Genomic DNA, 60,948 nt, shown 5'->3' with positions numbered 1-60,948 from the left:
TGAAGGCTGCAGGACCCAAAGCAAGCTTTCTGGAAGTGTGGGGAAGATATGAGTGGATGGGGATCTAGATACTCAATGGGCTGGAAGGTGCACAGGATGTGTAACCATAGTTAGGCCTGGCAATGTGAAGATTGAGTAGGCTAGTGGGGATCCGGAACACTCACCTGGTGAGATTGCTTCACAAGTATGTGACCCTAGGTATGAGAATGTGGTTCTCACATGCATGAGTAGTGAGTTAGTGCACTCAGCTGGTTGAGCAGGTGCACAGGCTGTGTGAACACAACTAGGTTGGAAGAGTAAGGATGGGTGAAGAGGGCTGACTTCAGAATCTTTCCTAGAGTAAGAGAAAAACAAACTAGATTTCTGCAGTTAGAAATCTGACCACAGGATGGCAGTGCATCTCAGCTGATGCACAGAAAGGCCATCTTAGTGAATTTAAAATGAACAGGCTTTTTCTTATTGGCTGGGCAAATAACTCAGCATGCACGGTAGTTGTAATAACAAAGGACCAATTGGAACATGTTGCTCAGCTGGCTAGAGACCGAGTACCTACAATTGATCCTAGTAGGAAGCACAATGAAGACAGCTGTTCATGCTTTATTCATTTTCCTCTGGCTGCAGATGAACTGTGAGTTGAGGAATGTAAGATGACTGGGTATGTTAGTGGGAGGTCTGTGAATGCTCACAAGAATGGTTCATTTGGGTTTTCTCTATTTGCTACAGAGAAAAGAAAAAGAAGCGTAATGATTTGACAACCTTTCTCCTTTCTCTCCATATCTTTCTGCACAGGGGATAGCAGAGGTGAGAAGGTGGAGCAGCATCCTTCCACCCTGAGTGTCCAGGAGGGAGACAGCGCTGTCATCAACTGCACTTACACAGACAGTGCCTCAGTCTACTTCCCTTGGTATAAGCAAGAGCCTGGGAAGCATCCTCAGTTTATCATTGACATCCGGCCAAATGTGGAAAGAAAGCAGAACCAAAGACTCACCCTTCTATTGGATAAGAAAGCCAAACACCTTTCCCTGCACATCACAGCCACCCAGCCTGCAGATTCAGGCATCTACGTCTGTGCAGCAGATACACACTGCTCCCCAAGCACCTGCAGCCTGTCTTCAAACCTGACACCAGATCTTGAGTGGCACCTTTCTTTTTGCTAAGTCAGACATTCTAAGACAACATTTGTCACATTGTTTGAGAGTGAAAACTAACATATAGATATTAAAAGTACATAAGATAAGGCACAAGATGAACCAGGAAGTTTAGTATATGTTGTTGTTTGATGCTTAATACTTGGAAATTCGTATTTATTTTATATAAAAGTGTACTGCACACTATGATATCTTGGTTTAAGTAAACAGTGGAAATGAATAGTTTGATGAGTAGGTGCGGAGATTAATGTCTGAAGTAAAGGGTAAGCCTTCACCTCCTTTCTGTGTGAGCTGATTCTAGCATGTCCATGTGTATGGCAATCCAAAAGCTCTGTATAACAGATTCTTACAGGAGTTGGTGATATTCTGCTTAGAAAACAATGCATCTAGTGAACTTAAATTTGTCATTCAGATTTCTATCTTGTGTAAATCCCTGTAGTTTCAATAACATAATCCCTGGTACCTCTGAACTTTTGGCTCTTCAGATCAATGCTTTTGCAATTTTTGTGACTATAATTGACTTGCCAAATATACATATACATTAAAACAAAATGTATCAATGTAATTGACCTTTTTTGTAGTGGGTAGCCATTCTAGTCACCTGTGCTTGTCATCTCTATAGTTACGTTAGTTAGGTTATCCAGATTTACAGATACATAGGTCAGATGGACAGGTAATCTTCAAACACTTCATAGACCTAGAGAATATAAAATTGAAATAACTTAGAATTCTGTTGACGTGAGACACAATTGCTCCTGGCAGCACCAATTTGATCCCAAGAGAATGTTGGGCTTCTAAGACATTTCCATTTAGAAGTTTGTCTTCTTGGCACAAAATGGTCTACTGGGCAAAGAACTGCCCTTGCCTCGAATGTTGACAGTACGAATGCAATGCTGTCCTTCCTGGACAAGCGGCACACAAGGAAAGCGACCACTGTATTCTGCCAAGACAGGGTAAGATGGTCTTTCAAAATTCCTGCTTCTGAAAATGGTCTATCAAATACTCTAGGCATGTAGCCAATTTGAATGCACCAACAATGCTGAGAAACATTAGGTGACTGTCCAGGCTGCCAGCTGTCTCGGCCTACTCTTGCAAGATTCCCAAAAGTTGCTTCCATCCATCTACCATTTCTCAGGTACCATTATATTCCTTCTCAGGTCTTTGGTGGGATTGAAGACTAGCAGTTATAGTTACAATTTAATATATATACAGTCTTAGATAGAACATAGATTCAGGTTCTTTAGGATAGGACACCCTTTGGAATGATCTTTGTTACATACCATTTACCTATGCTCTAGACTTCTCTGGATTTTAGCATGTGTTTTTTGCTTGATATTGTTTGCATTGATTGTAGTTCCATTTTATCTAGGTCATTATCCCTCATTACTTCTGGACAATATTTAATAACCATTCCTTTGTATATAGTCTTGTATTTAAGTTAGAACCTTCTTTTTTAGACAAAAAGGGGGAGATGTAGTGGGTAGCCATTCCAGCTTTGGTCTGGAAGTTCCAACCCCCATTGAGGTTTTGGTAACTATCATGCCCACAAGGCAGTGCCAAGGGAGGGCCTGAAGACCTGAGATCAGGACGTGCCGCGCTCTCTTGTTGCTGGGAGCCTGGACGCTGGAGGTGGTTGGAGGAGAGTTCTCCAGAGAACATCGCCGGACTACTGCTGCGTCTTTCCCAGAACCCGCAACCTACCTATTCCTTCATTTGTAAGTTACACCATTAAATAAATCTCCTTTTAACTACATGGAGTGGCCTTAATAATTTCACCAATTTTTTTCTCAGACTATAAGTTGCTGAAGTTTGTTCAAAGGCGAGTAATATATTGTATCAATATATCCAATGATCTATTATACAATGTCAAGGCCATATTTAATTAAATTATAGTAAAAATGGATTTTTATTAAATAAATAGTTTTGGCTGTTCTTGTAATACATTTAGAAAGTAACTGAAAAGGATAGGGATGTTGATTCACTCCATTGTGTGATCATGTGATTACACACATGTATCTTATACCAGCCATACTTTATGAACTTCAAATATGAGCAGCACAATTTATTTCAAAGAAACACATTATTTCTTTCCATTTATATGTTTTATTAAAAATTCCACATCTTCAAGAAAATCTACTCTATTTCTACACACTCATTTTCTGTTGCTACTTTATCTTTCTGGTGTATGTGAAAAGTGTGTGTATCAATCATTTATTCAACTCTAGTAGTGGATAGAGAAGGAAATGAACTGATGGTTTCTACAGATTTCTACAGACCAATAGTTTTCTACAGATTTCTCTGCTTTATATTCATGTTCTGGAGGAATCAAATATTAATGTCATTTCAGGTGTATTTTTGAGTGGTGGATTAATCAATGGTAATAAAGTTGTATAAAAAATTAATTCCTTAGTATTCCTACTTCTGACAAAGTTGGGATAATTTCAAAAGCATCCATATTCTTCTAAGAGTAGATATAATTAACTATTGGTTTGCTGAATGTGGTTCCCTCTTGATAGTCTAACCCTCACTGACTTTTCTTACTTGCCCCTCTGTACCACTTTGTCCTGCACTAGAGAAGCAAGTTTACTCTTGATTGGTCCATTTCTCCTATAGTTGATGATGCTGTGAAGGGCAAATATGGCTTACATTTTACTGTTACAAGAAAAAGGGTATAATTAAATGATTATTGATTTTCCACAGTAGCATTTAAAGGCATATCTAATAATATCTAGGGTTGTAGCACCAGTGATGGTTTTGTAGGGGTGAATACCTTGTTAGTGTAGCTACTGCCTAAGTAAATTCTGTATTAAGAAAATCAGTAAAGAAAAATAGGATAAACTAGAAACACATAGCATTCTACTATTAAAGTAAGAAAAAACACCTAAAGGAAGAAAAGCGAGTGATTCTGAAGGAGAATTTGACAAGTAGTGGCTACTGTCATTGAAAATTCTTTTTTTCCTTTCATTTTATTTTACAATACCATTCAGTTCTACATATCAGCCACGGATTCCCTTGTTCTCCCCCCTATTGCCCCCTCCCCTTCCCCCCAGCCCACCCCTCATTCCCACCTCCTCCAGGGCAAAGCTTCCCCTGAGGACTGAGATCAACCTGGTAGACTCAGTCCAGGCAGGTCCAGTCCCCTCCTCCCAGACTGAGCCAAGCGTCTCTGCATAAGCCCCAGGTTTCAAACAGCCAACTCATGCAATGAGCACAGGGCCTGGTACCACTGCCTAGATGCCTCCCAAACAGATCAAGCCAAGCAACTGTCTCACCTATTCAGAGGACCTGATCCAGTTGGGGGCCCCTCAGCCTTTGGTTCATAGTTCATGTGTTTCCATTCATTTGACTATTTGTCCCTTGCTTTATCCAACCTTGGTTTCATCAATTCTTGCTCATATCACCCTCCTCTTTCTCGCTAATTAGACTCCCAGCGCTCTACCCAGGGCCTAGCCGTGACTCTCTGCATCCAGATCCCTCAGTCGTTGGTTGGGGGTTCTGGCATGACTATTAGGGTGTTTGGCCATTCTATCATCAGAGTAGGTCAGTTCCGGCTGTCTCTCGACCATTGCCAGCAGTCTATTGTGGGGGTATCTTTGTGGATTTCTGTGGGCCTCTCTAGCACTTTGTTTCTTCCTTTTCTCATGTGGTCTGCATTTACCATGGTCTCCTATTCCTTGTTCTCCCTCTCTGTTCTTGATCCAGCTGGGATCTCCCACTCCCACAGGCTCTCTTTCCCTCGACCCTCGCCCTTCATTACTCCCACTCATGTCCAGGTTGTTCATGTAGATCTCAGCCATTTCTCCGTCATTGGGCGATCCCCGTGTCTTTCTTGGTGTCCTGTTTTCCAGGTAGCCTCCCTGATGATGTGTGTCATTGAAAATTCTACTATGACAATCATGGTGGGCTGTCTACCTCATGCAAGTGCACATGCGTTTCAATGATTCAAAACCAGTCCTCATCTTCTGCGGACTATGTAGATTTGCTGTAGATTTTAAATATCTTAACTATGAGTATCTTTTTGATTATTATTATTTAAGGATGAATGATGTCATACTATTTGGCAAAATGCAACCAAGGGGAAATATCTTGTGCTTTGTCTGCTGACCTGGTTGAAAACTGTATTGATGAGGTAATTTTCACAAGGTTCAGTGATGTCTTTCTCCTGAACTGTTTTAAAGTACCACCTCATCAGGGTTCAGGTCATATAAAGAGAGAGCAGAAAGGACAAATTTTTGGCCTGTTGCTGAAGGTACTGTTCTTCATTATTTTATCTCACTAAGTGTGTGGAAGATTTCTGTATGTGTTGTGATAAACATGAATGTGCAGGTGTCTCTCTCCAATTATGCTGACTTTGATTCGTTCAAGAATTTAAATAGAGTGGTAACCTGGAGCCATATGGTAATTCTATGTTTAGTTTTTGACAAGCCTTCATACTGATATCTATAGTGGTTGTACAAATGTACATTCCCACTAGTAGTGTGCGAGGTTTCTTTTTCTCATATATTCTCACCAACATTTGTTGATTTTTATTTTCTGGAGATTATCATGTTAATCCAAATAAGTCACACCCGGAAAGACAAATACTGAATGTGTTCTCTCACATGAAGAATCTAGATTTGAAAACAAAAAGATATGAAATTGGAGGGATACTATTTGGGGTGACTAAGAGGAATATAGGATATGAGAAGGTCGGCAAGACTGCATTATTGCAGAATGGATCTGATTAAAATATGTTATACACACACGTTATCTGTACAATTAGCATATAGTAAAGAAGTAAAAATATGTATGATTTGATGTTCCTGTTAGTGACTAGTTAATGGAAGATAGCATAAGACTTGCTAAGGAAGAGGAATACAAAGGGAAGAAATACTTTGTACAGCCACTGGGGTTCAAGAACAAACACAGTGATGCATTCGAGCCTTTGCTTGGCGTTCTGAGGATTGAAAGTAGAGTCTTGAAAACACTCAGCAAGTGTTCTAGCATTGAGTTATGTCCCAGCATAATACAATAATTAACTTCAGCTTTAGCATATTATTCATTGTTCCCACTTTTTCAGAAGATAGCACGTGATGAAAAAGTGAAATTTCTGAGTGAGTATAAGGTATAACTCAGTGCTCCAGAAAACCTTTCTTAGTAAATAGAATGAATATAGGTAGAGAGCACAAAATGAAACTGGATTTTAGCCATCATGAGTGCTGTAGATGGGAGTGTTTCTACTCTTGATGAACACAAAAATATGTATTATTACTAATGTATACTTACTGTTCAAACAGGGAATGAATTTTTTTTTTAAAGATTTATTTATTTATTATGTATACAATGTTCTGTCTGCATATACACTTGCAGGTCAGAAGAGGGCACCAGATCTCATTACAGATGGTTGTGAGCCACCATGTGGTTGCTGGGAATTGAACTCATGACCTCTGGAAGAACAGCTAGTGCTCTTAACCACTGAGCCATCTCTCCAGCCCTGGGGAATGAAATTTTATAAAATCACCGTGGAGATATTTAAATGACCCCATTGGACGGAGTTCTTATTAAAACACCAGCTTTTCAGTTTTTATGGGATTTTTGTCATTTCAAAGACAGAGCTGCACATTTCCTGCTATTCTAGAAAACATTTCATATGAGCAATGAAGTTACAGCTATTATATCCATGCCATGACGAGCTGTCTCTGCAAGATTTCACTCCACCAGACTACATTTCTGACTTTGATCATTTCCTTCCTCTATTGATGAAACTAGTCCTTTGTCATGTTTCTGTACAACATGTTGGATTACATGTTAGATGCAGGTATTTCTGTATTTAAGATGGACTTACAACACTTTCCCATGCATTTTTGTTGTTTTGCTTTGAAATGTCCTTTATTAAAGATGGGAGAAACTAGGTCATGCTTAATTACCAAGGTCATCTGCTCATGTGATATTTCTATATTGACTCTTAAGTTGTAGGAATTTTTTTAATGGAAGAAATTTCTTTGAGTAGTATTAAGATATCAAAGAATTCATGCATTCATTGCCCATTTACAATAGGGATACATAGTTTCAAGAAGGTTAGGAAATATCACTGTCACTATAATACATGGAAGTTTTATACATGAGCATTTTTTATCCTACCTCTGTATATTTTTATAATTGGTTATACCCAAGAGGGAGCCATACATTTAGCTGCATGATTAATTTTGCTTCTCTGCAAGGACTGGATTTTATAGTGGAGGCAAGAGTAATTGTTTGCATTATCCACATCAACAGCCAGCATAGCATGGCAACCCTCTGTGAGTAATAGTAGCTCATCCACATTGTAGTAACCAACCAATTTCTAATTGGACTTAAGACCTACTCAACAAGAGGGATACTATGTCTTGTACTGGAAAGTTAGCTAATTACTCAGTGCTAGTGAAATTATGGTTTTATGAGGAGAATTTATAATAACCAATTTACTATACCAGCATAATTCCTTAATATAATCTATAAACATTTATCCTTATGCCCACAGGTACTTGTATTCTCCATTCCTCATCAAGGAAACTTCTCTTTGCAGTAGATGGAGACTACTACATAAAACTACAACCAAAGAAAATGCAAAGTTGTGGAGCCCAGTTCTCTCAAATATTATTTAAGGACCAGCCTTAATAATATTCTTCCCAGGGGCCCAGAAGAGGAGCTATGAATGGCAAGATTTATTTTTAGGAAAAGAATCTAAGTTCACCGACCTCTTTTGTCCATCGACTTTATCCCTCTGGGATAAAATTCTGTCTACACAGCTTCAGTTTTGCTCTCAAGCCTAGCTCTTTTCTTGCCTGATTTTTCTCTACATTTATCTGCTGCCCCTCTAAGTTCTGTCTTAATTCTCTTATCTTAGTTCCGCCCCATCTAGGTTCTCATCCATCTAGTTCTTTCCCATCTCAGCTCTCCGCCCATCTCCTTCTTTCCCATCTTGTTCTCCCTCATCTTGTTCTTCCCCATCTGGCTCTTCCTCATCTTCCATCTCGTTCCTCTAGTATTCTCTTTTAGCCCTTCAATCTAGTTCTTCCATTCTAGTTCATTCCTCTCCAGTTCTTAGCAATCTAGTTCTTCCATTCTCTTCTCTCTTCTCCATCTCGTCCTTCTCTGAAAACAAAACTGCCTTTTTATCCCTTTGACCCTTATCTCTCCAAGCTCTCTCTGCTCCCACCATTTCTGGTAAGTATGCTCAGTCACTAGGCAACTTGGCTAGGAAACTTCTGTGACAGCTAGATGTACCTGTAAGTTGGAACCCTTTACTTCTGAGGTAATAGTTAAAGGTAGATCTAAAACTAGAGATAAGACTTTGGAAATGAGAAGGTTAAGCTTAATTAGTACATCCACCAGGCCTTCTCAAAAATAGTCTGGATGCTTAAGTCTGTTCTTAGAGGGTATAGCGGTATCTTTGATAAGATACTTTTGTCCATTGGGGATAGTCCTGTCCAGATGCTGCTAATGACAATAATTACAGAAAGGCCTGAAATTAGGGATCCTGGCTGTGATATTGCTCAGAAAGTTATCTAAATGTTCCTTTAGTAGAGTGGAAATTGTGCCCAAATAATGATGGAAAAGCTACAATAGCACATGAGAAACTCATAGTAGGAAACAACTAATAATCAAAAGCCAATATCACCAAGACTCCTTGAGCCTTGACCTCTGTAAGGCCCTTGGCTTCTTCCAGGTATTAGCTTGTCATAATCAGCTGAAGTCCTACTTCACATATTTTTGCAGCTTGCAGCACAGTTCCAAAAGATACCTCCTCTTCCAATTTTTAAAAAAGGATTTTTTAATTACAAATTGTGTGTGTGTGTGTGTGTGTGTGTGTGTGTGTGTGTGTGTGTGTGTGTGTGTGTATTACATATGTACCTGGTAGTCATGGAGGTCAGAAGGAGGCATCATATCTCTTGCAATTGGAGTAACAGATAGTTGTGAGCTGCCATGTGGGTGCTGGGAATTTAACTTGAGTCTTCTGCAAGAGCAGCAAGTGTTCTTAACTGCCAACTACACTCTTAATTTTTAAGATAAGACTTACTAAAAAGGGATCTGGGGAAATGGCTCAGCCATTGAGAGAACTCCCTGCTCTTGCAGAGGACTGGAGTTCAGTACCCAGTGATCACACCAGGAGGGCAACCTCATGTAATTTCAGCTTAGGAAATCCAGTGCTCTCCTGCCTTCATGGACTCCTGCATTCCCTGTACAGACCAACATACAGACATACAAGCATACACCCAAGTAACAATAAAACAAACCTTGAAAAGTCTTTTATAAATCCAAAATTAATTTAAAATTTGGCATGGCAGCATCAAAACATTATAGAATAGACATGACCACTTTTTGATTGGCTGAAGTAGAGTTATGAAAGCCCCTTGAGTGGCATATATAATGGAATTATATTCTGTAGAAGAAATTATCATTCTTAGCTAACCTGCCTGTAGACAACTGTCAACTATTTGCAGAGAAGATAAAGTTATGAAGTCAGTGTGTCATCAGATTGGATGGAGATTTCAGCACAAAGTTTGGAGGTCTTCAGTCGATCTAGATAGTTCTGAAATTACTTGGAGACAAGGAGACTAGGCTTTGACTAGTATACCATAAGTCCTAGTTTGATTCCTGTTGCTATGATGAAGTATTCTGAAAAAAGAGCAAGTAATGGCTGGTGACCCAGGCCCAGAAATTAAACTACCATGTTATCTCTCATCTATGTATCCTAGCTTCAGATATCTAGATGTTTTTTTCTTTAAAGTGGAGTCACTGTAGAATCCAGGAAACAACAATAGGGTCACTGGAGAAGAAAAATTATCTGAATACAATAGTGATATGATTGTTTTTAGGGGCAACTAACTACCTTCTCATAGGATTTGAGACCTACTCTGTGGGAGAAGGCACATATTCAGTGTGTCATCCTGTAAAAAAGCCTATGGCTATGAAATTGTTTAAAAAAAAGGAAAAAGGAAAGAAAGAAAGAAAAATGAACAAAAAGGAAAGAAGAAAGGAAAAGGTTTTTTAGTACACAATTCTATATCTTATTTAGAAACACAGTGTAAAGAGCACATTCTGAATCAACTACAGTAGTTCTGAGTGAGGATAGTCCTGATGGGCTCAACCTTCATTACCTTGAATTGTAAGACACAAAGGTTCTGAACCGAAGGCTGGCATTTACAGATTACATTTATAATTAAAAAATAAAACAAAACTAGAATTAGGAAACAGATATGGACAAAGGTGAGAAAGAACACCTTTGTAAGAAGACCAATTCTGTCAATGAGGAAAAATTACTAAGACCAAATTAAAGGACAGAAAGACCTCCCACAGAAACATGGTAGCCATGAAAGCCAGACTCATGCATAGAAGCTTTGACACCTGAATGAAGGAGCTTTTCTGAAAACACGTATGTGAGCTGGCTGCTTGGAATGTCCTCATCAGATCTGCAAGGAAGGGTCACAAATATCTCCCCAAACCCAAATGATAGCTTTGTGATTCCTAAAAGCACGCACCACTGGTCACAATGACATTTACAGAAAAGAGTTAAAATGGTCATAGCCTATGTTTGATGTAGAGTTTGGAACAATATGAGTCCTACATGACAGTCACAACTGCTTCCTTGTTGTGGTTGTCCTGTACAGTTAATCTTCAAACATTGTTTCAAGACACCAATGACCTTCCAAGTAAATGAGCAGCATGAATCCATTATTTCAAATTTCCAGAAGGTAAAAGAGCAGTTTCTAGTTGTTACACATTCTTAGGGCCAGTTAATAATTATTGCATTTCATAATAACTTGTAAATTTCTAAAAACATATTTATTTCACTTTATATACATGAGTGTTTTGCCTGCATTTCTGTCTAGGTACCCATGTATTTGCCTGGTACCCACAGGGGTCAGAAGAGAGAGTCACTTCCCTTGGAACTGGAGTAACAGATGGTTATGAACTACTATGTGTATTCTGAGTATTAAACCTGCATCTTCTGCAAGAGCAACAAATTCTTTCAAGTGCTGAGCCATCACTCCAGGTACACATAGTATCTTAATACAAATTCAAATCAGTGGAAATAAACTAGGAAAATCTACTTTTTTATTTTCAGTTTATATGCTAAAGACCACAAAAGAAAAACCATCAGTTGCTCCACTACAACACTTTCATGTCAGGTAGAATCCCAAGAAGGACAACACTGAATATGTTTATGGCCACTGTTTATGTTCTTTACATTGATAAGGGCCACTTGAATTCTGACATGTGTCTTGCAAATGATGTTGAGGATGAGAGCACATTTCTGACTTCTGGGAGGTATGCAAGGGTCCCTAGTTTAGTTTCTGTCCACCAGGGGGAGAAGTTTCCTAACATAAGATCATTATCTTTGTGAATTATATGCTTCTCAGATTCATTATTTGATGTCATTTCATCATTTCTTCTTGTGAAGAGTCAAGAACATTACTTGGGTGACACTTAAGATGAACACTTTCCCAGCTTTAGTGACTGTGATGCTGCTGTTTATGCTTGGTAAGTGAAGTGACTTAGAATTTAGACTTTTTCTTTTATGATGTCAGAAAAATACTTAATCATCTAAGAGCTTTGTCCTTAGTGTGACACAGGTATTCTCTTCTTCCTTCAGAGAGAACCTGTGGAGACTCAGTAACCCAGAAACAAGGTCAAGTGACTCTCTCAGAAGATGACTTCCTATTTATAAACTGCACTTATTCAACCACATCTTACCCAACTCTTTTCTGGTATGTCCAATACCCTGGAGAAGGTCCAGAGCTGCTTTTGAAAGTCGAAGCAGCCAACAACAAGGGAAGCAGTAGAGGATTTGAAGCGACATATGATAAAGGATCCACCTCATTCCACTTGCAGAAAGCCTCGGTCCAAGAGTCAGACTCGGCTGTGTACTACTGTGCTCTGAGTGACACAGTGTCACAAACTGCAGGGGGAGCTGAGCACAAACTCTGAGAAGCAAAACAAAGCCTGACTTCTGATCACCTGTTTTTTTGGATGACTCTGTTTTCCACACAGTCTGTGAGGTGTTCCCCAATATTTCTCTGGATGATGAAAATCATACAAATGATCAGAGCAGAACAAGAAGTGGATGTTACCACAGCTGGATCTCGTAGGGGAAGCTGAAACCCTAGGACATTAGTGGTTCCTCATGGAGTGTCATAGTGATTTCACAGGAGAACCATGGAAACAAAGAAACAGTCAGTTGTCTTGATATCTATATACAAGTCACTGCCTTCATGTTGTTGCATGTCACCTCTGGCCCAAGTTATTCAAAGAGGGCTAAAATGCCAGAAAAGGTGGCATCTTGATAATGTCTACCTAAAACTATGGAAGAAGATGCTATCAGAGGGCTACGGCTATTCCATACCTCATCATTTCTAAGAGAGAAATATGGATAACTAGAAAGGAGAAAGGGAGGCTAGAGCAGGTACATGATATTCAGAGTTTCAATGTGCCCCTCTTCTCTAATTCTACCCCATTCTCATCACCAGCTCCGTAGCTGACTATCTACTGTGGCCTCTCCGCTCTCTTTGTCCTCATTCCCAGAGCACTAAGCAGATCCTGATGGCACACCCTGAATTCCTTTCTCCTGTGGATCTCCTCACCCCACCCCTCTTCCAGCTCAACTCCTTGCCTAAGTGTCAGCACCCAGTACCAAAAAACACATTATATCTGGAACCCTAGTGGCCACACCAGGCAGGATCTCAGAAATATTCATTACCAGGCAACCCACAGCCACTATACTCTCCTTATGACCAGAGAGGGTCATATACAAGAGAGGGCAACAGCAACAAATATCCAACAAAGACAAGACCAGATAGCAGCACCAGGAATTACAATGATTCCAAACCCAGATACCTAGATTCCAGCATAAAAATCAATAACAGCCAGATTGTATATCTCCCATTAAAGCTCAGAAATCCTGCTACAGCAGGTCCTAAAAAAATTCAATGTAGCTGGAGCATAAAACAAGCACCTCAGAATAGCCTTCATGAATATATTAGAGGTCTTGAAAGTGGAAATGAGTAAATCTCTAAAGGAAATCTATGAAAACACAAACAAGCAATGGGATGAAATAAAGAAAATAGTTCAAGACTTGCAAATGGATAAAGAATCAAAAAAGAAAGCATAAACTGAGGGAATACTGGAAACCAAAAATTTAGTAACTCAAACAGGAAGCTCAGAGGCAAGATGGAAGAAAAAATTTCAGCCATTGAAGACCTGATAGAAGACATGGTTACCTTGGTCAAAGGAAATGTTAATCTAAAATTATCCAGGTACAAAACATGAAGGAAATCTAGAATACTTTGAAAAGACCAAATCTATGAATAATAGGAACACAGGAAGGAGTAGAAACCCAAGTCAAAGGCACAGAAAATATTTTTCAACAGAATCATAGAAAAAAAATACCCAACCCTAAAAAGGTGCCTATCAAGGTACAAGGAACATACAGAACACCAAATATACTGGACCACGAAAGGGCATCTCATGGTGCATAATATTCAGAACACTTAGTGTACAGAAAGAGAAAGAATATTAAATATCCAAAGGAAAAAGCCCAAATAACATATAAAGGCAGACTGTTAAGACATCACCTGATTTCTCAATGGAGACACTAAGAGCCAGGAGGCCCTGGGCAGATGTTGTACAGGTTCTAAGTGACCATAGATGCCACCCTGACGACTATATACAGCAACATTTCAATCACTGTAGATGGAGAAAGACATTCAATGATAAACCAAATTAAACAGACTCTATGTATAAATCAGCCCTATAAAAGCCACTAGAAGGAAAACATCAACCTGGCAAGGATAACCATACCCAAGGAAACACAATGAATAAATAATGCCAGACCAGCAAATCAAAAAAATGGGTGAAAGAAACCCACTACCACAACAAAAACAGAGAATCAATAAACACTGTTCATTGATGATAACTCTTAATAGAAAATGGTCCCAATTCCCCAATTAAAAAAAAAAAACAGGACCCATGTTTCTGCTGCATTCAAGAAACACACTGTAACATCAAGGACAGCCATCACCTCAAAGATGGAAAAAGATATTCCAAGAAATTGGACCTAAGTAGCAAGTCAGTGTAGCCATTTTAATATTTGACAAAATAGATCTCAAACAAAAACTGCTCAGAAGAGATATGTGTACTACATATGCATCAGTAGAAAAATCCACTAAGAGGATATTACAATTCTTAGCATTTATGCACCAAATATATGGGAACCCAAGTTCTTAAAGAAACACTACTACAGATTAAGTCACATATTGACATTTACACACTGTTAGTGGGAGATTTCAGTACCCCATTCTCACCAACAGACAGGTCCTCCAAACAAAAACTAACCAGAGAGATGCTGGAGCTGATGTCATTTCACCCAAATACAAAAGAATGTGCTTTCTTCTCAGAAGCTCATGGAACTTTCTCCAAAACTGATCGCACTCCTGAACACAAAGCAAATCTCAACATATATAAGAAAGTTGAAATAACATCCTCCAAACTTTCTGACCACCATGGATACTACTAACAACAGAAGCAACAGAAAGAAAGCTTACAAACTCGGGGAAACTGAACAACTCACTACTAAAAGAAAAATGAGTCAAGACAGTTATTAGGAAGGAAATTAAAAAATGTTCTGGAATGGAAGGAAAATAAAAACACAGCATACCCAGACTGATTGGACACAATGAACTGGTTCTAAGAGTTAAGTTTATAGCACTAAGTGCCTACATAATAGAAAAATGGGGAAATACTATAGTCGCAACTTAACAGTACACAGGATAGCTCTAAAACAAGAAGAAATAACATTGAAGGGAGTAGATGGCAAGAAATAACCAAACTATGCTTTTGTTAGTTAGATAGTCAATGGCTCTTGTGGAAAAATTGTCAGCCCAAGTGGTCCAAATTAGTTTAAAATGTATGTGTGTAATTTAAGGTGAACACAAATAATACAATTCATTGAGACTGTATCACACATCATTTATTCTATATGTCTCTCCTCCCTCCCTCTGTATCTGTATTGATTTCCCTTACTCTCACCCAATTAAGGCTCCCTCCTCTTTTTTTCCCCATTCCCTCCTTGTCATGATACATGTCGTAAATACAGCAGATGGTAATTGATAATAATTCAGATGTCAACCCACCAGATGAATAATTCTTCGATGGAGGGCCCCGTTAGGCAAGGCTTAAGGACCACAGACTCTGAACACTATTACTTCTGTCTATAATTTTACATGTGTAAAAAAAGCTGTGTAATCTCCCTATTACCATGCATTTTCATGTAATATGCACATGTAATCTCATGATTACATCTCAATCTATGGGCACATATATCTGTGGGTGGTCAGGAGGATGACTCTTCCTTAAGCTGCATAATTTTATGAATAGAAATACATTAGAATATACTTCAAAATAGATCTATTGTTCCACGAAGACTGTAAGACATTTAGAAGCCTATTATGTTTCTTTACTCAGACTAATGTAAAAAAACAATAATTTCTCCCCAGTCTATGACAAGCTACGTATAATTAGCTAATTCATAACCTTAGAGCAAATTCAAGTTAAACTAAACACCTCTGCACATGCCTTGTAAGATTAACCTCCACAAAAAAAAAATACACAAGGACATATTCTCAGATGTCTAATTGTAGAACCAAGGTCATACACAAAGCAACTTTGGTGCCAATCCCTTACTTGCTGAGTCTGGCTGATAAAGACCTGACTCCCTGTGCAAATCTCTCAGCAGCTTGTCTTACTGGGTACTGTGCTCCTGGCCTCAGGTCACACCCTTGTACACCAGGAACCTTGAGACCTGGCATTGCCATGGTTACTCATTGCCCTCAATTGTATCCTTTGTAGCTTTTTTTTGATTAAAAAACTTTTGCTGTTAAGTTTGTAAATAGCCAGGTTGAACCAAGGAGAGCTGGAAGGAATTAGAACTTAGGAAGAATTAGAACTGTAGAAGAAGAATAAAGAGTATGACCTGAACAGTTCATTTGTGAATTTACTTACAGATAAGAAATGTTCCTAAACCCAGTGCTCTGAAAGGCATTCTTTCTGCTACCTTGAGAGCTAGTCTTTCAGGCTGCAGTATCAGCTTCATATCACCTATATTCCACTATACCCCTCTCTAAATCTCCCCTCACATGGTCCTTTTTACTTTGCTGGTGTCTGCAATTACTTCCATTTATGACGCAAATCTGCAGATTTTAAGCTTGAAACAATAGATAGGAAAGAGCATGTGAAATTTGCCTTTCTGTGTCTGGATTATTATTGAAAGGTGTGTATAGACTTCACACCTTGTTGTATTTCTACTATTTGTGATCTTAGTCATAACTTTCTGCTTCTGTAATTATTACTTCATTTATTTTCTTTCTGTCTTTCTTGGCCTTGTTTATACATCTCTTCAGCCTGAAGTGTTGCCTCCAGTATTCCCTGTATGGATGGTCTCATGGACATGAATTCTTTTAGCTGGTTTGTATCACAGATAGTTTTCCTTTCTCCTTCATCCATGGCAGATAGTTTGGCTGGGTACTATTGTCTAGGTTGGCATGTAGAGTCTTTTAGAACTTGGCATACATTGCTCTAGTCTTTGCTAGCTTTCAAAGTTTCCATGAGAAATCATGTGCTGTTATGGCAGATTTTCCTTTACATATAACTTGTATTTTTTTTTCTTTTGCAGCTTTCAATACTCTTCCTTAGTTCTGCATGTTTAGTGCTTCAAGTATATATTCTGTGGGGAGAATTTCTTTTGTTTTCTTGTTTGTTTGATGTTTATGTGGTTCTTGTATCTATATGAGCTTGTCTTTTCTTATTTAGGGAGTTTCCTTCTATGATCTTTCTGAAGAGCCTTCTATGGCACCTACCTGGGATTCTTCTCCTTCATCTGTGCCCATGATTTGAAGACATGGTTTTTTAAATTATGATTATGAATTATTGTTTGATGTGTATGTGTTCTTTACCTGCATGTATGTATGTATATCACATATGTGCCTGGTACCCAGAGAGGCAGGCAGAGGATGTCAGATCCCCTAAATTGGAGTTACAGATGGTTGTGAAACATCATATGTGTGCTTGGAATCAAACCCAGGTCCTCTGGAAGAGCAGTTGGCATTCTGAACTGTCAAGCCTTCTCTCTAGTTTTATAAACATGAGCCTTTTTATGGTGTCCCACAGTTCATGAATGTTCAATTTTTGTGTTTGAAAAATGTTTTTCATATCCATTGTTTTATCTTTGAACTCTGATATTCTGTTTTCTATTCACCACATTCTATTTGTAAGGCTTCTCTTTGAGTTTTCTCAGTAGCTCATTAAGCTTTTTAATTCTATCTTCGTTTCAGCTTGAGTTATCTTCAATATGTCTATCTCCCTATTGAATTCAGTTTTTGAATCCTGGATTGTCTTTATCACTTCATTCAGCCTTATGTTTTGTTTTCTTGGGCATCACTCAAGCATTTATTTCATTTAAGGTAATTTTCTTTAAGATCATGGAGATGTTTGTGTCATTTTTAAAACTTCTTGAATTCTATAATGAAGTTTATGATTGTTCTTTGAAGTTCTATGTTCTGAGGTTCGTCTAGGTAGTTCTGGATTGGGGGATGGGAGACACACTGTTTTGAACTTTCATATTGTTTGTGTTTTTGTGATTAGACTTGGGCATGTACACTTCTTTGACTGGTTGTGTGTTTTGTGATGATACAGTAGGCTGAGCTGGTACATAGGATTTCTCACATGGATGGAACTCAGAGGTTGGTCATGATACATATGGGACTGAGCAGTCTTGACTAGGTCACTGGTTGTGGATATGGGGTAGGTCTGGGTTTGGGGAGGGTACAGGAAGAGTCAAGCATACTCAATATGCTGTCCCAGTATATAAGGCCTAGGCTGGGCTTGAGGTTGGATATCAACAGTAAGACTTCTCTAAAGAAGAATCCCCACCATGGCCCCAGTGAACAAGCTAATAAGTGGAGAGGCCCCATTCTCCATTTTCTGCCTGCTGTGAGGATCACAGATCTCTCTTCTTAAGTTATGTCTTTGCAGAGTGTCAGATTGCACACCCGTGGATATCATTGAGACTTTTGTTTAAAGCCCCATCAAGGGACGTCTCCCCTCCCCTACTGGGCTGTCAGCAGCCAATGTTAGGATCCTTAGCTTCTTTTATGGCTTACAGTTGAGCGATTTGGGATTTCATTTGGCTCTGTTGTTTACTTTGGGACTCCCACACCTCTGCATATTGTTCCCCTCACCTGGCAGCCACACACTTGATGCTTTGTTTCAGGTTTACAGTGATGCAGAAAAGTGCTGTGTGTCTCTAATAGATCATCTTCCTGCTCTTCCATGAGAACATGTTAATCCAGTCTTACACATTTTATTGGAAGTCTCTTACAGGGAGGTGTGTATCTTATAAAACACCTTCAAGTTTAGTTTCATGTTTCTTTTTGAAATTTTCCTAAGGCCACTGTGCTTGTTCCCTTCATTCTTGTCTCTTGTCCTTTAGATTTTTTGAGACAAAGTCTCCCTGTATGTCTCAGGCAGGCCTTAAGCTCACATTCTCTTGCTTTAGCCTCTCAAACCTGAATCCTTTCTGGGATTATAATCATGTGACACTATGATCACCTCTTTCTATAGTTTCACATTTACTGAGAAATAAGTGTTGTTATTGTAGTCATGGACATGCACTCTTGCAGAAAACAGTTTGAGTCTAAGCATCTTACCATCATTCTGTTCCTTTTGCACTTCTTGACTGCAAAGGAAGGGCATGATCAAACCATGTTTTGTGTACGCTGATCCATGGCTCTTGAATGGGAAAAGGTCTTCAGTTATCAGCTCCTGCAAAGTCTCAAAGCTCATTGTGGGACAGAGTAGGAGGCACAGAGGTCCTTGAGCTCACAGATACCACTAGCGGTAACCTGGAGTGTGAAAAATACAGGGTTGGTCCTTCAAAGCAAGGAATGCATAATCTGTTGTCTCCCCAGAGGGCTAGGAGCAGAAGTGGTGAATAGCCTGGTGACCTGTGTGCTATCTGTGTGGCCAGAGTCCTCAGCAATCCACCCTTCCAAACCCATTCACACTTAGCACAAGCTTGTTTTTCTCAGCCAATATATTGTACTTATCTTTATGGAAGGTGTCCCATGCACTTTACAAAGAGTTTCAATGTTGTCACTTCTAATATTTATTTAGCTTACCTTGTGTCTCAAGGTGATTTATGCATGCTTTATGGTGCACCACACAGGATTGGGGTAGAGGAAGAAGGGAGGTTGGTGGGTGGGACTGAGAGGAGAGGAGAGAGGGAGGGAGGCAATAGTGATCAGGCTGGGAACATTTCCTTAGTAAACTAATGAATTAATTAATAAAAATAAATAAGAGTTAATATTCATCAGAAACATTTTCACCAATTTTTGCTGCGCTAAATCATGCCTAAAATATACTATTCATGATCAGGCTGCCAAAGTGTGAGCCAACATCTGGTCCTTACATCTCATCTCCACAGATCTTTACTCTGCCAGCTGTGGAGGTCTCACAGACTCCTACATGTCAGCTGTGTCCTGACTTGTTTCTATGTGGACCCAGTTCAGTTCTGGCATAGATGTTCCCTGGGTACTCAAGCTTTCATGACTATGTTAGAAATGGAGAGTGGGAGAAAGTGACAATGTTAGGGAAGAAGAGAGACGGAAGAAAGCAGAGAAATGGGGGAGGGGAATCTGAATCAGAAAGAAGGAAGGTGAATAAACCAGATCTAGAACTTTCACAGATCATTCTCTACACAATAGGACTTCACTCAAGAAAGGAGGAAAAAATTAGACAAACAAACAAGTTTCCTAGGTTTTATTTAGAGTTTAGGTACTGAACACAACTCCATCTCTCCTGGTCTAAATGCAAGTGAAGTTCTGTTTAGACACAAATGTGCACCTGGCATAAAATGGAATGAAGGATTCCAGGCCTTTCTAGGATCTGGCCAAGATAAATAGTCTGTCCAGGCCATCTGTAAAAGTTGAATATTGATTTGTATGAGGGTGTCTGGAGTAACAATAGTTATAGCTATGCTGTATGAAAGAGCCTCACTCAGATTTTCATGCAGACATTTCACAGGTGATTTTTTCAGTGCAGGCGACCGTGTGTGATATCTATGGAGGAAGATAATATGGGCTGAGTGTGCACACACTTGCTCTCCTCACTCCCCACCTGACTTGGAGCACATGTCTCTTAAAAACACCTACTGAGCTCTCAAGGGTTTTACCTTCTCATGGTTAGGTTAGAAGAGTTTACAGCTTGAATATTTCTTTGGTCACTCTCATGAGCCCACAAGGTGGCAGTGTTTTCTTAGGGATCCTGAGCAAAGTGCTCAAGTGAGAGAAGGGGGGGGAGGAGGAGCAGGAAGAGGAGGAGGGGGTAGAGAAAGGGTTCTAGGAAAGGCTTAGTGCTGCTGAGGAGGTGAAGAGTCACTTTTCTGATTGCTAACAAAGCTGCTTTTCATGTTTCCTTAAGCAGGAGATGTGGAAACTTTTGAATGTGACTCTATGAGTTTAGAGTTGAGAATCTGAATCTTCAGTGAAGAGGGAGGAAGAGAGAATGAAACCCTTGATTGTTTCTGTAGTGGTGCTGTGGCTTCAGTTAAACTGTAAGTTTGGGAATTCCCGTGGGATACATGTGTGATATGTAAAGTTGTTCACTAAAGCTGATGGTAGAAACACATACCTTTTTAATCTCTAGTTAGGGAGTGAGAGGCCTGTGAAAATCCATTCTGGGGTGTCTGCATCCATATGCATCTAGTCCTGCTTGTCTGACCTTTGTCTTTCTGCACAGGGGTGAGCAGCCAGCAGAAGGTGCAACAGAACCCGGAATCCCTCAGTGTCCCAGAGGGAGCCATGGCCTCTCTCAACTGCACTTTCACTGATAGTGCTTCTCAGTTTTTCTGGTGGTACAGACAACAGCCTGGGAAAAGCCCCAAGGCACGGATGTCCGTCTTCTCCAATGGTGAGAAGGAAGAAGGCAGATTCACAGTTCACCTCAACAAAGCCAGCCAGCATGTTTCCCTGCACATCAGAGACTCCCAGCCCAGTGACTCAGCTGTCTACTTCTGTGCAGTGAGCACACAGTGCTCCTCAGGCACCTGCAGCCTGCACCCAAACCTACTGGGCCTGTCAAGGCTTTAGATAGATAGAGCACAGATCACAGGCTGGGGAAATTCTGTTTCTATTCTGTAGGCAACGGGAATTAAGAGGAAGAGTAGAGAGGGCTTGAATGATTGGGAAAATATATTGACATTTTGAAAATAACCAGTCCTAAAGGGAAAGACATACTATTGGTATGGCTAAAATAGATTCCATTCTTCTCTTCTCTTCTCTTCTCTTCTCTTCTCTTCTCTTCTCTTCTCTTCTCTTCTCTTCTCTTCTCTTCTCTTCTCTTCTCCTCTCCTCTCCTCTCCTCTTCTTCTCTTCTCTTCTCTTCTCTTCTCTTCTCTTCTCTTCTCTTCTCTTCTCTTCTCTTCTCTTCTCTTCTCTTCTCTTCTCTTCTCTTTTCTTATGTTAATGGCTCCACAAGAATGTATACACTCTTCATGTGACTATCTTGGCAAGTTGGATGACATGCCCATGGCAATGAGACTCACCTCATGCCATGTAATAAAGACCACTATCACCTCTACAGCAGTGTGACTTGCTTGCTTTTTAAAAAGATTTCAATTGAAAAATATTTATTTTCTAATTTTGAAAAACTTGCTTAGAAAGCACTTTTTTCCTATGGCAGTTTCATACATACCCTTCCCCAAGCTAATTTCCTGTGCCATCTCCTTAGTCCCCAGTCCTAATGACACCTTCTTGCTCACAGTATCCTCCCTTCTACTTCCATATCATATGTTCTATTATCTTCACACTCATCTGTCTTAATGCCTCTTTTTTTTTCTTCCTGCCATCTACACACTCTCAGTCACATGAATACATACAGATAAAAATTACAAATTAAAGTTTGCATGTGTTTGTCTCTCTGAGGCTGGAATAACTCACTTAGTATAGAATTTTCCAACTGCATCCATTTTCATGCAAATTCTATCATTTTATTTTTCTTTTTTGATGAATAATATTCATATATATGTATATATTGTTGACTTTTTGGCGGGCCTGTGCAGATCTTGTCTGTTGGACCTGGGATTGGAGGACCTGAAAAAATGGGATGGACTACAGTCTAATGCTTACTTCAGTTTTATATTACTTTTATACACAAATGCAACAAAGAAAGCAATGATTCAAGGAAGGTTGTTTGAGTTCATAAAAACATAATCAGAAAAAAATGTAAGCAAATGCCAATAAGCATGTACTAAATATTGACAGAGCCCTTTCTCAGAACTTTCTCAGGACAGACTAATTAAAAAAAATTTACTATTAAGAAATTTTTTATTCATTTTACATTTCCCCTTGCCTGCCTCCTCCCGATCACCAGCCTTCCTCCCAATACACCTCAATTTTCATTCTCTTCAAGGCAAGATCTCCCATGGGGAGTCAGCAGAGCCTGGTACATTCAACTGAGGCAGGTCCAGGCACCTCCCCTCTGCACCAAGGCTGCACAAGGTGTCCAGCCACAGGCACTGGGCACCAAAAAGCCCACTTATGCACCAGGGACAGAATCCGATCCCACTGCCCAGGGATCCTCTAAACAATTCAAGCTAAACAGCTGTTTCGTCTATCCATAGGGAGTCCAATATGATGGGTACTCCACAGCTATTGGTCATATGCTTCCACTAGTTTGGCTGGCCATCTCTGTACAGTCTTCCCACCTTAGACTACTAGCAATAGTCGAGAGGGTGCCTAAACTGGTCTACTCCAGTAATCAGATTACTGAATACCCTAACTGTCATCATAGAGCCTTCATCCAGTAACTGATGGAGGCTGATGCAGAGATCCATGGCTGGGTACCAGGCCAAGCTCCAGGGGTCCAATCGATGAGATAGAAGAAGGAATCTATGAGCAAGGGACATTGAGATCAGGACAGACTACAATTAAACACAATTGCCTGGCACATACCTGTCTGGGAAAGCATGAAAGCAAGGCAGAAGCCATATCCCGGTCCAGTGTGCACTGACCAGATTGGGTTCTGTAGCTATGATCTGACATCCAAGTCATAGCTATAAGATCTAAACATGTTTTATTAATTGAATGTAAATGTTTAACACAAGAGGCATGAAATCATGTCCAAGAACAGTCCAGTGAACAAAACGCACCTGAGGTAAAAGGCCCTCTGCTTTTTTTCCTGCAGCCTCTCACAGTTTCTCAAGACACTGTTCACCATGTGTCATTCTTTTGACTGTGTCATATATATATATATATATATATATATATATATATATATATATAATGTCCACCAAATTTTCATTATCCATCCTTTTGTTGAAGAACATCTAGGCTGGCTTCATTTTCTAGAAATTTTGACTAGAGCAGTAACAAACATTGTTGAGCAGTTATCTCTGTGTAGTGTATGGAATCCTTCATATATATACATGAATATATATGCAAGAATTACAAAGCTGGACACTATAACACTTCCTCTTTTAGATTTCTGAGAATGCTTTACGTACATTGATTTCTATAGTTGTTACATCAGTTTGTGCACCTGCCCATGGTGAATGAAGGTTCCATATTTCCCAACATCCAACACCTTCACCACCGTTTGCTTCCATTTGATTACTTTATGATTGCTATTCTGGATGGGGTGAGATGAGTGTCATATTAGTTTCACTTCCATTTCACTTATGACTAAGAATGTTCAGTGCTTCATTTATTGGCCTTCTGTATTTCTTCTTTTGAGAACTCTCTGTTCAGTTCTATGCCCATTTTTGGTTGATTGCTTTCATTGTCTAGTGGGTGAATCCTCTGTCAGAGGACTAGCTCACAAGATTCTCTCATTTGCAGTTGTCTCTTTGCTCAGTTAACTGTCTCATTCATTTCTTTCCTGTATGTATTTTCATTAATTCATTTATTTTTGAGAAAGGATTTTATTTTGGAGCCTAAACTGGCCTAAAATACGTGATTCTCCTTCTTCACCATCCTGAGATCTGGGATTACAGGCCTGTGCCACCATAAGTATCTCGATTTACTACTTTTTTAAGTTGAAGTGATGAAATGGTTCCCTCACTTAGCATATTCACCCTGGTCCTCACTGAAGCTTTATCACAAGTTCGTTCACTGGTTCTGATTTTTATTATGCATCGATACATGAAAATGTTTCATACATTAACAGAGATTCCTTAGATTTAGTAAGGGATGTTCTTTTTCTTTAGTCTCTCAAGACATTTGGATATCATATTTGGAATGCGCTAACAAAACACAACTGAAAAAGTCATCAAAATTGTCTTGAGAAAGTGGTAAGTTAGAAATTAACTAGTTTAAAATGAAGAGAGATGGCTCAGCAGTTAAGAGCACTGACTGATGTTCCAGAGGAACTGGGTTCAATTCCCAGGCCATCTGTTTCTGATCATGCCAGGATTAAAAAAAGAAAACAACTAACTTTATAGTTATAGTTATATAACTATGTTTTAGTTACAGCTCTCACTACATCACTTTTCTCAGCTGCAACCACATACACACATTAAACAAGTACATGTATGATGAGCTAAAGACAGGATCAGAGTGAGAATGTGAGAACTGGACGAAACAGCACCAACCACAAAACTTGTATGGCCAGAGAGATCAAAGAGAGGGTTTATATTACTTCTATATAGTAAGCTCTGAGTAAGGGTCCATTGCTGTCTGAATCTTGACGTATGTGTACTGAATGAGTCATTTTTCCTTCCTTCCTTCCTTCCTTCCTTCCTTCCTTCCTTCCTTCCTTCCTTCCTTCCTTCCTTCCTTCCTTCCTTCCTTCTTCCCTCCCTCCCTCCCTCCTTTCTCCCTCCCTCCCTCCCTCCTTTCTCTCTCTCTCTCTCTCTCTCTCTCTCTCTCTCTCTCTCTCTCTCTCTTTCTTTGTTCTTTCTTGGTGTAGAAGGAAACTTAATACGTTTAATCCCACTTAGACTCCAGTGGGATTTGTCCTGGAGAACAAAGACCTGCATAGATCGGCTCTCAAAGACACATTGACAGCCTTTAGATATACTTATGTGAGTAAGTGTGAAGACACTGAAGATCTTATTACCACCCTCTTCTCTGGTCCCTGGACACAGTGGATTTTACTTGAGTGCCAAGTCCAGGAAAAATGTATGATGTAATAAGTTCCTGCAACAGATTGAATTACACCTATGAAATGGGGCTAAAACTTTCACTATTGTAAAGCTGAATTGTGGTCTGTATGTTAGAAAACCGCTTATATAGTTCTATGGGTTCAGAAAGACCTAGATAGGAGGGATTGGATATTTCATTTGGATTTGTTCACAGAGACACTTACTGAAAGGATGGAGCATAATCAGGATTTTTTTTTTTTACACATTCTCCATGTTTACAAGTGGAGATTTTAAACAAATATTTTTAAACCATGGAAGAAAAATGTGAAACATTCTGAAGTATATACCCAAAAGATGTTGTAGTTTAATATAGGAGACAGATAAAAAAGAAGGGATAGTCAATTGTTTCTAATTTTTAAAATTTTATTCCCTTGGTGTTTTGCCTGCATGTATGCCTGCGTAAGGGTTTCAGGTTCCTTGGAACTGAGGTTACAGACAGCTGTGAGCTGCCACGTGGGTTATGGGAATTGAACCCAAGTCGAGAATTTAATAACTTTTGTTGTCCAATGTACCAAATGCTTTCACAAAATAGTCAAAAGATGTAAGAGCCACTTGGTCAGATCTGTGCCTGTAATGACCCCACTTCCTTGGCACCAGTGTCTGTCTTTTCTGTTGCTGAGACAAAATACCCTAAAGGATCTCTCATAACTCACAATTCCAGGTTATTGACCATCACAGCTGGGAAGTCAAGGCAACTAGCACTAAAACAGATGGTCTCATCACTAAGGATGTTGAGATGTGGAGAACTGAATGTGAGGTTGCTTATTACTCAGCTACCTTTCTCTACAGTTGAAGGTCCCAGGTGAGGGAATGTTGCCATCCACTTCCACACAGGGTCTTCACACATCAATTATGTCAACCAAGAAAATCCTCTACAGACATGTCACAGGCCAACTTGATCTAAACAATTCCTAATTGAGACTCTTCTCAGGTGAGTATGTTCCTGGCTTTTTATTTCCTCCTTTGTAGTCCCATCTTCTGTCACATTGACAGATACTTGTCTCTTTACCACTTTAGAACATACAATGTATATTTTTGTCTTATAATAATCACTTTTAGGTTAGATGGCTACACACATGAAATTGCTTCAATATTGTATATTCCCCTCTGTATCATGATGTTCTTTTTTCTTTCCACAGGGTTGTTCTAAGAAACTGTATTTGTTATTTCTCCATTTATATTTTTCCCTTTCCCAATCTTCTGTCATAAGAATCATCTCAGTGGCTGCTTACCAATACTGCACAAGAGCTATACACAATGTAGTAATTTCAGAGTTCCTCAAGATAGCTGATAAATTACAACTACAATTCACAAATTACTAATAAATCATACCATCTGAGAGCATGATTCCCTCTGACCTCAGGACTGTCCTTTTGCTTCATCCTTGTCTCTTCTGGTAGAAAAACATTCTAGTGAATATAACATGCTACATGTGAATAAAGAGAGGATCCTTAAACAGCTGGAGGGACTCTGGATCCCTAGATAGACAAACAGCAGTGTCTGTGCTGATCAGTAGAGGCTGATACAAGGGAGCAGTATGCCCTATGTGTGCTAATGTATACCCACTTATTTTTACATTTTAGAACATTTTTATAACTTTTGTTTTTTTTGAGATTATTATGTACAATTACATAATTTCTTCCTTCCCTTTACTCCCTTCAAACCCATCCCAAGTTACCTCCCTTTTACTCTCTTTCAAATTCATTGCCTTTTGAAAATGAAGGTATATGTGTGTATGTACATGTGCATGTATATATATTCCTAAATATAACTTTCTCAGTTTATAAAATGTTACTTGTATGTATATTTTCAGGGCTGACTATTTGGTATTGAATAACCACCAATTCTTGGCCTATTCTCTGGGGAATACTATTTTTCTGATTCTCAGCAATCTTAGTTGCCTGTAGGTGTTTTTTTTTTTTTTTTTTTTTTTTTTTTTTTTTTTTTTTGTGTGTGTGTGTGTGTGTGTGTAGGGATAAGGTGTGGTCTTTGTTCATCCTCTTTGGCATGACTATTGTTGTTGTCCTTGGTCAGGTCATGTCTAGACAGTGATGTTTTACTAAAAGGTATGCATTCAATTTATCACTTTCTATGAATAAATACTGTAAAGAGACTAGTATGAATTTTCTATCATTTCAATATTCTTGCCCCTTAATATAAATCTACAGGAAAACTCTTGGCAGCCTAACCCTCAAATCGAGACAAAGTTTGAGTATGAGTGATGAAATAGCCAGAATGATTAAGGATAACATTAGAGGAAATTTTCCTGATGCAATGTTTTATTGTTTTGATAGCTCATGTTCCCATGCATTTTTATATAATCACCAATAAAATTATGAAAGCCATCAATGATTCATACCAATTATTTTCCATTATTTCCATAAATGTGAATGTGGGAAGAAACTGTGCTTGCCTTCTTCACAGTCTGACCACCTGCATGTGGGCATTTCTGCTGTTCCTGGGATCACACACCTTTCAGTTTACGCTCTTCCCTGATCCTGTTTGTTTTATTCAGATCCCAGTATTTTAGTCTTCTTCATTAGAGAGTAAACTAGTGTCTCCTCCCCTTCCATGTATTCTTACTATCGATTTTCAGTAAAACTTTAGTCAATCTTATGGATTTATTTTTAATTAAATTATAAAAATCTAATAAATAGCACACGATAAGAGGTATTGGCTTATTTAGAGGTTTAATCTCCATGATGTATCACTTTCAAAGTGATGCACCTTTAACCCCCACTCGGTATAGACTGTCGTGTCTTCTGACCATCTTGCATTTCCTCCATCAGGAACTAAAGGAGTGAAGGGGGTTGCTTTTGTGTGACATGTGGAGTTATGGCCTGAAGTCACCTTTGCTGATGGTGTTGGTCCACTAGGGGGCACTGCAGGCTTCCCAGAAATGACTTTCTGAAGTGCCTGAAGGGTTAGGCAGTTAAAGAGACCAGAGAACATGTGAGGCCTCAGTTACAGAAGGCAAGGTTTATTCCTGGTTGTTAGCTTTGCTGTTCTGTGGAACTATAAACCCAGAGGAGCCTGGAGATCCACCTGAGGATGATTCCATGAGGACAGATAAGAAAATAGAATTGTACTAGTCAACATGATCTCTGAAGCTCACTAGAAAACATCTAACTCCGTGACTTCAAGTTTTAACATTTTATAATGAAAATCTCCAGAGTTCATGGACCCAGAAACTATTCCAGTACCTGTAATAGCCGAACTTTTCATTATCTCCTCTCAGACTAGCAGGAACAAGAATAATTAGTTGAGAGGAGGAAAAGGAACAAGGCACAAAAATAGAAGAAGAAAATAAATACAGAGAACAGCACTGAACTTGACCAGCAATGTGTGGGTCTGCAGGGTGCAGGGAAGGGACTGGAGGAGGACAGAGGTGGAAAATGAGTCAGGGTGAATATTGTGTTTATAACCTGATTGTTTTAACAAATGAAAGTTTCACTAGATACATTTTTTTTTTTTTGCAGATGGTGATCTGCTGATTTCAACAAAGTGTATTTATTCCCAAGCACAAATTGCACTCCTTTAAAGAGTTTTCTTTTATAAGAATTCTCATACAACTGATTTCTCAAAATCTGCCAAATTATGGAATTTAAGAAATGGCTTACTCTATCAGTCCTTCTATGCTCTGTGATGTACGGAGACTTCGGATCTTTCCTGATATATCATCCCCTCCTTCTCACAAATGTCTCCTACTGTAACTGTTAGAAACAAACAAACAAACAAACAAACAAACAAACAAACAAACAAGACAACCCAACCAACACTCTTCAGTTTCAACTGTAGGTGGCATGTCTTCCTGCTTCCCTTCACTGTGTTCCTCCACAGCTTGTGAGGCTTCACTGGGCTGCTGTGGGTGGAGTTTTCCATCAAGATGAAAGAGCTCAGATTTTACTGGTGCTCAGTAGGTGAGGGAGAGCCTGCTGCTTGTTGGAACTAAGTTAGACACTGTCTGGAACTGGGGTGAAGGAGTCTCAGCAGTTTGACAGGATCCATGGAGAGGAGCCTGGGAGCTGTGCTGGGGCTGCTGTGGGTGCAGGTTTGCTGTGAGTTGTGGCTCTCCCAGAATGGTTAGGGGTGTTCCAGAGCTGCCAGCGGGAGGGGCAGAACACAGCTGACCCAAAGCTCCTCAGGGCTGTCTCCTGGGATATCTGACAGAGTGGAACCTGGGGAAGGATTGTCATGTGTGGTTTTTTTTTTTCCTTTCTCTCCTTGTAGGGGTGAGAGGGATGCAGGTGGAGCAGAATCCTCCAGCCCTGACTCTTCTGGAGGGAGCCGGTTCTGCTCTGAGATGCAATTTTTCTACCACCATGAGAAGTGTGCTGTGGTTCCGACAGGATCCCAGGGGCAGCCTCGTCAATCTTTTTTTCCTGACTCCAGGAACAAAGGAGAATGGGAGGTTAAAGTCAACATTCGACTCCAAGGAGAGCTACAGCACCCTGCACATCAGGGATGCCCAGCTGGAGGACTCAGGCACCTACCTCTGTGCTGCTGAGGCACAGTGCTCCCAGCAAGCCTGCAGCCTGGCCCCAAACTGCAGCTGTGTGTGCAGCTACAGCCCTGCCCCAGGCAGACTCTGCAGGAGGCTTTGCACAGCTGTGGGGTTTCCAATTTATGCTGTTTCTCTGTCATCTCCACTAACATAGACAGTTCAGGATTGCTGTTTCCCATCAGTGCACCCTTTCCTCACAGATTCCCGTTTTCAGGAAGAAGTTCTCATGAAGAGTACTGGGACAACTGACAAAGATGACAAGGTTCACAGTGCTGTCAGGTAGACCCACTGTACACTGTTCATTGGTCTTTATTGTTCTACAAAGGCATCAAACAGACGTGCTCTTCAGCAAACAGAAAAGAGATTACTCAATGTTTCAGTCAATTGCATATCTTTCCATTATCAGAAGAATGGGACTTTTATTAGGTTTTTTGAGAATTTCATACAATGCACTTTGATCATATTCAGTTCTCCACCAGTTTCTACCAGTCCCACCCCTCATCTTTACTTTCCAGCTTTTCTTTCTTTGTTTCTGGGAAAAGACAAAACCTTCAAGTACTGTGTGTGTTGTCCTTATCTCATGGATGTGTGATCTTCCCTGGAGTGTAGTTGACCTACTGGGGCTATACCCTTAAAGAAAACAAATTCTTTCTCTCTTAGTAACTATCAGATGTCAACATGCCCTTTGTTAGGGGTGGGACTTTCTGCTCATGCTGCCATGCTGTAATTTTGTGTAGCTTAGGCTTGTATAGGTTTGTGTGTGCTATTCCAACTGCTTTGAGTTCATATAAATTAACTTTCCTTATATTTGAAGGTTCAATGATAAAATGCATTAATAAGGATCCTCAAATACATCTAAATTATATTGGTTTAAATGAAAATGACCTAAGTGGGCTCATATATTTGCATGCTTTGTCCTCAGTTGATGAACTCTTTGGAAAGCATTAGGAGGTGTGGTCTTGTTGGAGGAAGTGTTGGAGGAGGTGTATCACTGGAAGTGGACTTGAGGTTAAAAAGTTCACACCAAGCCCAGTGTCTCTTTCTCTGCATGCTGTCTACTGATCAGGATGTAAAAACTCTCATCTACTTCTTCGGTACTATGCCAGCCTGCTGCCATGCTTCTAGTCATGATGATAATGGACTAACCATCTGAAACTTTAAGCAATCCCCAAATTAAATTTCTTTTATAAGTTGCTTGGTCACACTGTCTCTTTATACCAATAAACAGTAACTAAGACACAAATAATGAAGCCATTCTTCGTTTATCAGATTTCCACAACTTACAAAAAATATCTGAGAAAGTAATATTTTATTAAAATATAAGTTTATGTTTACAATAAAAGAAGACTTACACAGAACTCATTTGTATTAGGAGTTAAATCATTTCAGAAACAGTGTTCTACTAAATCATCAAACCTAGATTTAATAAAGTCCGTGTCTTCAACTATTCATCAGATGTGTGTGCTGCTATTGCACAGTACCAAATACAGCTATAAGAGCTCAAGTGTCAGCTTTGTCATTTCCCAAATTTAGAAACTGTGAAATGTTCATTTTGCAGTTTTACATTTCTGAGGAGCACCTGACATCATCCGACTACACAACTTGAAAAGGAAGTTTCTAAAAGAATAACATTTTAAACACTAGTGAGTGAAATTGTACAGGGTGAGGCTTGAAAAGTCACAGGATATCATGCATCATTGCACCCAAACCCAAGATACACTAACAGAGCAATGTCAGTATTTTTATTCCAATTTTTATTAATTTTGAACTTTTTTCTTTTAAAATTAAATTTTCTATTCATTTTACCTACCAACAACAGATCCACTTCTCCTCACTCCTCCTGCCCCCAAGTCTCCTCCCCAACCCACCTCCTCTAAGGCAATGTCTCCAAAGGGGAGTCAGCAGAGCCTGGTACATTCAGTTGAGGCAGGTCCGAGCTCCTCTTCCCTGCATCAAGGCTTCCAAAGCTGTCCTACCATAGGCACTGGGCTCCAGAAAGCTGGCTCATGAACCAGGGACACATGGTGTTTTGTTATATTCTTTCATGTTCCCTAAGTCCTTCCAGATCCTCCTCATCTTACTTGCCCAGCTCAATGTTCTCTCAAAGAATCCATAAAGTCCAAAAAAAAAAAAAAGGGACAAAAACAACTTCCCTCCAAAGATAAAACATCCTCTCTCCAAAGACAAAAACCCACCATAGCATAACAACAACAACAGCAAGAACAACAACAACAACAACAACATACACACTGTTGAGGTAGCGCCCACGTTACTGATACCCATTCACCGTGTTCGAGCGAGGGGCTGTGGATTAAAACATAAGAGACAAGAGACAGCGAGTCATTCACCACGGCTGAATTCCAAATGCCATTTATTGAATGAGGGAGGAAACCTTAAAGGTTTATTACAGGCTTACAGCACAATGGAGGATCCCCCAGAGGGCAGAAGTTCGCTACCGAACATTCTTGCATCTAAGCTGTTTACACCAAATGCAAGAAACAGGAACAAAGAACCTCTGGTGATCTCTCTGGTGATCTTTAGGTGAGAAGGAAACCAGCAGGGAATCTGAATAGGGAGGACCTCTGGTCAAGGTTGGCAAGCAAGGCAGCAGCCACTCACAGTGGGGGGCCAGAGCCCACAGGTCCCCCCCTTTTTACTAAAAAATGAGCTTGTGACTTAGGTTGTGTGGGACATCAGCAGGTCACCTTACCCGTCATGGAGACACCTGCCCAGGCCACATAGGCGCTCTGTCTTAGGTTGGTGAGTGCCCCCCAAGCATTACCCATCTCTGAATACTCATTATCATACAGACTCAACCACTTGAGCTGTTTCTGCTGCCAAAGATCTCAAAGTGGCGCTGGGCTTGCAATCTGTGCGACCCAGAAAAGACCAACAGAAGTCCTAACCCATCCATAGCCAGGAGGCTAAAGGCAATTGAGCCATTCCCTTCCTAAATGAGCCTTACTGTAAATTGGAGTCCTTGTAAGGTGGTATCCCATGAGCAAATGGAACTTGAGTTTTATAAATTTTTACAACTTTTTTTTTTTTTTGTTTCTTGAGACAGGGTTTCGCTGTGTAGCTTTGCGCCTTTTCCTGAAAGTCACTTGGTAGCCCAGGCTGGCCTTGAACTCACAGAGAGACAAGGTTTCTGTGTAGTTTTGGTGCCTGTCATGGAGCTCACTCTATAGACCAGGCTGGCCTCGAACTCACAGAGATCCACCTGGCTCTGCCTCCAAAGTGCTGGGATTAAAGGTGTGTGCCACCACTGCCTAATTTTTACAACTTTTAAAGCCAATTTAAGTGTATAATAGTAGAATTAAATTTATCATGCCCAATAAGATGAAAGATTAACTAACTGTGGTAGCTACTTTTGTTGCCAGGGTCTCCATTGTGCTAGCTGTAGTAACCAATTATGAAATAGCAATCCCAGAAACAAAAGCAGCAGTGGCCACCACTGCTATAACAGCAACAACAGCAACATCGATGTTAGATTCTCTTTTGGAGTGTGTGAGCATCATCTGTGTCTAACTGCCATGGTCCATTGGCATGGACGCAGCTCCAGGAACACGAACCACCAAGGCCCATTTTTCTTGATCCCAGCACTACTTAGGCTGGCAGGTCTGTAGAAGAACAACTAAGAACTATAAAGAAAACAAAAACAAAAATAGCAAACAAGGAGCAGAACTAATGGTCTCATAAATGGCTACATTCAGGCTCACAAATTTTAATGTATCTTCAAAAAGGCTAGATGAATTTCAGGAGGCCAATAAATGTTGCACAGGGCCTTTCCTGAAAAGTAGGTATTACACCAGCTTGAAGAGGGTTGCAAAATGTGAAAAGGCTTAGCTGGCATGCTTCTGTTAACAAATGAAGGTCATTGACCTTCAGAGTTATCCTTAATCTCCAAGGTGTGACATATTCTCAACATTTTTGAAAAAAGTTACCATACAATACCTTCTGAAGAATCCAACAATATGGCTATAGTTCCTAGGCTTACAATAATGTTTGCCAAGGCTGGCTGTATTGGGCTCTCAATCCCCATTGGTATCAGAAGGGGAGAGTTTTTCACAAAGGCCCAATAGGTCTCTGCCATGTTGGGATTCAGCAGCAGCCACAGGGCGCACACAGCATTCAGGAACCCAAAGAGGAATTTCATTGTCCTGTGGAAAGACACAAACAGATCCCCGGGCCCATACCAACACCGGATTGGGTCCCCTCCAAGTGCCAGTAGAAAGATCCTTCCATCGCACCAGAGGATGATTTGCAACAGGAGCCCTCCAGTGCTTATCTGCAGCAGATACTCCAGCAGAATCCACAGATAAAAAATTTAAAATATATACAACAAGGGAAAGAATAGAATGTGGAGAGGAGAGATGAGCCCCTAGCTCCCCCCTTTTTACTTTAGCAATATATGTTTTTAAGGTACAATGGCAGCATTTTACTATAGCCTGTCCTTGAGGATTATAAGGAATACCAGTCTTATTAACGATAGAAAAATCTTGGCAGAATTTTGAAAATCCCCTACTGCTGTAGGCGGGACTATTATCAGTTTTTATGCATTTTGGCACTCCCATGTAAGTAAAAGTATGAAGAAAATGATTCTTTACATCCTTACCTTTTCCCCTGAATGAGCAGAAGCAAAAATTAGAGAAGAATATGTATCAATAGACACATGGACATATTGTAATTTTCCAAAGGAAGGCACATGTGTGACGTCCATCTGCCACACATGATTAGGTAAAAGTCCTCGGGGATTAACTCCCAAATGAGGAACAGGTAAAAATTCAACACAAATAGGACATGATTTAACTATCTGGATGGCTTGTTCCCGGGTTATGCCTGTGTGATGACGAAGAGATCCAGCATTAAGATGATAACATTGATGCAACTGAGTAGCCTTTTTAAAGGCAGAACAAATTAATGTGACAGCCATATGAGTAATGGCATCAGCCCTCTGATTACCTTCGCTTAGAGGTCCAGGCAATTGGGTATGAGCTCTAATATGGCCCACATAAAGGTTATGTGAGCGGGACCATATAAGTCCTTGCATTTGCAATAAATATTCATGAATGGGAGAAATGGACGGTATGTAGGCTGCTGTCGCTGGGGAATGTACCCATAGAATAGGACCTGTTTGCCAAAACACTCCAGTAGGTGAATGGGAAAAACAAAATATTCATGACTTAAATAATGATAGGGAAAAGATACCTGTACCTTTTCTGGGGCTATCTGTAAATTAACCAGGCTAAGAACCTCTTGTAATTTAGAAAAGGCATCAAAGACAAGTTTTTTATCTTTAGCAACCATTAATATATCATCCATGTAGTGAATTATATAAACATCTGGAAAAGCTTTTTGAACTGGAGTTATGGCCAAAGACACATAAATTTGACATATAGTAGGGCTATTGGCCATTCCTTGAGGCAATACCACCCACTGATCTCTCTGATAAGGTTGGTTCTTTAAGATTTTCTGAAGGAACACCAAAAGCAAAGCGAGGACTGTCCTCAGAATGCAAAGGAATGGTGAAGAAACAATCCCTCAAGTCAACCACAATTAAATACCAATGTTTAGGAATTGCCATAGGGGCAGGCAAGCCAGGCTGTGTTGCTCCCATGAGAAGCATGGTTTTATTTAGAGCTCTAAGATCCTGTAATAGCCTCCATTTTCCTGACTTCTTTTTAATAACAAATATAGGTGAGTTCCAAGGTGAAGTGGAAGGAATGATATGTCTAGCATCTAACTGTTCCTTAACTAATGTGTTCGCAGCCTCCAATTTTTCTTTAGTAAGGGGCCACTGCTCCACCCATACAGGGTCATTACTTTTCCAAGTGATTTTTATTGGTTGTATAATCGAAGGCTGCTGTACAGTGACCTCTATGGAAAAGACCCTAATCCTCTAGTATCCCCAGGACCTCTAGTGACACAGTTTTTGTCTGCCACAGGGAGCGGGTCTCCTTGCAACATTTTCCCTAAGCCTCTGCCCAGGCAGTAGCCCTGACTCTTCAGCATCTGTTGTACAGGCTGTGTAGTAAGCGCTGCTCCCATACTATCTAACACATCCCGTCCCCACAAGTTCATTGGAATGTCAGGTAGCATAAAGGGTTGAAAAGTTTCTGTATGACCTTTCTTATCCTTTTAATTTAAAAGTAGCCTCTTCTGAGGCCATTTAAAAATGGCGTCTGAGCTGTGTCGCTACCTTGTAGGTTGGAGGTGGAATTTTTTAGGGGCCAATTGGGATCTCAGGATTTTTTGTGAAATTATAGATATATCTAGCATCAGAATCTAATAATCTTTTTTATCTCAATCTCATATAATTTTATTTTTAATTCAGGCTGTTTATTATTGATAACTGTTTGTCAAAACACCTTTTTCCCTGTACTTCCAAAGCCTCCAGTTCTTTATATCGGCGCCATTTTGAATTTAAAATATGAAAGCAATAATAATTGAGCAATTCTATTATCAGCTTTTATTTTATGGTCCTTTTTACATATGTCAAATTATAAAAGCATTAAATACAATCTCTATAGGATTTGAAGAAGTAACTTTAGGTAATATTTTTTTAGAGTACTTTTATAAAATCTTAAAAAGAGGATCCTTTTTTATAGATTTTAAGTAACACATTCGCACAAATAGCCAATTGTTAACAATGTGGACTAAACAATTTACCTGTATTTTATTTACTGGAAAAACAATTTGGTAACCTCTTTATCAGTAAGAGATTATTATTTATGGGTTTATCTTAGCAACATTATTTAATAAGCTAACAACCCAATCTATTTTAGGTGTTTATATTTTTATAGAATTTTTAAGAATTTTTAGAAAGTAACTTAAAAGAGCAGAGCCAAATTTTCAGTAATGATCAATAGACAAGAGCATACCTAATATATAGTTTAAAATTATGAATCCTGTTCCTTTAGTTTATCTACCATGAGAATCAAACATTCATCCAAACATTTATCAAGACAATCAAAAGAACAGAACATCCTTTATTTACACAGCATTGACTTAGCATTTAATGTCCTGACCGAAGCCATTTTTTACCAGAAGTTAGGCCCGTTTAAACTTTTAGCGCTAGTCCCTTCCTGGCCTCTGCTTGCTTGGCTTGAGCTGAGGCTGTGGCTTAGCTTTGGCTCCGCCCAGTGTTCAGGCTTTATTGTCAGCTCCTGCCTCGGCCGCGCTCCATTGCAGCTCTTCCTTTCAGGCCCACTCTGGGCCATCTTGCATGCGCTGCATGCGCCTTTGTCCACCATGCTGGGCGAGCACCGCCCCCCCCCCCTACATTCATGTTTAAACTTTTTCTTACTCCCGTGAAGGGACTACCTAATAATGAGTTATTTCTACCATAAGGGAAAACAGAAAAACATTTCCCATGAAGGGATCCTAAATATTGAATTATTCCCACTCCGAGGGAACAATAAAAAACATTTGAACCAAAGTTAAGCAAACAGACAGCAAAATTTCTAACCTTTGGGCTCGTTTGCTGTTCAGCCAGCAGCAATGAGGCCTACCTGTTGATTCTTTGTAATTCAGATGTTGTTGTTTTGTACTGGCAGGAAGAAAGAGCTCAGAGTTTTAGTTATCCTGAAAACTCTACAATTGGAAAGTCTTCTTTCTCCATTACCATTGGGAAGAGGCTTTTCTCTTTTGTTTATCCTTCCTCTATAGGGCCCCAATCTTTAGGCCTAGTTTTAAAATTTTTTTCCCCTTTTTTCCGGGAAAATTCTTTTTTCTTGATTAAAATTTTTGTTTGTGTTGGTCAACTACTGAACTTGGGGTCTGTTCTGAATGTGGCTAAAATACCTATTGTCACTACACTGGAGATAACTGATTTTCTCTCTCACAGCAGGTATCAATGGCAAAAGGTTTCTGGGTTAGGGATGGGACTTTGTGTATTCTTCCCCATCTCTGTGCTGAGGTTTTGTATGACTTGGATTTGTTCAGGTTTTGTGTACACTGTTACAGTCTCTGTTAGGATGTATTGAGAGAGAAGGACAGAGAAATAGAAGGAGAGCCATCCAGGGTGGGCTGGCCAGAAAGCCAGACATGGAGGAAGCAGGATAGCAAGATGGACAGTACATACATGAGGTAAACAAGCTTTAAACATGCATCAGCAATGTCCTTTCAGAGAATATTGTTCAGAGACAAGTAGATGGAGTATAGTGAATTCAGAGTGGTTATGGTAGTGCTGGCCTGTAATCTCAGCACTTGGAAAGCTGAAGCAGGAGAATCATAAGTTAGAGGCCAGCCTAGATTTCATAGCAAGATTTATCTTAATTCAGTGAGATGGAGTGTGTCAGCTCATCCAAAAGTAAGTGAAAGCCAAGGAGTTATGCAGAAATGGTTGTGTTGCACCCAAACCTGATGCTATCTGAATGCATTCTAATCTTGGACCAGCCTTTCTACAGTGCTCTTTTAGGGCTTGTGCTGTACATGCATCAGTTGTCATAGGCACCCAACTGTAGCAGGCTTTCTTTGCCCGCCAGCCTGCAAATAATGATAAGGAGACTTATTATTAATTATGAATGCTCAGCCTTAGCCTAGGCTTGCTCTAACCAGCTTTATTTCTAACTTAAATTAACCCATTTTCACTAATCTATGTATTGCCCCAAAGCTTGTTTACCTCATGTATGTACTGTCCATCTTGCTATCCTGCTTCCTCCATGTCTGGCTTTCTGGCCAGCCCACCCTGGATGGCTCTCCTTCTATTTCTCTGTCCTTCTCTCTCTAGAAACTAGATTCCTCCTCCTACTTATTCTCTGTCTGCCAGCCCTACCTATCCCTCTTCTGCCTACCTATTGGCCATTCAGCTTTTTATTAGAACAATCAGGTAGGTGTCTTAGGCAGGCAATGTGAAACAGCAACACATCTTTACATAATTAAACAAATGCAGCACAAACAATGTAACACATCTTTACATCATTAACAAAGGCAGAAGAAACAAATGCACACACCTTCACATAGTTAAAGTAATAGTCCAAAGCATAAATAAATGTAACACATCTTTATGTAGTTAAAATAATATTTCACAACATCTGTGTGCCTAAGGATAAGCATTTAGAATGTGGTTAGGGATTATACTGGCTTAGGAAAATGGCAGTGGGAAGTTCTCTTTTAGAGTTCCTCCTATCATCCATGGATGTTTGGTGAAGTTGACAGTACCAGGTAGGAATTCCCTCCCATTGAGTGAGCTATGAGTCCAATTCAGTGGTTGTTGGTTACCTCCAAGACAGAAGTGACACTATTGAAGATTTGGATGCTGGTCATTGTTGTGGCTCTTAGGTATTACAGCTGGATAGGAGTATTGACTGCCCTTTTTCCTTGGCTGGTTTCAGAATATCTCTGGATACTATGAGAGTCCTCAGGAAATAGACTGCTAGGTCAGTTGTAGCACATTCTTCCAAGTCCTATATCCAAAGTGTGTAATATTTTTAGGAATAGGGAATTATCATCAAATCTTTGATACAACTAAAGACAATAGCAATAGTCTATGTTGTTTTGGGAGTCCTGTCTTGGATTGTCCTGACCAAAAATTGAAAATTGATAGGAGGTTTCTCATGCCATGTGTTATGCTAAACAGTCTATGGCTCTAGGGGAGCATTATCACCCCAAGTGGAATAACACCATTTTGATTATTTATTTATTTATTTATTTATTTATTTATATTCATATATATACATTATACATATACATATATATGTATATGTATAATGTAATTTGGGGCAAATAGAGAATAATATGATTACCTGTGACTTTTTCAAACACCCTGAATGTTATTTATCCCTCCTCTCTCCCTCTCCCCCTACACTGATCTCTGTCCTCACACCCCATTTAAAGCCCCTTTCCCGTTTCCCATTTCCACTTCATAGAAACTGTGTCCTGCTATTGCTCTTTCTAGAGCTTCTTTTTCCTATACACTCTTAGACTCTGTTTACTGTCCTGGGGTTCATCTAGGTAATTCCCTTTGGAGAACATTTCTATAGCACTGGTGGGTTTTGTGGGAATGGGGGTTGTCTTGTCTTTCATAATGCTTGTGTGTTTGTGATGTGGTGTAGGCATGTAGACTTCTTTCACTGTGTCTCATATTATGGCCTGCTTCTGTTGAGTAGAATTTGGTTTCTGTTTTTGCTATTGCTCAGATCAGGTTGGTTTCAGATCAGGTTTGAAGTGTTGGTTGGTCAATTCTTCCAATAGAGATACCCATTATTGATGGCGGGGATGAGAGTGATTCTAATTCAATGGTTATCAAGAAAGTGTGTGACTATACCTCAGGTCTATGTCTGTGTGCTGGTGCAAAAGCTGTTCAAGTCCAGCTTTGCCTTGGTATGTGGGGATGACACACAGAGGTTCTTGGCAACTTACCACTCTAGGTTGGTATGAAGCTGTAGGTCCCAAAGTAGGCTTTCAGGGAGTGTGGGGAAGATGTGAGTGGATGGAGATCTGGAGCTCTGAACTGGCTGGGCTTGTGCACAGGAGGTATAACCATGGGTAGGCCTGGGAATGTAAAGATTGAGTGGGATATTGGGGATCTGGATCACTCACCTATTAGACTGGTTCACAGGAAATGTAACACAGCTAAATTCAACAATGTGGTCCTCACATGCATGAGCAGGGAGTTTGTGCTCTCACCTGGCTGAGAAGGTGCACAGTCTGTGTGAGCACAGCTAAGTTGGAAGAGTAAGGATGGCAGAGGAGGGCAGAATCTTTCCTAATAAGAGAAAAATGAACTAGATTTCTGCAGTTAGAAATCTGACCACAGGGTGACAGTGCACCTCAGCTGATGCACGGAAAGGCCATCTTAGTGAGTTTCAAATGAACAGGTTTTTTCTTATTGGCTGGGCAAATAACTCAACATGTATGATTGTTATAACAACAAAAGGCCAATTGGAACTTGCTAGATATCTGACTAGCTAGAGATCGACCGAGCACCTACAACTGATCCCAGTGGGAAGCACAATGAAGACAACTGTTCATGCTTTGTTCATTTTCTTCTGGCTGCAGATAAATTGTGAGTTAAGGAGTGTAAGATGACTGGGTATGTTAGTGGGAGGTCTGTGGGTGTTCAGCAGAATGGTTTCATTTGGGTTTTCTCTATCTACTACAGGAAAAAGATAAGGAAGAAAAATGACCTGACAACCTTTCTCCTTTCCCTCCATCTTTCTCCATAGGGGAGAGCAGAGGAGAGAAGGTGGAGCAGCATCCTTCCACCCTGAGTGTCCAGGAGGGAGCCACCACTGTCATCAACTGCACTTACACAGACAGTACCTCAGTCTACTTCCCTTGGTATAAGCAAGAGCCTGGGAAGCATCCTCAGGTCATCATTGACATCCGGTCAAATGCGGAAAGAAAGCAGAACCAAAGACTCACCCTTCTGTTGGATAAGAAAGCCAAACACCTTTCCCTGCACATCACAGCCACTCAGCCTGCAGACTCAGCCATCTACTTCTGTGCAGCAAATACACACTGCTCCCCAGACACCTGCAGCCTGTCTTCAAACCTGACACCAGGGCTGGAGTGGCACCCTTTTTGCTACGTCAGACATTCTAGGACAACATTTGTCACATTGTTTGAGAGTAGAGACTAACATACAGAAATTAAAAATACATATGGTAAGGCCCAAGATGACCTAGAAAGTTTAGGTTATATTCTTGATTTATCTTAATGGTTATTTAAAAAATCATATTTATTGTATATGTTAAGCACGTATTATTCACTATAATATCTTGGTTTAAATAAACAGTGGAAAATGAACAGTTTGTAGAGTAGGTTCAGACAGCAACATCTGAAGTAAAGGGTAAGTTTTCATCTCTTTTCTGTGTGAGCTGATTCTAGCATGTCCATGTGTATGGCAATCCAAAAGCTTTTGTATAACGGATTCTTACAGGAGTTGGTGATATTCTGTTTCAAAACCATGCTGTGGCCCCACTGTGCTTAACGATCAACCTGACAAGCACAGCATTCCCACTGCTGCAGTAATGACCTAACGATTTGTAGGGGTAACCAACTAGTTTCTCCTGGGACTGAGGCCTGCTTTGTAGGAGGAGGAACATATGCAGCATATCAATCCGTGCAAAAGTCTAAGGCTGTGAAATTGTAAAAATAAAAAAGAATGATGAAAGAAAATGCTGTTTTAGTAAATGATTCTACATCTTATATAGGAAAACAGTGTGAACAACACATTCTGAAGCAACTACAGAAGTTGTAAGTGTGGAAAATCCAAGTGGGCTCAACATTCATTTCCTTGAACTGCAAAAGACAAAGTTTCTGAGCTAAAGACTGTCATTTACAGATTGTATTTATAAGTTAAAAACAACAAGAATTAGGAAACAGATGTGGACAAAGGTGAGAAAGACTAGCTTTGTGAGATGACAAATTCTGTCACTGAGGAAAAATGAGCAATACCAAATTAAAGAACACAGGACCTTCCACAGAAACATGGCAGCCACGAAAGCCAGACTCATGAGTAGAAGCTTTGACACTTGAAGGAAGAAGCTTCTGTGAAGACACTTATGTGAGCTGGATGCTTGGAATGCCCTCATCAGGTCTTCAAGGAAGAGTCACAAATGTCTCCCCAATCCCAAATGATAGTCAATTTTTGTGTTTTCTAGCAGCATGCACCACTGGTCACAATGACATTTACAGAAAAGGGTTAAGAAAAAGGTCATAGCCTATGTTAGATGTAGAGCATGGCGCACCATGTGAATCCTGCATGCCAGTCACAACTGCTTCCTTTGTTGTGGTTGTTCTGTAAGTTAATCTTTAGTGTTTCAAGACATCAAGGACCTTCTAAGTAAATGGGTAGGACAAACCCATTATTTCAAATTTCTAGAAGGTCAAAAGAGCATATTTTAATCCATTTCATAATAACTTTAGGAAATTTAAAGATTTATTTATTTTATTTTATTTTATGCATATTTTGCCTGCATTTGTGTTTAGGTATCATGTGTGTGACTAGTGCTCATGGAGATCAGAAGAGAGAGTCAGTTGCCCTGGAACTGGAGTTACAGATGTTTGAGGACCACTATGTATGTTCTAAGAATCAAACCTAGGTATTTAGTGAGAGCTACAAGTGCTTTCAAAGTGCTGAGCCATCACTTTTGGCCTGCATAATATCTTAGTACAAATTCAAATAAGTGAATAGAAATTGGTAAAATCTACTCCTTACCTTCAATTTATCCTATGGAAAAAAACTAAAACAGAGAACCCATCAGTTGCTCTACTATAAAACTTTCATGTCATGTTGAATCCTAAGAATGAAAACATTGAATATATTAATGGCCATTGCTTATATCCTTTATATGGATTAAGGGCCACTTGACTTCTGACATGTGTCTTGCAAATGATGTTGAGGATAAGAGCCCATTTCTGACTTCCAGGAGGTATGCAAGAGACCCTGGTTTAGTTTCTGTCCACCAGGGGGAGACTTTCTTGACACAAGATCATTATCTTTGTGAATTATAAGCTTCCTAGGTTCATCATTTGTTGTCATTTCATCATTTCTTCATGTGAAGAGTCAAGAACATTACTTGGTGACACTAAAGATGAATATTTTCCTAGCTTTAGTGACAGCGATGCTACTGTTCATGCTTGGTAAGTGAAGTGACTTAGAATTCACACTTTTTCTTCTATGATGTCAGAAAAATATTTAATCATCTAAGAGCTTTGTCCTTAGTGAGACACAGATATCCTCTTCTTCCTCTAGGAAGGACCCATGGAGACTCAGTGATCCAGAAACAAGGTCAAGTGACTCTCTCAGAAGATGACTTTCTATTTATAAACTGTACTTATTCAACCACATCTTACCCAACTCTTTTCTGGTATGTCCAATACCCTGGAGAAGGTCCAGAGCTGCTTTTGAAAGTCGAAACAGCCAACAACAAGGGAATCAGTAGAGGATTTGAAGCGACATATGATAAAGGATCCACTTCCTTCCACTTGCAGAAAGCCTCGGTCCAAGAGTCAGACTCGGCTGTGTACTACTGTGCTCTGGGTGACACAGTGTCACACACTGCAGGGGGAGCTGAGCACAAACTCTGAGAAGCAAAAGAAAGCCTGACTTCTGATCACCTGCCTTTCAGATGATTCTGTTTTCTACAGTCTGTGCAGTGTGCCCCAATATTTCTGGCTGATGAAAATCATAGAAATGGTCATAGCAGAACAAGAAGTGGATGTTACCACAGCTGGATCTCATAGGGGAAGCTGAAACCCTAGGACATCAGTGGTTCCTCATAGAGGGTCACAGTGATTTCACAGGAGAGCCATGGAAACAATGAAATGGTCAGTTGTCTTGATCTCCATGTACAAGTCACTGCCTTCACATTGTTGTATGTCACCTCTGGCCCAAGTTATTCACAGAAAGCTAAATATGCCAGAAAAGGTGGCATCTAGATATTATGCACATAATGCTATGGGAGGAGAGGCTATCAGAGGTCAACAGCCTTCCATACATCAAGATCTCTAATAAAGAAATATGGGTAGAAAATATTGAAAAAAGGGATGCTGGAGCAGGTTGGTGATCTTCAGAGTTTCAATATCACCCCTCTTCTATAAATCCAAACCCTAGTCTCATCCCAGCCCAGGAGCAGACTACCTGCTGTGGCCTCTCTTCCCTCTTTGGCCCCATTCCCAGAGCTCTAAGCTGATCTTGATGGCACACCTTGATTTCTTTACTACTGTGGATCTCCTCACCCCACCCCTCTTTTAGTCTATTTCTATGCCTCAGTGTCAGCAACCAGTACCAAGAAATTCATTACATTTGGAACCTTAGGGGCTATACCTGGGAGAATATTAGCCTACCAGGCAACCCACAGCCACCTCCTAAGCTCTCCTAAGAACCAGAGAGGGCAACAGAAACGAAAGAACAGAGCATGCATCTAATAAAGACAAGAGCAGATATCAGTACCAGGAAGTACAGTAATTCCAAACCTAGATGCCTAGATTCCAGTATAAAAAAAATCAATAAAAGCCAGATGGTATATCTCTGCTAAAGCCCAGAAACCCTACTGCAGTAGGTAGGCCCTGAGAAATTCAATATAGCTGAAACATAAGACAAGCACTTCAATATAGATGTTATGAATATATTAGAGGTCTTGAAAGTGGAAATGAATAAATCTCTTAAAGAAATCAATGAAAACACAAACAAGCAATGGGATGAAATGAGAAAAATATGTCAAGATTTGCAAGTGGAAATAGAATCAATAAAGAAAACAAATAGTGAGGGAAAAGTGGAAACCAAAAATTAGTAACTCATGCAGGAAGCTCAGAGGCAAGCCTGACCAAGAGATGATAAGAGATGGAAGAAAAAAAAAACTCAGCTAATGACAATATGAGAGATGACATGGATACCTTGGTCAAAGAATGTGTTAAATCTAAAACTATCTAGGCACAAAGCATCTAGGCTACTTTGAAAAGACAAAATAATAGGTATAGAGGAATGGAAAGAAACCCAGGTCAAAGGCACAGAAAATATTTTAAACAATATCATAGAAGAAAATTCCCCAATCCTAAAAAAGGAGATACCTATAAAGGTACATGGAGCATACAGAACAGTAAATAGACTGGACCAGGAAAGAAAGTCTCATGGAGCATGATTTCCAGAACAATTAATATACAGAACAAAAAATAAATATTAGAAGGTACAAGGGAAAAAACCTAAATAACATATATATATATATATATATATATATATATATATATATATATATACACAGACATACTATAATAATACCTGTCTTCTCAATAGAGAGTCTAAAATCTAGAAGGCCCTGGGCAGATGTTCTGCAAATTCTAAGAGACCATAGTTGCCAGTCAGACTACTACATGCAGCAAAACTTTCAATCACCATAGGTGGAGTAAGACATTATGATAAACAAAATTGAACAGAATCAATCTACAAATCCAGACCTACAGATGCCACTGGAAGGAAAACTTCAACCTGAAGAGGATAATTACACCCATAAAAACATAAGGAATAAATAATGTCAGACCAGCAAATCAAAAGAATGGGAAAAGAGACCCATCACCACAACAAAAACAGGGAATCAACAAACACTGCTCATTGTTAACACTCAATATCAAATGGTCTAAATTTCTCATTAAAACAGTACCCATCCTTTTGCTGCATCTAAGAAACACACCTTAGCATTAAGCATAGACATCACATTTGAGTAAAAGGACAGAAAAAGATGCTCCAAGCAAATGGACCTAAGAAGCAATCCAGTGTAATCATGTGAATATCTGACTAAAAAGATCTCAAACCAAACCTAATCTGAAGAGATATGGAAGGATGCTACTACTCATCAAAGGAAATAGTAATTCTTTAAATCTATGCAACAAAATCAAGGACACTCAACTTAGTAAAATAAATATTGCTAAAACTTAAATCACATATTGACACACACACACTGTTAGTGAGAGATTTCAATATCCTACTCTCATCAATAGACAGGTTGATTCTCCAAACAAAAACTGAACAGAGAAATGCTAGATCTAACTGATGACTCATACCAAATGGACATAACAGATATTTAGAGAACATTTCACCCAAACACAAAAGAATATACTTTCTTTTCAGAACCTCATGGAACTTTCTCTGCAATTGACCATAGACTTGGACACAAAGCAAGTCTCAACACACCTAAGAAGGTTGAAATAACATCCTCTGTTCTTTCTGACAACCATGAATACCACTACTACCAGAAAGAACAGAGTTTACAAGCTCATGGAAACTGAACAAGTCACTACTAAATGAAAAATGGTCAAGGACAAAAATGAAAAACTTTCTGGACTTGAAGGACAATGAATACAGAACATGCCCACACCAATTGGACGCAAGGAAGGTAGTTCTGGGGCAAGTTCATAGCACTTAGTCTCTATATAAGAAAAAGAATGGAGAAATCTTAAATCTTATACTAGCTACCTAACAGCACATGGAAGTTCTGAATAACAAAAAGAAATAACATCCAAAGATATAGATGACAAGAAATAACAAAACTTCATTTTTGTTAGATAGTCTATGGCTCATGTGAGAAGGACTGTCAGTGTCAGCCCAAGTGGTCCAAGTTAATTTAAAATGTGTGTGTGTGTGTGTGTGTGTGTGTGTGTGTGTGTGTGTGTGATTTAATTTTATTTTTTCATTTAAAAGATTTTTTCATTTTACATACCAATCACAGTTCCCCCTCCCTCCCCTCTTCCCATTATTCCCTCACCTTTCCCCTCACCTCACCCACCATCAACTTCTCCCATGGGGAGTCAGCAAAGCCTAGTACATTCAGTTGAGTCAGGACCAAAGCCCCTCACCCCTGTATTGAGGCTGAGCAAGATATACCTCCATAGGGAATGGGCTTCAGAAAGTCAGTTCATGTACTTGGAATAAATCCTGGTCCTACTGCCAGCAGCCCCACAAACTGCCCAAGCCATACAACTGTCATCCACATTCAGAGTACCTAGTTTGGTCCCATTCACATTCCCAGCTGTCATTTCAGAGTCATTGAGCTGTAACTAGCTTGGATCAGTTGTTCCTGTGGGTTTCACTATCATGACCTTGACTTTTTTGTTCTTATAATCCCATCTCTCTTTTTTTGACTGGGCTCAGGGTTCTCGGCCCAGTGATTGGCTACAGATCTCTACATCCACTTCCATCAGTTACTGGATGAAGGTTCTATGATGACAATTAGGGTAGTCATCAATCTGATTACAGGGGAAGGCCAGTTCAGGCACTCCACTATTGCTTGGAGTCTTAGCTGGGATCATCCTTGTGGATTCCTGGGAACTTCCCTAGCCCCAGATTTCTCCCTAACCCCACGATGGCTCCCTCTATCAAGATATCTCTTTCCTTTCTTCCCCCTTCTCTCTCTCCCCCAACTTGACCATCCTGTTCCCTCTTACCTGCCTCCCCTTCCTACCTCCCTTTAGCTGCCCCCAGGCTTCCTATTTACTCAGGAGTCTTATCTGTTTCCCTTCCTAGGGGGATCTATGCATGTCCCTCTTCGGATCCACCTTGTTGCCTAGCTTCTCTGGGGTTGTGGATAGTAATCTGGTTATCTTTTGTGTACCTCTGATATCCACTTATGAGTGAGTACAGACCTATTGGTGAAATTATTAAGGCCACTCCACGTAGTTCAAAGGAAGATTTATTTAGTGGGTAACTTAAAAATGAAGGGATAGGGAGGTTGTGGGGTCTGGGGAAGGTGTATCACAGTCCAGCAGTGTTCTCTGGAGCTCTGCTCGGTCAACCTCCACCGTCTAGGGTCCAGGAACAGAGAGCACGCTGGCCCATCCAGATCTTGGGTCTCTTGGCGCCTCTCTTGACCCTGCCTTGTAGGCGTGACAGTTGCCGAAGCCTCAATGGGGGTTGGAACTTCCAGATCAAAGCTGGAATGGCTATCCACTACACATACCATGTTTGTCTTTCTGGGTCTGGGTTACCTAACTCAGAATATTTTTTTTTTCTTAGTTCATCCATTTGCCTGAAAATTTCATGATGTCATTGTTTTCTAGCACTTGAGTAATACTCCATTGCGTAAATGTACCACATTTTCTTTATACATTCTTTGGTTGAGGGGCATCTAGGTTGTTTCCAGATTCTGGCAATTATGAGTAATGCTACTATGAACATAGTTATGCAAATGTCCTTGTGGAAATATGCCCTTGAGCATCCTTTGGGTATATGCCCAAGAGTGGTATTGCTGGATCATGAGGTAGATTTCTTCCCAATTTTCTGAGAAATTATCATACTGATTTGCACTCCCACCAGCAATGCACTCCCACAGCTGTCATCAGTGTTTTTGATCTTAGCCATTCTAACAGGTGTAAGATGATATCTCATTGTTTTGATTTGCATTTCCCTGACAGCTAAGGATGTTGAGCAATTCTTTGTCTTTTGGCCATTTAAGATTTTTCTGTTGAGAATTCTCTGTTTAGCTCTGTAGCCCATTCTTTAATTAGATTATTTGGTATTTTGAAGTCTAGTTTCTTGAGTTCTTTATATATTTTGGAGATCAGCTCTCTGTCAATGTGGGGTTGGTGAAGTTTTTTCTCATTTTGTAGGCGGTCGTTTTGTCTTATTGACCATGTCCTTTACCTTACAGAAGCTTCTCAGTTTCAGGAGGTCCCATTTATTAATTTTTGCTCTCAGTGTCTGTGCTACTGGCATTATATTTAGAAAGTGGTCTCCTGTGCCAGTGCATTCACAAGTACTTTCTACTTTTGCTTCTATCAGGTTCACTGTAACTGGCTTTATGTTGAGGTCTTTGATCCATTTGGACTTGAGTTTTGTGCATGACGATAGATATGAATTTATTTGCATTCTTCTACATGCTGCCATCCAGTTATGCCAGCATCATTTGTTGAAAATGCTTTCTTTTTTTCATTGTATATTTTCAGCTTCTTTGTCAAAAATCAGGTATTTCAGGTGTATGGATGTGTGTGTGTGTGTCTGATTTTAGGTGAACATAAAATAACATCAAACCTTGAGACTTTATTGAACATCCTGTATTCTATGTCTCTCTTCCCTCCCCCTTCTTCTGTATTGACTTCCCTTATTCTCACCCAATTAAGGCTCCCTCCTCTTTTTTCCACTCCTTCCTTTATATGATCTAGACCTCCTCTCACATGGTCCCTTTCTACTTTGCTGACGCCTGTAGTTTTTTGAGTTTATAACTCACACCTGAAGATTTTGAGTTGGGAACAACATGAGAGAGAACATGTGACATTTGTCTTTCTGGATCTGGGTTATTATTGAAAGGTGTCTATTGACTTCAGTCATTTTGTTGTGTGTTTATTATTTGTGTTCTTAGGCAGACTTCACACTTCTGTGATTATATCTTCATTTGTTTTCTTTCTATAGTTTCCTGGCCTTGTTTATATATCTATTCCGATGAAGTATTGCATTCAGTATCCGCTGTATGGATAGTCTCGTGGACATGAATTCTTTTAGCCTATTTTCATTACAGATAGACTTTTTTCTTTTTCATCTATGGCAGATAATTTGTCTGGGAACTGTAGTCTAGGTTGGCATGAAGAGTCTTTTAGAACTTGGCAACATTGCTCCAGCCTCTGCTAGCTTTCAAAGTTTCCATGGGAAATCATATGCTGTTATGATGGATTTTCTTTTATATATAACTTCTATTTTTTTCTTTTGCAGATTTCTATACTCTTCCTTTGTTCTGTATGTTTTATGTTTTAACTATGATATTCTATGTGGAATATCTTTTATTGTCTTATATTAGGTATTTATGTAGTAAAATTACATATAATAAAACAGTTATCAAGCAAGAATTACAGTTATAGTATCTAGTCTATTTGTATTTGGCAAAATTAATGAAAATATTTTTATCATCTATTCTATACTTGTGAGTCTAAAGTTTTATATCTACCTTTTCTCATAACATAACCAAGGAGAATCATAGTTATAACTATCTAGTCTTCAACTACATCAAAGACCCTAGAAGAATATAATATTATCTAAGTAAACAGGAAGAGCATTGTAAGCAATTTTCAAAAATCTAGAATGACAGAGACAGCTGGCTACCTGGACAGTTACCCAAAGTTTGTCTGCAGTGTTAGGACATCCATCTTCAGTCTATAGGCCTAGAGTCTCTCAGTCACTTTTCTCTGTGTCCTGTAGAATGTCTGGAAGTTTCTTCTACAAAGAAGGAACCTGAAGGACCATTTTGCCTTGCAAAGTTCAGTGGTCACCTTGCTACAGGTCCTGCATGTTCAATTGATACAGCATTTTTCAAGCAGTCCAGGCAAGAACAGTTTCTTGTCCAAAAGACTATTTTTGCCAAGAAGAAGATAAACTCCATATGGAGTGTCCTTGATTCCCATCTTTCTCTCTGAAGTAAATTAATGCTGCCAGGAGCAGATGTGTCTTATTGTCTAGAAAGTCAAAGTTTTTAAAACATTTTAAATGCCATATTCTGTAGGTCTTTGAAGTGTTTGAAGATTATCTACCTAATTGAAATATATTTCTGTATGCCTAGAAAACTTAACTAACATAGTATAAGTTTGATTATTATAGATGACTAATTATTAATCTGCACTTCTCAACTATACACTACAATTTCAAATGAGTTGCACAATCATAATACATTAAATAAGGGTAGAAATACATATAAAGTATAACAAAATTAATGTAACACAAATCTTAAAGGGTATTATTAATAAAAACAAACACAGGGCCAAGTACTAGGGTGACTGCTGAAAGATCAGAGAGACAGAACACGCCCTAGCTAAGTTAACCTCGATAACTTCTCAGCTGAACCTGTTCACTCAAACTGGAAGTCTCTGAGTCCTCATCTGGAATGAATCTCAGCTAAACTGTTGCTGAAAGCCTAAAAGCTTAAAGGGGCTCTAATTCCTGTTCCTCACACCTTACATACCTTTCTGCTTTCTGCCATACTTCCTGGGATTAAAGGTATGTGTCACCATGCCTGGCTGTTTTCATTGTGCCTTTGAACTCACAGAGATACAGATGGATCTCTGCCTCCAGAGTGCTAGGATTAAAGGTGTGTGTTCCACTATTTTCTAGCCTCTATGTCTGTCTAGTGGCTGTTCTGTTCTCTGACCCCAGATAAATTTATTAGGGTGCACAACATATTGGGGGACACAATATCACCTCAATTAACTTTAAATTTGAACCAATAAACTAAAGTCTATACCAATGTAAAACATTTTAAACAAGTTGCTCTTTAAAAGTAGGTTCAACAATCTACTCTTTTATCCTATCATATCTATATCTTATGTTTCCATATCATATCCCCCTTTGTTCTTTTAGAAAGATAGTGAATATTAACAAATAACAATTTGCAACCAACAACCTAGACAAAGACATACATCCATAATCCATTTTTTGGGATTGTGGGCATAATTTTCTAGGCTACTTCCTGCTAATAGAGGGCACTGTATTCACATGGAGATCCTGAGAAATTTAAGAATTATGCTCAAGTCCTGACTGAAATAGTCTGTGAGGCTGCATTGTCTGAGCCAGTTGCCTTGAAACTCTTCTGGATGTTGGATTATCTGGGCCATGGTGTCATTGGAGACCTTTCAGGGGGTCTTAGCTGGTCAAAACATATGAGCCTGGAAGCAATCCACAGGTTCTCATCTTCTGTGGAAACAAAAGCAGAACCTCTTTTTCAAAGCAACATATCCATAGACATAAATTTTGAAATCAAGGTATCTTTAAAATATACATAATGATTTAACTCAGCAGCTTTTACAATCAAATTTCTCTCTGCGGTTAAAAATCCCAAAGACAACATAATCCAGATTCTCTTTATAATATCCATCTTTTCATGGCTTATTTTTATATTACCTTTACTGTCTCTTTAAAGACTTATTTTTTTAAAAAAACTATTTCTTTATATAACTGTCTATATTCATTTTCTCCTCTCTTCCAAGCCTATGTACATTTTTACACACACTGTAAACCATTTAAAGTCTTATTCCATTTGATTCTGTGTTATTGTGAATCTATTGCTTTAAACTGCAGTGGTTAGTACTGAAGCAACAGCCTTGGCTGATGCCTCCACCCATTTCAACTTTTCAACATGGCAGAGATAATTCAGTTCTGGGAGCCATGCTGTCTGCTGACTCTGGGAGGCAATGGGTCTATGCTTCTATCAAAGCAGAGTGTAGCCCAGAAACACCTTTTTCCCCCTGTACTAGCGAAGGCTAAATCCACTATGCAGCGTAATGTGCTGCTTAGAGACGTCTCTGAGTACTGTGGCAGAAATCTGACATGCTATAGGTCAAACCTGCACTCCACAAACCCACCATAGAGTAGTTCAAGACCGCAGGCTGTGGCTGGCCTGAGAGAGACAACTAAGAAGCTGTTTTTAGCTCCGCCTTAGAATCTTTTTTAAAAAAAGCATTCTCAGGTTTTAGATGGAAACTCTTATCCCATATTTTGGTGGCATTTGTAGTTGGAAGATTTTTTGTGTCCCACCTGGATTGGAGCTGCTCAGACCCAAGTAAATACACAAAGGCTTATATTAATTAAAACTTCTTGGTCATTATCTCAGGCTTATTACTGACTAGTTCTTACACTTGAACTCAGCCCATTTCTGTTAATCTATGTGTTGCCATGTTTTCTGTGTCTTTACCTGTGTGTCATTACATGCTGCTCCCTGGAAAGTGGGCTGGCATTTTCTGACTCAGCCTTCCTCTTCCTAGAATTCTCCTTGTCTGCTTATCCTGCCTATACTTCCTGCCTGGCTATTGACCAATCAGCATTTTGTTTATCAACCAATCAGAGCCACACATTCATAGCATACAGAGCAACATCACCCATCACAGCCTTATGTTTCATTTTCTTGAACATCACTCAAGCACTTATTTCATTTAAGATCATTCTCTTTAAGCTCTTGGAGTTGCTTGTGTCATTTTTAAACTCCTTGATTCTTTAACAAATTTCATAATCGTTCTTTTAAGTTCTATGTTCTGAAGCTCATCTAGGTAATTCTGCATTAGGGAATGGAGAACATATTGTCTTGACCTTTCATATTATTTATGTTTTGTGACTAGACTTGGGCATGTAGACTTCTTTGACTGGTTGTGCGTTTTGTGATGATACAGTAGGCTGAGCTGGTACACAAGATTTGTCACCTGGATAAAACTCAGAGGTTGGCATGATACATGTGGGACTCAGCAGTCTTGACTAGGTCACTGGTTGTAGACATGGGGTAGGCCTGGGTACTGGGGAGGGTACAGGACGAGTCAGGCATACTCAATATACTGTGCTGGTGTTTAAGGACTGGGCTGGGCCTTGTAGGTTAGATATCAATAGTAAGACTTTTCTTAAGAAGATTCTCCACCATGGCTCCAGTGAACAAGCTAGTAAGTAGAGAGGCCCCATTCTCCAGTTTCTGCTTGCTGTAAGAATCACAGATCTCCTATCTTAAGTTATATCAGTACAGAGTATCAGATTGCACACCTGTGGATCTCATTGAGCCTTTTGATTAAAGCCCCATCAAGGGAAGTCTCCCCTCTCTTACTATGTTGTCAGCAAACCAATATTAGGATCCTTAGTTTTATTTTTTTTTATGGTTTACAGTTTAGCAATTGGAATTTCATCTGGCTCTGTTGTTTACTTTGGGACTCCCAACTCTGCATATTGCTCCCCTCACCTGGCAGCCACACACTTGATGCTTTGTTTCAGGTTCACAGTGATGCAGAAAAGTGCTGTGTATCTCTAATAGGTCATCTTCCTGCTCTTCCATGAGAACATGTTAATCCAGTCTTACAAATTTTATTGGAAATCACTTACAGGGAGGTGTGTATCTTATAAAACTGTGCTTCAAATTTAGTTTCATGTTTCTTTTTGGACATTTCCCAAGGCCACTGTGCTTGTTCTCTTCATTCTTGTCTCTTGTCCTTTAGATTTTTTTGAGACAAGTTCTCTCTGTATGTCTCAGGCAGGTATCAAGCTCACATTCTCTTGCTTCAGCCTCTCAAACCTGAATCCCTTCTGGGATTATAATCATGTGACACTATGATTACCTCCTTCTAATAGTTTCACATTTCCTGAGAAATGTTTGTTGTTATTATAGTTATGGACAATGCACTCTTGCAGAAACAGTTTGAGTCTGAGCATCTTTCCCTCATTCTGATCCCTTTGTACTTGTTGATTGTAAAAGAAGGGCATAATCAAACTATGTTTTGTATATGCTGATTCATGGCTCTTGAATGGGAAAAGGTCTTCAGTTATTAACTTCTGCAAGGTCTCAAAACCCATGGTGGGACAGAGTAGGAGGCACAGAGGTCCTTGAGCTCACAGATACCACTAGCGGTAACCCGGAGTGTGAAAAATACAGGGTTGGTCCTTCAAAGAAAGGAATGCATAATCTATTATCTGCCCAGAGGGCTGGGAGCAGAAGTGGTGAATAGCCTGGTGACCTGTGTGCTATCTGTGTGGCCAGAGTCCTCAGCAATCCACCCCTCCAAACCCATTCACACTTAGCATAAGCTTGTTTTTCTCAGCCAATATATTGAACTCATCTTTATGGAAGGTGTCCCATGTACTTTACAAAGAGTTTCAATGTTGTCACTTCCAATCTTTATTTAGTTTACCTTGTGTCTCAAGGTGATGTATGTATGCTTTATGGTGCACCACACAGGACTGGGGTAGGGGAAGAAGGGGGATTGGTGGGTGGGACTGAGAGGAGAGGAGAGAGGGAGGGAGGCATTTGTGATTAGGCTGGGAACATTTACTTAGTAAACTAATTAATTAATTATTAAAAATAAATAAAAAGAGTTAATATTCATCAGAAACATTTTCACCAAATTTTGCTGCACTGAATTATGCCTAAAATATTCTATTCATGATCAGGCTGCCAAAATGTGAGCCAACATCTGGTCCTTACATGTGTTGATCCAAACTGCCTTCTCATCTCCACAGATCTTTACTCTGCCAGCTGTTGAGGTCTCACAGACTCTTTTAGGTCAGCTGTGTCCTGTCTTGTTTCTATGTCTACCCAGTTCAGCTCTGGCATAGCTATTCCCCTGGTACACAAGCCTTCATGACTATGTTAGAAATGAGGAGTGGTAGAAAGTGACAATGTTAGGGAAGAAGAGAGATGGAAGAAAGGAGAGAAATGGGCGGGGCATCTGCATCAGAAAGAAGGAAGGTGAGAGAAACCAGATCTAGAACTTTCTCATATCATTCCCTACACAATAGGACTTCACTCAAGAAAGGAGAATAAAAAAATTAGACAAATGAACAAGTTTCCACGGTTTTATTTAGAGTTTAGGTACTGAACACAACTCCATGTCTCCTGGTCCAATGCAAGTAGTGTTCTGTTTAGACACAAATGTGCTCCTGGTACAAAATGGAATGAATTCTAGACCTTTCTAGGCTCTGGTCAAGATAACCAGTCTGTCCAGGCCATCTGTAAATCTTGAAGACGGATGTGTATGAGGGTGTCTGGAGTAACAATAGTTAGAGCTATGCTGTATGAAAGAACCTCACTCAGATTTTCATGCAGACATTTCACAGGTGATTTTTCAGTGCAGGTGCCTGTCTGTGTGTGATATCTATGGAGGAAGATAACATGGGCTGAGTGTACACACACGTGCTCACCTCACTCCCCACCTGACTTGGAGTACATGTCTCTTCAAAACACCTAATGAACTCTCAAGGACTTTACCATTTCATGGTTAGGTTAGAAGAGTTTATAGCTTGAATATTTCTTTGGTCACTCTCATGAGCCCACAAGGTGGCAGTGTTTTATTAGGGATCCTGAGCAAAGTGCTCAAGTGAGAGAAGGGGGGGGGGAGGAGCAGGAAGAGGAGGAGGGGGTAGAGAAAGGGTTCTAGGAAAGGCTTAGTGCTGCTGAGGAGGTGAAGAGTCACTTTTCTGATTGCTAACAAAGCTGCTTTTCATGCTTCCTTAAGCAGGAGATGTGGAAACTTTTGAATGTGACTCTATGAGTTTAGATTTGAGAATCTGACTCCTCAGTGAAGAGGGAGGAAGAGAGAATGAAACCCTTGATTGTTTCTGTAGTGGTGCTGTGGCTTCAGTTAAACTGTAAGTTTGGGAATTCCCGTGGGATACATGTGTGATATGTAAAGTTGTTCACTAAAGCTGATGGTAGAAACACATACGTTTTAAATCTCTAGTTAGGGAGTGAGAGGCCGATGAAAATCCATTCTGGGGTGTCTGCATCCATATGCATCTAGTCCTACTTGTCTGACCTTTGTCTTTCTGCACAGGGGTGAGCAGCCAGCAGAAGGTGCAACAGAACCAGGAATTCCTCAGTGTCCCAGAGGGAGCCATGGTCTCTCTCAACTGCACTTACAGTGATCAAAATTCTCAATACTTTTGGTGGTACAGACAACAGCCTGGGAAAAGCCCCAAGGCACTGATGTCCATCTTCTCCAATGGTGAAAAGGAAGAAGGCAGATTCACAGTTCACCTCAACAAAGCCAGCCGGCATGTTTCCCTGCACATCAGAGACTCCCAGCCCAGTGACTCAGCTGTCTACCTTTGTGCAGTGAGCACACAGTGCCCCCCAGGCACCTGCAGCCTGCACCCAAACCTACGGGGTTTGTCAAGGCTTTAGATAGAGGACAGATCTCAGGCTGGGGAAATTCTGTTTCCATTCTGTAGGCAATGGGAATTAAGAGGAAGAGTAGAGAGGGCTTGATTGATTGGGAAAATATATTGACATTTTGAAAATAACCAGTCCTAAAGGGAAAGGCACAGCACTGGTTTGGCTGAAAATAGTTTCCACTCTTCTCTTCTCTTATGTTGATGGTTCTACAAGAATTTACACACTCTTCATGTGGCTATGTTGACAAGTTGGAGGACATGCACATGGCAATGAGACTCACCTTATGCCATGTCATAAAGACCCCCGTCACCTCTACTGCAGTGTGACTTGCTTGCTTTTTAAAAATCTTTTAATTAAAAATATTTGTTTTCTAGTTTTGAAAAACTTGCTTACAAAGTAACACTTTTTCCTATGGCAACTTCGTACACATTTACATTTGGCTGACCCTTCCTCAAGCTAATTTCCTCTGCCGTTCCTGTACTCCTCATTCTTACTGACACCTTCTTGCTGTCAATATCCCCCTTCCACTTCCATATCACATGTTCTATTATCTTCACACTCATCTTTCTTAATGCCTCCTTTTCTTTCTTTTTCTAACTTCCTGGCATCGACACACACTCAGTCACATGAATACATACAGATAAAATTTAGAAGCTAAGGTTTGCATGTGTTTGTCTGTCTGAGGCTGGAATAACTCACTTAGTATAGAATTTTCCAACTTCATCCATTTTCATGCAAATTCTATCATTTAATTTTTCTTTACTGATGAATTATATTCATATATGTATCTCTATCTATCTATCTATCTATCTATCTATCTATCTATTTATCTATCTATCTATCTATTGTTGACTTTTTGGTGGACCTGTGCAAATCTTGTCTGTTGGACCTGAGATTGGAGGATCCGAAAGAATGGGGTGGACTACAGTCTAATGCTGTAGACAAGCTTATTTCAGTTTTATTTTACTTTTATTCACAAATGTAACAAGGAAAGAAATGATTCAAGGAAGGTTGTTTGAGTTCACAAAAACATGATCAGAAAAGCATATAAATAAATGCCAATAAACACATACATTAACAGAGCAGCCCTTTTCCAGAACTCTCTCAGGACAAACAGTTTAAACACAATTGCCTGGCACATACCTGTCTGGGAAAGCATGAAAGCAAGGCAGAAGCCATATCCAGGTTCAGGATACATTGACTAGATTGGGCTATAGTTATGATCTGACATCCAAGTCATAGCTATAAGATCTAAACATGTCTTATTAATTGAATGTAAATGTTTAACACAGGAGGCACAAAATCTTGTCCAAGAACAGTCCAGTGAACAAAACGTACCCGAGGTAAAAGGCCCTGGGCTTTTTCTTAACCTTCAGCCTCTCACAGTTCCTCAAGGCACTGTTCACCATATGTCATTCTTTTGACTATGTTCCATATATATTTATAAAATCTTGAAAAAATTTTCATTATCCATCCTTTTATTGATGAACATCTAGGCTCTCTTCATTTCATAGAAATGTTGACTAGAGTAGTAACAAACATTGTTGAGCAGTTATCTCTTTGTAGTCTATAGAGTCCTTCAGATATATATCCAGGAATTACAAAGCTGGACCCTACAACATTTCCTCTTTTAGATTTCTGAGAATGCTTCACATTGATTTCCATGGTTGTTACATCAGTTTGTGCTCCTGCCCATGGTGAATGAAGGCTCCATATTTCCCAACATCCAAAATCTTCACCAACATTTGCTGTCATTTGATTACTTGAAGATTGCTATTCTGGATGGGGTGAGATGAGTGTCATATTAGTTTAACTTCCATTTCACTGATGACTAAGAGTGTTTAATGCTTCATTTATTGGCCGTCTGTATTTCTTCTTTTGAGAACTCTCTGTTCAGTTCTATGCCCATTTTTGGTTGATTGCTTTCATTGTCTAGTGGGTGAATCCTCTGTCAGAGGACTAGCTCACAACATTTTCTCTCATTTGTAGTTTGTCTCTTTGCTCAGTTAACTGTCTCATTCATTTCTTTCCTGTATGTATTTTCATTAATTCATTTGTTTTTGAGACAAGATTTCATTTTGGAGCCTAAGCTGGCCTAAAATGCGAGATTCTCTTGTTTCACCATCCTGAGATCTGGGATTACAGGCCTGTGCCAACATAAGTATCTCCATTTACTACTTTATAAATTGAAGTGCTGAAAAATCCCCTTACTTAGTATATTTACTGTAGTGGGTAGCCATTCCAACTTGGTTCTGGAAGTTCCAACCCCCATTGAGACTCTGGCAACTGTCACGCCTACGAGGCGGGGCGAGGGGAGGCGCCTGGGGACCCGAGAGCTGGATGGGCCAGCGCTTGCTCTGGGTGCTCTCTCATGCCGGGACGCTGACCAGTGCAGATTGACTGTGTAGAGCTCCGGAGAACACCGTTGGACTGCATTACACCTTCCCCAGACCCTGCGACCTACCCATTACTTAATTTGTGAGTTTCGCCATTAAATAAATATCCTTTTAACTACGTGGAGTGGCCAAAATAATTTCTCCAATATCTGGCGCTCACGTGGGGCAAACTCCAAAGGCCTGGGCGGCTCCCGCCGTCTCCTCCCTAGCTGGCGGGTACCTAAACCCGCCTGCAAAGTTCCATATAACCAGGGAACACCTACACGGTTCCATTCCCGAAAAAGGGAGCAGCTAGTCCTATCTCAATTCCCTAGCTTAGCCCCAGACCAGCGAAAGAGGCAGGAGAGTGCTAGCTCCGATTTCCGCCATCCGCCATTCCGCCATCTCCCTCCGACCCCAGCCAAGATCGCCAGCAGGCCCTGTTTCGGAGCTGTACCAACGCCACCTGCTGGCTGAAAAGGGCTACTACACGAAAGGTAAGCATATTGTTTCAAGTAAAGGTACTTGATAATTTTACACCTTAAAATTGACTAACAAATTTTGAGTAATTCGTGTAATATGGCCGACAACATTACCTCACAAGAATTTAAAAACCTTTTTGCCTGTATGATGAATGACATCTTCCTGGAAATATACGACATTCCTAAGGCATATCTGGGCTATACCATTTTGGCATTCATCATAATAATTCACACAGTGTTCAAACACTGGTTTAAGAACAAAGATGAGTCATTATTGGGACTGATACAGGCTTTAAAAGATAGCAATGAAGGCTTAGAGAAAAAGATTCTCTCTCTGGAATCTGCTTTCAAAGATAGCAATGAAGGCTTAGAGAAAAAGATTCTCTCTCTGGAATCTGCTTTCAAAGATAGCAATGAAGGCTTAGAGAAAAAGATTCTCTCTCTGGAATCTGCTTTCAAAGATAGCAATGAAGGCTTAGAGAAAAAGATTCTCTCTCTGGAATCTGCTTTCAAAGATAGCAATGAAGGCTTAGAGAAAAAGATTCTCTCTCTGGAATCTGCTTTCAAAGATAGCAATGAAGGCTTAGAGAAAAAGATTCTTTCTCTAGAATCTGCTAATCAGGATGTACAAAACAGGCTTGTACCCAAAATTGATTTTATTGATAATAAATATGAATATTTAATGGATAGAACACTAACTCTCCAGAGTGAAGTTGTGGCTACTCAGACAGTATATAAGGAAGAAAGATTATCGTTAATTGATAGGATAAGGTCCATGGAATCATGTGTTTCTGAGGAACATAAAAACTTCTATGATTCCATGAGAAATATGGAGTCCCTTACAAGAGAGGAGGTTCACTCCCTAAAACAGACCCTAGGTGCTCGTTTGCAAGCCCTAGAAGAAACTCTCAGTAAACATGACAAGGGAACTAATAAGCAGAAGGTCAAGACCATAGAGGTTGTAACATCTCCAAATGGCTCTCATACAATGGCTTATCCTGTTATTGTCCATGAGAAGCCAGCAGATGACACACACCCCGAGCCATATATGACATATACATTACAACCAATTTCAACAAGGGACTTTAAAAATATAAAGGAAGCAGTAGTTACGTATGGGATACAATCCACATATGTAAAACAGATGTTAAATTCGTGGTCTACCTCACATA

The 60,948-nt window shown here is 39.8% G+C and overlaps 5 gene segments (V, D, J or C); all 5 read left to right on the top strand.

Moving 5' to 3' along the window:
• The first annotated feature begins 525 nt into the window (after positions 1-525).
• LOC114682290 lies at positions 526-1,157 on the top strand. The segment is given in 2 exon segments: positions 526-628; positions 790-1,157. Coding segments are annotated over 2 exon segments (420 nt in total).
• A 10,404-nt stretch (positions 1,158-11,561) lies between these two features.
• LOC114682291 lies at positions 11,562-12,631 on the top strand. The segment is given in 2 exon segments: positions 11,562-11,651; positions 11,764-12,631. Coding segments are annotated over 2 exon segments (384 nt in total).
• Positions 12,632-20,573: 7,942 nt separating this feature from the next.
• LOC114682292 lies at positions 20,574-21,307 on the top strand. The segment is given in 2 exon segments: positions 20,574-20,772; positions 20,958-21,307. Coding segments are annotated over 2 exon segments (399 nt in total).
• Positions 21,308-43,371: 22,064 nt separating this feature from the next.
• LOC114682295 lies at positions 43,372-43,970 on the top strand. The segment is given in 2 exon segments: positions 43,372-43,453; positions 43,566-43,970. Coding segments are annotated over 2 exon segments (384 nt in total).
• Positions 43,971-56,211: 12,241 nt separating this feature from the next.
• Positions 56,212-56,928, top strand: LOC114682296. The segment is given in 2 exon segments: positions 56,212-56,393; positions 56,579-56,928. Coding segments are annotated over 2 exon segments (399 nt in total).
• Positions 56,929-60,948: the final 4,020 nt, after the last annotated feature.

This window comes from Peromyscus leucopus, chromosome 9 (assembly GCF_004664715.2).
Source record: "Peromyscus leucopus breed LL Stock chromosome 9, UCI_PerLeu_2.1, whole genome shotgun sequence".
In the NCBI taxonomy this organism is placed as follows: domain Eukaryota; kingdom Metazoa; phylum Chordata; class Mammalia; order Rodentia; family Cricetidae; genus Peromyscus; species Peromyscus leucopus.
The sequence above is the reverse complement of the archived record's forward strand: the minus strand, read 5'-3'. Positions and strand labels throughout refer to the sequence as shown.